General features: G+C 34.8%; 6 protein-coding genes and 1 pseudogene across 6 annotated transcripts; 4 read left to right on the forward strand and 3 right to left on the reverse strand.

Moving 5' to 3' along the window:
* The first annotated feature begins 6802 nt into the window (after positions 1–6802).
* LOC141668948 (cationic amino acid transporter 1-like) lies at positions 6803–8574 on the forward strand. Its single transcript, XM_074476018.1, has one exon. It carries the CDS (start codon positions 6867–6869, stop codon positions 8436–8438), a length of 1572 nt encoding a protein of 523 aa, XP_074332119.1. The 5' UTR covers positions 6803–6866; the 3' UTR covers positions 8439–8574.
* A 618-nt stretch (positions 8575–9192) lies between these two features.
* LOC141665052 (cationic amino acid transporter 1-like) lies at positions 9193–11025 on the forward strand (annotated as a pseudogene).
* Positions 11026–12012: 987 nt separating this feature from the next.
* On the forward strand, positions 12013–20488 carry LOC141666720 (30-kDa cleavage and polyadenylation specificity factor 30-like). The gene is made up of 7 exons (XM_074472883.1): positions 12013–12556; positions 13164–13553; positions 15968–16130; positions 16245–16355; positions 16950–17018; positions 18773–18859; positions 19300–20488. Exons 1-7 carry the CDS (start codon positions 12162–12164, stop codon positions 20173–20175), a joined length of 2091 nt encoding a protein of 696 aa, XP_074328984.1. The 5' UTR covers positions 12013–12161; the 3' UTR covers positions 20176–20488.
* Positions 20489–27179: 6691 nt separating this feature from the next.
* Positions 27180–37750, forward strand: LOC141664412 (uncharacterized). Its single transcript, XM_074470353.1, has 19 exons — positions 27180–27509; positions 28828–28931; positions 29610–29696; positions 29842–29917; positions 30012–30086; positions 30261–30314; positions 30731–30790; positions 30862–30978; positions 31329–31423; positions 31525–31727; positions 32014–32111; positions 33486–33589; positions 33674–33839; positions 34031–34150; positions 34992–35074; positions 35386–35527; positions 35897–35926; positions 36570–36640; positions 36792–37750. The coding sequence occupies exons 1-19, from the start codon at positions 27471–27473 to the stop codon at positions 37513–37515; spliced, it is 2448 nt and encodes an 815-aa protein (XP_074326454.1). The 5' UTR covers positions 27180–27470; the 3' UTR covers positions 37516–37750.
* A 1338-nt stretch (positions 37751–39088) lies between these two features.
* Positions 39089–42831, reverse strand: LOC141664413 (O-fucosyltransferase 19-like). The gene is made up of 9 exons (XM_074470355.1): positions 42089–42831; positions 41576–41648; positions 41418–41482; positions 41228–41316; positions 41008–41140; positions 40665–40897; positions 40046–40522; positions 39605–39956; positions 39089–39523 (listed from the first exon to the last, which is right to left on the reverse strand). The coding sequence occupies exons 1-8, from the start codon at positions 42542–42544 to the stop codon at positions 39701–39703; spliced, it is 1782 nt and encodes a 593-aa protein (XP_074326456.1). The 5' UTR covers positions 42545–42831; the 3' UTR covers positions 39089–39523; positions 39605–39700.
* Positions 42832–47395: 4564 nt separating this feature from the next.
* On the reverse strand, positions 47396–48040 carry LOC141665053 (uncharacterized). Its single transcript, XM_074471034.1, has one exon. It carries the CDS (start codon positions 48038–48040, stop codon positions 47396–47398), a length of 645 nt encoding a protein of 214 aa, XP_074327135.1.
* A 1637-nt stretch (positions 48041–49677) lies between these two features.
* Positions 49678–50160, reverse strand: LOC141665054 (uncharacterized). The gene has a single exon (XM_074471036.1). The coding sequence runs from the start codon at positions 50158–50160 to the stop codon at positions 49678–49680; it is 483 nt and encodes a 160-aa protein (XP_074327137.1).
* Positions 50161–72089: the final 21929 nt, after the last annotated feature.

The raw sequence follows: 72089 nt of genomic DNA on the forward strand, positions 1-72089 counted from the left end.
CCTTCACAAGTCATAAAACTACTCACAATTTCGGCTTCTGTACTCTAACATTCATACTTGCAGTTAAGGCGTCCTAAGTTAAATTTATAATAAACTACCAAGAAGAAGTGAAATTAAATTCCTCTAACACAGAAATTAATTTCTGAAATAGATTGCAGATACAATCCTAACTACAAAAAGAAAACGATTCAAAGATTCTTCAAAGTTGTAAAGGTTATAATCAGTGCCCAACTATTTGTTTTGTTCTTCGAATTTTAGGCTGGCCAACTATATGTTTTGTTCTTCAAATTTTAGTAGACAAAAACTAAGTCTTCCAAGATTTTTATATATAGACAGAACTATTTGTCCAAGATGATTGTTTCCTAAGGTGTTGTAAAGTCTAAAGTGTGTGAAAATGTATTAGTTAAGAGATTTTTTAAACAAAGTTGGATATAATATTTGTTACTGGTTTATGTGGGAACTTTTACAAAAGACCAATTACGGCTTTTGCAAAGGACCCATTATGTACCTTTAAACTCATGTTGATGTCTAATTTAATTAGTAAACCACAAATTTTGATCATTAAAAATTACAATTTAAAAGTCATATTTGATTAAATGTGAAGATTAACTTCGTTTTTTAGAAATGTAACAAGTATACAATACAAATGAGAAAGATTCACTAAAATTCATAGTTAGATTCTAAATTTACTTGCCTTTGTCAATAAGCCGAGTAAGAATATCATAGTTATATCTTTAGTGCGAAAATTTTGATAGATATTTGCTTTAAAAATTTTAATGTTCTTGTTTTCGAATTCTGATATATATTTGTTTTGGTTTTTGGCTCTCAATTCAGGTACATGATTTAACAACCTCAAGGTAAAGTTACAATATAGGAGATCAGTAGACAAAGAATCAGAGATGTCGAGGTCCCCGCTTTACAAGCTAATGGTATCTTATCAAAATAATCGGTATGTAAATTTTAATATTAGCCTTGTAGCAGTGCCCACTATGTTAACCAGGTTGTCTAGAATTAGATTAGATACTCAAGCGTTATGTTACTAATTGTATATTTTCGTTTATCTCTCAGAAAATTGTAAGCTTATTGGGAGGATGGTTCTTAAAAAACAGAACTGGTACATATGTTGTCATCGTAAAATCTAGTGCTTCCAGTATTTTCATAAAATGTGGCTAAAAATATTCATATTCTCTATGTGACTATGTTTTGTTATTTGATTTATAAGAGTACAGATTACAAACTTGCCAGGTGGTTTATTATATTAATTAATCTTTACAACTTTATTCTGGAAACGGAATGCACGATAAAGATTGCTAAAAGGGAATCAGGGCAAAAGAGCGAAAGTGTTCTACAACAAGGCACACATGTCGACCCTTAGTTCAACACTCTCATCACTAGCACAACAACACTACTATCTAGCTTGGTTGCAGGGCATAGCTCGATCCGGAGGTGTAGACTTTATCAACAAAGCATTTAGTTGTTAGTATGATATTGTGTCTTTTTTTCTGGTAGCAATCTCTCTAATTTTATGGGTGGTGGTCTTATATGTCACTTTAACGTAGAAAATGGTCCAAATTATCATTTTCGAAAAAGATGGCCCTATATGTCACTTCTTAACGGAACATTGTGTTCCGTTTTGATTTTTTTTAAAGGTAAAACGGAACTTCGTTTGCCGTTTTAGCACTTTAATTTTTTTTATATGTATGGGAAAACTGAAGTTCGTGTACCGTTTTAGCACTTTGATTTTTTTTCAGGGCAAAACGTTAGATAAAACAGCGTTTTGTAGCAAAACGTCACATAAAATAACGTTTTTACCTTTTTTTTAAAAATAAAATAATAAACAAAACACTATATCTTGTAAATTATTAAATCATAAATTAATAAAATATATTTAAAATTATTTTCTAAAACCCAAAGGGGATTGTTGAACACTAAAATGTTAAAAATTATTAAATTAAGTTACATCCTTAAATTTTATAATTATTTAATTTAAAATTAATATTTCTGGTTCCTAGGGTTTAGGGCCTACCTAGATTATATTAGGGTTTAGGCTCGGCCTAGATCCTAAACCCTAAATCGGTGTAACATTTTTTAATTTCTTTTTAAATGTTTATAAAACCCAAAAGGGAATTGGTGAATCCTAAATGTTAAAAATTGTTAATTTTATAATTATTTAATTTAAAATTAACATTTCTGGTTCCTAGGGTTTAGGGCTAAATCCGAGATTAAATTAGGGTTTAGGCTATAGAGTTTAGGGCCTAAAGGCCGTAAACCCTAAATCCTAAACCCTAAATTAGTGTAACTTTTATTAATTTCTTTTTAAATGTTTCTAAAACCCAAAAGGGAATTGGTGAACCCTAAATGTTAAAAATTGTTAAATTATGGTATAAAAACAAGCTTAAAATAAGAAAATAAAACAGAAAATAATGAAAATACAAAACGTGACTTGAAGTCACGTTGCTATATTATTAAAAAAAATAAGAGGCAAAATGGAAGACGATGTTCCGTTTTGTATGTATTAAAAAACGGAACATTATATGACGTTATGAGGTGACATTTTGGGCTTTTCTCCCCTGAAATGAGAATTTGGGCATTATTAACTGAAATAATGACAATCTGGGCATTTGTTCTAATTTTATTTGGTCGGGAGTTAAAAGAGAAAGCGTCGGCAAATAACTATTTATGTGAGTATGCAGCCTCATCTAATGAATCTTTAATAATATACAAGTTATGCTATTTTGTTATTGTTATCTCAAAATTATGTGAAATTTAATGAGCAACTCTTTATAAAAAAAATCAAATCTGGCATGGTTATAAAATTATGTGGAATTTTATAACTTTCATGTTTGCTGGTGCGGGCGTTTAGTGAAATCCCGAACATTTTGATGCATCATATGTGTTTTCCCTTGAGCATGGTCTAAAACTATTTTATCCTTTTTGGTATCTATCGCCTTTTCATTTCACTTTTTATGATTCATCTTATAACTGTAAGTGTATTTTTTTTATCCTTTTTTATTCCTATATGACTTATAATTATATATATATATATAATTTTTACCCGTTATTCTTTATTAATAAACTTTTCAAGTGATACTTTATTTTCACTTATTTTTTGGTTATATCACCTTTTGTATTCATTTTTTATAATTCATGTTATAACTCTAAGTTTATTATTTTTATCATTTTTGATTCCTATATTACTTATATTCTATATGTATTATTTTTACCCGTTTTTTTATTAATAAATGTAACCTATTTTTAAGTGATACTTTATTTTCACTTATTTTTTAGTTCTACCACATTTTGGTTTCACCTTTTATGATTCATGTTATAACTCTAAGTATATTATTTTTATCATTTTTTATTCACACGTGACTTATAATTCTATATGTATTATTTTTAATCATTTTTTAAATTTTTATAAGCCGTGATTTTTTATTATTTTTATAGTTTTGAATCATATTTTTAACTATATTTTAAAATAAATAAGTTTATAAATTGACTCAACTAAATAGGTTACGAGAAATATAAACCACGACAAGTAAATAGGCCATGTGTTTAAATTAGAATTTTTTAATTTGTTGGTTGAATTCCATTTTAATAAAATGGTATGAATATTATAAAAACTATATTTTGGTTTCACCACTGAAAAATAATAAAATTGTTCAAACTGTAATATGATTACAATTCTATTTTCGTAGAACTCTAAATTATTTATTGATAGGGTACTTGGTTTCATCTTAGTACGGTTACGCCGTATTTTGATTTCACCCATATTTTTCTCTTTCTTGTAGAGTTCCATGTTATTTTTTAACAAAATATACATTGGAATCATATTATAATTTTGATATTTCTATTTTTTGTAGAATTCTTTTTTATTTTTAATTAAAATAATAAAATGGAATCCTTTAAACAGTGTTATTATTAATTAATAAGGAAACCATCTTTTAAGGGATACTCTGGTTTCACCGCTTTTCGGTTTTACGAACTTTTGGTTTCACCCATTTTTAAATCTTACTATAGCTCTAAATATACCATTTATTATTCTTTTTTATTCATATATGACTTATAATTCTATATGTAATATTTTACCCATTTTTTTATTCTTATATATCACATATTTTTATTATTTTTTATAAACAGAATCGTATATACATTGTAATTTTTAAATTCTTAACTACATAATTATATTTTAGCACCAAATGTAAATTTATACATCCATAATGAATATTTAAATAGAAAAAATTATGCAATCACAAACTATATAAAAACACAATTTCAACTAACAATAACAACTTTATATGCAGTTACTTAGTAATGTTGATGTAATTTTTTGTTAAATTATCTATCAATCGTGTTGCGACTAAAATTTTGATGTAAAATATTAGTTATGTCTTTTTGAACAACAGATACATAATAATGTTGAGTTTGTTATTCTAATAAGATTTGAGCTAATAAAAAATTACATATAGTTTAAAAAGAAAATTTTCAATAATCGTACAATTTTATTTAATATATATTTAATAAAAACTTAAAATACATTTTTATAATCATTATTTAATATTGATATTTTGATCTCGGCCGTATTTCGCACGAGTTATCTACTAGTATAAAGTTAAATAAGAATATAATTAAAAATATCCATAAATAGGGGAAAACTATTCTCTTGGTCACAAGTTCGAATCCCAGAGGAGGAGGATTTATGATTATGCCTCCTGAGTCAGAACATATCGCTTTACTCCTGAGTCAGAACATTTCGCTTTATCTTGGTTCACGTGGTTTGCAGGCTATTACGTGAGCCCGTAGAGTTTACCCAATGCGCACCTGAAGGGTAGCGGCTGCAGGTTAACTACGATAAAAAAGTATATTAGATCAAATTAACAAATGATGTATTTGAATGAAATGCCTGCATTTATACTATACTATAATAACCAGAATGTCTTATAATTTGCAGTTTGGTTGACCCTTTATTTTGGTTATCCCTTTCTATCACGGCCGTCAAATCTTCTTCATCAAATAATCAGAGCCGTTAGATCCAAAAATACTAAAAAAAATACACTCCACAAGTTTTCAAGTTCGAATCTCGTCAACAACAAACATTTATATTATTGGTTATAAAGATACATATAAGTTCTGACAACAAACATCTATATTACCAAAAAATACATTCCACAAGTTAGTCATGTTCGAATCTCGTCAACAACAAACATTTATATTATTACTTATAAAAATACATATAAGTTCTCATGTTCGAATATCGTTAATAACAAACATTTATATTAGTTTCTAAACAAACATTCATATTATTATTTATAAGGATACAAATAAATTTTCACGTTCGAATCTCAACAACAACAAACATTTATATTATTATTTATGAAAACAATCTCATCAACCATATACTATTTATACTATTTAAACTTAAATTGAAATTATACACAATGAAATTATAATTATTATTTAATATCTAATTATTTATATAGAATTTAATAAAATTATGTAAAATAAAAAATATAAATATTAACCAAGACCCTTGAATCGCACGACCGTAAGCTAGTTCTTACTAATAAGTTTCTTGATAAAACAATAAATATTTTTTAGCAAAATAGCGCGGAGATAACATATTACTCCCTCCGTCCCATTCGGTTTTATACGTTTACTATTTGCACGTATTTCGAGGCTGCTATAAAATATAGTTTTATAATATATTTTTTTTGAATAAAAGTTTAAACATGAAACTTTTATTTAAAAAAATTAAAAAATATTGTGAAGTTATGTTTTAAAGGAGTATTGAAAAACATGTCGAAAAGTAATGTATAGAAGTTAACGGGAGAGGGAGACAGAAACTCTAATGAATCAAATCAAATATTCAAAAAGTAGATTTATGACCCACTGGCAAATGGCAACTGTGATACGCTGCCATAATATCAAATTATCAATACGCTAGCTGCTATACAATCCCAGCGTGCGCAGAGTTCCAGGGGTTCTCCAATTCAACAACTTCTCTTGTTTCTACGGTGTTAGACGTGAATAGCCGGGTATTTCTTTCTTCTTTTTTTCGATAATTAACATACCTGCACATTCTTTAACAAACAAAATTCGAATTCTCGACATCTAGGAAGGGCATCCATGGCTACAGTATATTTATTCTGCTCAACTATGTTACACATACATGCATGATGCATCGTGATTCGTGACTAAATGACAAATGATGCTTTACATTTTCAACTCTCATCTTTTGTTATTTCTAGCAATTAAATGAGGATTATAACTAATTCTAAGATACCATGGAATTAGAATCATAGTTTAGAGGAGTATATGACAATTTTTTTTTTAAAAGTCGAGCAGCTTGAATTTTTTTGGTAGTTGTTTTGTTTTGTTTTGTTTTTTTAAATTGTAACTCTTTGTTCTCTATTGAGTAGTGAGTATACCATGATAAAGGAACATAGCCACTGAAAGCTCTAACTCTATCGAAAGCAAACAATTTTATGTTGTGTACTTGTGTGATAACATTTTTTACTGACTTTTTGTCGTAGTTAACTAATTATCTCATGATAGTGCTCTCACAAAGTATACCTTCATTTTTTTATAATATTAAAATTCGGATAATCTATATAAAATGCTAGTGTTAAATTTGTTAACTGATGATTGTTGTGTCATTATCATTTGGCAGGAGAAAGATGGAGGTTGGTGATAGTAGTGGCCATGGTACGGTCAAAATAACGAGTTTTGAATGCAACAAGAGTACTTTCTTTCCTGAAGAATCATTTAAAAGCTGGGGAAACTATGGCAGGGCACTAAAGAACACGAAATCACGGCTTACCGAGCGTCTCTTGACACGATCCAGTGATGAATCAGAGCTACATGAAATGCGTGCTAGGAGCAAGAGTGAGATGACGAAATCTTTAAATTGGTTTGATATAATTTGGTTCGGTGTAGGGTCTGTTTTGGGAGCTGGAGTTTTTGTCCTCACTGGACAAGCTGCTAGGGATTATGCTGGACCTGCTGTCATTGTATCATACTTCATTTCTGGTTTGTCTGCTCTGCTTTCTGTCCTTTGTTATACTGAATTTTCTGTGGAACTTCCAGTTGCTGGAGGTTCATTTGCGTATTTAAGAGTAGAGCTTGGTGATTTCATTGCTTTTCTGGCTGCTGGAAATATTCTTTTCGAGTATATCGTATCTGGGGCAAGTGTGGCACGTTCTTGGACTTCATATTTTGCAACATTGTGTAACCATAAACCTGAAGATTTCCGCATACATGCTCCATTTCTAGCACAAGGATTCAATGAGTTAGATCCTATTGCAGTTATATTATCAATTGCCATCTGTGTTGGTGCGTGTCTGAGCATCAAGGGTTCTTCCAAGTTCAATTCATTTGTAACTATAGTCCAGAGTTTTGTGATGATATTCATCCTTATAGCAGGACTAACGAAAGCTGATTCATCGAATTTCCAACCCCTTGCACCTTTTGGTGTGGATGGTGTTATAAGAGCTTCGGCTATGCTTTTCTTCGCATATGTGGGGTTTGATGGTGTTTCTACACTGGGAGAGGAGATCAAGAATCCAGGTCGTGACATACCTATTGGCCTCATAGGTTCGATGATTATTGTTATAACAGCTTATTGCCTTTTGGGAGCAACATTATGCCTTATGCAGCCATACAGTCAGATTGACGTTGATGCACCATTCACAATTGCCTTTGAAGCAATTGGAATGAATTGGGCGAAATTTGTTGTGGCCTTTGGAGCACTAAAGGGAATGACAGCAGTGGTGCTTTCTAATATCATTGCTCAGGCAAGATATTTCACTCACATTGCACGAGCCCACATGGCTCCTCCCTTTTTAGCTGTGATTAATGAGAAAACCAGGACACCAGTGAATGCCACTGTTGTAATGACCATTGCAAACTGCAGTGTTGCATTCTTCACTGGCCTTGATATCTTGGCAAACCTTCTCTCAATCTCCACACTTTTTCTATTCTCACTAGTTTCCATCGCATTAATAATTAGAAGGTACTATGTTTCTGGAGAGACAACCAGTTCAGATCGAAACAAACTCATTGGATTCTTGACTTTGATCATAGTATCTTCTATAGGCTTAGCTCTTGTCTGGGTACATAGCAAGAACTTTGTGGGATACATAGTGCTGGTAGCTATTTGGTTCATTGCTACTCTTGGCCTAAAACTAACCTTAAAAGAAGCAAAGAAACCAAAATTATGGGGTGTTCCGTGGATGCCATGGTTGCCTTCTGCTAGTGTAGCAATCAACATATTCATTATGGGTTCAATCGATGGGCCTTCTTTTACTAGATTTTCAATCTGGACGGCAGGTTTGTTACTCTACTATGTATTTTTTGGATTACACGCGTCGTATGATGCAGCAATAGAAACCAGGGAAAAGTCTGATGCAGAAAATGTTGAAGCTGCAGCAGAATGCTAAAGTAATGAGTAACAAATGTTAGCAGGAAGTCTTGCACAGAATTGGCACAAAAGGAGCTTTGCTCAAAGCTTAGTTAGGTCAAGATCTTGGCTAGAGCTTCATTTGTTTGCTATTAAATTTATTGAATTGTATCAAATTTGTGTCCAGATAGCATCAGAAATCGAGATACTAGCAAAATGAAAGTTGTTACAAAAAGGCTATTTTTTCTTTCCTAAAATTATTGAGACTATATGAAACACTTATAATACAGAAAGGTTGGAATTTAACTATTTTTTTAGCAGTTTTATTTAATAAATAAAAAAATCTGGATTTTAGATAACAACCTGCTAAACACTTTTTTCTTCATTTAATTCAGAGTCTCAGGTACTTCTCTTTTTCACTTTGTTTCCATTCTCTTCGACTCTAGTATATGATTCATGCATTGCACACATCTAGGCAAATACTTCATAATTGCTGTTATGGTGCATGAGATTCTGTTAATGACATTGTTATTTTTTACTCATATGTAATTTTAGTGCATTAGATTTTAGTATATATCTTATGTATGATTCTTGTATGTTAATTGATTTTCTGCATATAATGTATATGTTTGAAGGAGGTAGTGTCTATTCTCTATATGATAATATTTATGTAGTATTTGAAGTTCATGATGAGAACTTTTATTACTCAGAAATCTTGACACCGAGATTATATAATGCTAGTGAACATTAGGTGATGACTGTGGTTGTGTTTATTACCTTTTAGCAGGAGAAAAATGGTGGGTGGCCATGGCTCTAGCCAAGGCGAGGCTAAAATAAAGCGTTGGGGATGCAACAAGGATGACTCCTTCCGGAAGAATCATTTAGAAGCTGGGGAAATTATGGCAGGGCATTGCTTGACACGAGATAGCGACTTCAAGATCGTCTTTTAACACGGTCCAGTGATGACCTAGAGTTAAACGAAATGCGTGCTAGGAATCAGAATGAAATGGCCAAATCACTAATTTGGGTTGATATCATTTGGTTTGGCGTTGGGGGTACAATGGGAGCTGGAGTTTTTGTCTTCACTGGACAAGCAGCTAGGGATTATGCTGGCCCTGCTGTTGTAATATCATATCTCGTTTCGGGTTTATGTGCTCTGCTATCGGTACTTTCTTATACTGAATTTGCTGTAGAACTTCCTGTTGCTGGAGGATCGTTTGCATTTTTTATGAGTAGAGCTTGGTGATTTTTTTTGCTTTTCTGGCTGCTGGAAATCTTCTTTGTGAGTATATAGTAGCTGGGGCAAGCGTGGCACGGGCATGGACTTCATATTTTGCAACATTGTGTAAGCAAAACCCTGATGATTTCCGCATACATCCTTCATTACTTGCCGAATGGTATAACCAATTAGATCCCATCGCAGTTGTTATATCAGTTGTCATCTGTGTATGTGCATCTTTTAGCACCAAGGGTTCATCGAGGTTCAATTCACTTGCTACTATAGTCCATATGGGAGTTATGGCTTTCATCATTATTGCTGGCTTAACAAAAGCTGATACCCCTAATTACGAAACATTTGCGCCTTTTGGCGTTCATGGTATTTTGAGAGCTTCAGCTATGCTTTTCTTCGCATTTGTACCGTTTGACGGTGTTTCAACACTGGCAGAAGAGGTCAAGAATCCAGGTCAAGACATACCAATTTGTAGGGTTTTGAAATGCTGGTTGTTATTACAACTTATTGCCTTTTTAGCAGCAACACTATGCCTTATGCAGCCATACAGCCAGGTTGATGTTGACGCATCAGACACAATTGCCTTTGAAGCGGTTGGATTGGATTGGATTGGGCTAAATATTTTGTCGCGTTTGGCGCACTAAAGGGAATGACAACTGTGTTGCTTTCTAACATCATAGGTGAAGCTAGATATTTCACTCACATTGCACGAACACATTTGGTTCCTCCATTTCTTGCAGTGATTAACGATAAAACCAGGACACCAGTTAATGCCACTATCATTATGACTGTTGCAAACAGCTTGGTTGCATTTTTCACTGGCCTCGACGTATTGGCAAATCTTCTTTCAATCTCGACTCTTTTTATATTTTAACAAGTTTCCATTGCACTGTTGGTCAGGAGATATTACATTTCTGGGGAGACATCTAATTATGACAGAAACAAACTCATTGCATTCTCGGCTCTGATTATATCATCAGCTATAGGCTTAGCTATTGTCTGGGTACATAGCAAGAGTTTTCTGGCCTACATTGTTATGGTTGCTATTTGGTTTATGTCTACCGCTAAAGTTAAGTGTCAAGGAAGCGAGGAAACCTAGATTATGGGGTGTCCCCTGCATTCCTTGGTTGCTATCTGCTAGTGTAGAGATTAATATATTCATTATGGGTTCTATTGATGGGCCATCTTTCATCAGATTCTCAGTCTGGACAGGTTTAGATGTACTACTTTTTCATAGGATTACATGCTACATATGATGCAGCAAGAGAACCTAAAAAAGATGTTAATGCCACGCAAGTGGCCAATGTTGAAGCTGGAATCTGCGCCAGCTGCATCAACTACTGAAGTAAAAAACGGAGCATAGTAGCTGTTAAGTGTTCATCGGAAAGAACTAAATTAAGCCAGTAAAGCTTGTTTATAAGTTTCATCCAAGGTGTTGTTTGGTAAGAACTTTGTAGTTTTTCTTTTTTGGACAACTGTATGAATTCTCTAAGTAGTTACTCCATTAGTGATTGTATTCTGCAGAGTAGACCAATTTGAAGATCTGCAGAAGCAGGCTTGCTTTCGTCTGTATATATTTTAGAAATTTTGCTTCACTTATCAGTTGTCATTGTAAAAGAACTTCGTTTAATTAGGACACCGTCGCACCATGCATACATATGAAGCCATTTTTTTAGTAAGTAAAATCTGGATAGAATGATGTAATGTTTGTATTGGAGACTTGCAGTACAGTGAGTTACTGACAGGTAACTTGAAGGTATTGACGATTGGTAATGTGGGAGCCAGAAACTAGTCGTTTGACTGAAACAAGAACTATTTCTTCCTATAAGAAAATGTTTCAAGTGCAGAGATTTACAACAGAGTAATACATGACAAAAGTTAAGCCTAGACGATCACATCTTGACACTGCCAAGCAATGAGGTCGAGCTAGCTAGGCACAGATGACATACATAACATAAGCAGATTGTCTGAAAGAAGCAATTGCCAGACCTGCAACAAAAAGAAAATTAAAGCTACGAACCCTGAATGTGATCAGAGCAGTAGAGCAACACAAGAATATACCACCCTACTAACCAAAGTGAAGAGAATAAACAATTAACCATCTAACTAATTACAAAAAATGGTTTAAGCAGGGTCGTTGATTAGAAAATAAAATGGTTCCAATAAGGTCATTTGAGTAGTAAACATAGCGTTAACATCTTTCTGTGGTATGTAATAAAAAGTCCTTGAATGTATTGAAATTTTTAGGCTTCAAAAATGTGTAGGGTAAGTTTTACTTTTTTTACACCTTTTAGGCAACATAAGCAGCAATTAGACCATGCTGTAAAACTGTAAATAATTAAATCTAGAGTTACACATTTATTTAATAATATAATTATTTTAATAATATGTTCCTCAAAAATCAGACCCTATTATTTCAAACACGCTCCAATTCTCCCTCTTCTTCCACCCCAAACAAACCCTAATTTCACATCACAACACACATATATACACACAAATACACACAGATCTACATACATATACACACACACAATGGACGATGCCGATGGAGGCCTAAGCTTCGATTTCGAAGGCGGCCTCGACTCCGGCCCGACCCAACCCACCGCATCCGTACCCGTGATCCACCAACCCGACCCGAATTCAATCGCCGTCGCCTCCGTCGCTAACAACACATCCAATTTCGTCCCTCCGCCGGATGTTTCCGATCATCCGGCGCCGGGAAACTTCTCCGGCCGGCGGAGTTACCGGCAGACGGTGTGTCGGCACTGGCTTCGGAGTCTGTGTATGAAAGGAGAGGCCTGTGGGTTCTTGCACCAGTATGATAAGGCTAGGATGCCGATTTGTCGGTTTTTTCGACTTTACGGAGAGTGTCGAGAGCAGGATTGTGTGTATAAGCACACCAATGAAGATATTAAAGAGTGTAATATGTATGTGTGTATTTGTTTTATTTTCTGTTTTGTTTAATTATGTATTGAAAATGTTTATAAATTTGTGTGATCTTATGTTATCTGCCAGAAAGTTAATCTTTATTGTTAATTGATGTTGTAATATGTTTACGAGATGATTTAAGTGAATGTGGTTGTAAAATTTGGGAACTGGAGACTCTTTTAGTTTATTTGCGGTGGACGGTTGTATAGAATAGAATGAGTTCCGTTGTAATTGTGACATGTTGATTCTAAAATGTTGGTTGATATCGAATGTGAATACATTGGAGGACTAGTTAGTATTTTTTTTGTATTTTTTTGATGGTTGTTATGGTAATGGATAATAGAGGATATAGTGTTTTGAAATGAAAAGAAACTAAATTTGAAAAAAGCTGAAATTGGAAAATTTTGGATGTTACTTCTTGATCTTTAACTGCTTGGTGGCACTTTGGTTTTGTTGCATTTTAGTTTTCACCTAATTATTTTTCTAAATAGTGTATTGGTGGTGATCAATCAGCTAGTGATGTGTGATGATGAGAACATTATATTAGCATTTTGGCTTAATGATTTTGTTGGAGATATATTGATCTCTGGTTCTATGTTGGTGCAGGTATAAGTTGGGATTTTGTCCAAATGGTCCTGATTGCCGGTATAGGCATGCAAAGCTCCCTGGACCCCCGCCACCGGTGGAAGAAGTACTTCAAAAAATACAACAGCTGACATCATACAGTTACAATAACTCAAGTAGGTTCTATCAAAACCGTAACCATAATTATACTCAACACGCAGAAAGACCTCATGTTCCACCGGGTACTAATGGTGTCCATCAAGTAATAAAATCAACACCGGCGGAATCACCTAATGTTCAGCAGCAACAGCAACAACAACCAATCCAGCAAACACAACAACCAGTTGTGCAGGCCCAAGCTCAAAATCTTCCTAATGGCCAGCAAAGTCAAGCTAGTAGATCCGCGATACCCCTTCCTCAAGGAATATCTAGGTTTGTTCAGAGTTAAAGGTTTTGACTTGGGTCTTGTAGATCACTTATTGTATTTAAATATGGACATCTTTGTCTATCTCATATATTATTTGTAATTTATTTTGTCAGAAGTCACTTGAATAAGTAATTCTGTTACAACACAATTTTTGTTTTGTTGATGCTATATATAAATATTCAACTTTAATGGTTTTTATTCATCAGACTTTCCTTGTTAGGAGTGATGTTATATAATTTTGGACTTCTGGTAGAGTTATTCTTTTACATTAGACCTTTTTAAAGTTTTTAACTTAAACAGCATAAAAAAAATTCTTCTTTTCTAATGATTCAGTAATTTAATCAGTAGCAAAATTTCAGAGTTATTTCAGAAAAGATTACCAAGTTGGGCTCCGGAAGAATGGTAACTAAGAAGATGTGTGCTGTTAAAAACTTAATATAGTATATTAGTTTATTCATATCTCCTGTATTCTTCATTTGCCTCTCTTCCCCAGCGTGTTGATATTTTTTGAACTTCATTAAATTACCAACTTATATTTGAATATAAGTAGCTGGTATATGATCAACCAAACATTTAGCTTTTGAGGTCGAAAGAAAACATAACACTGTAAAGTTTAGAATGCATCATGCAGGGTTTTTAACGTCCAGTTGCAGCCTGTAGAGATTTGTATCATCTCAGGTGCAAACTATTAAAGTGAAGGACTCTCGGAAACATATCCACTTTTATTTTTTTTATGATGTTTCCTCATGTAAGTCACAATGCTGTGAAACAGTGTTAATTTCGCCATTACGGGTATATGATATGAACAAAATGCAAGGAGGTTTCAGGATTAATGTTGGATTTGTAATGGTCAAGTAGTATGTTAGGTTCTATAATGGTCAATTAGTATCTTCCTGCATATTAGCCTAAACCAGTGGTTTTTAGCTCTCCCCTAAGTCTTAACTCAGAACTTTAATATTCTCGTAGTAGGACGTAGGTAGTCTTTAGTTGGCGGGAATGGAATCAGTTAATATTAGGATTAAAAAAATGGACAATTTTGTTTTTTATTGGAAATATATATTTATTTATAAATTATATTCTTTTGATAGAGATGTGTGCATTTTGGCCATTCGTAACATTTAAACTAAGGTTCATTCCATCGAATTTTCAAATGAATCCGACACCAATCTTCCACTTGTATTTAAGTAGTAATCATTAAAATTATGCTGTGTCGTACCATTCACCTTCTACTTCCTTTCACTTCCCTTTTACGTTAAGCTTCCTTTTTATTTTTCATTGGCTTGACACATCCGCTCATTCTAATTAACAAAGCGCCACTGGTTTTGATTAGTTTAATACAACTGTAGCAGTATGTTACTGTTCTATATATAGTTTGACTATCAGAATTCTTTCTAAATTTTGAGTGTCATTCTTCAGCCTTTTCATAATTGTTTTAATGCGAATTAGTATGAGAGCAAGTGTATTATTATTTACATGGTTTGATGGCTAAGAGGATGTATGAACTGATTTGTGTTACTTGCAGGTTAATATTGGTCTAAACTCTAAACCGTGTTAGCATTTATTTGATATTAATGATCATCATTTTTAACTGTATGCAGTTCTTGCTTAATGGTAGTCAGTTAACTTATTTTAGCTGAACTTGGTCAAATTTTTTATGGATGATAACAAATTAAGAATAATAACATGCAGACTAGTAGTGTCAGATGGCGTAAAAAGATTTTAAGTTTCTAAGCCTAATGTAGGGTTTTAGGAAAGCTGAAGGAAGAAGAGAAGTGTCATTTTGTTTCTGAGCAATTTACATAACAAATTGGCCGGACTAAATTGTTTTGTCAAACTAAACAAACTTTGACCCAATTTTAGTGATTATTTTCTTACATTTAAATCGTTCTAATTGATTTCCATAGTATATTAATGCTACATTGCTACTATCTTATAGTAAGACAATGACTCTTTATTATAAAAATTTATGATGCATTTTTCTTTGCGGTCATAGTCCTAGAAAAAGTCAAGCCACTTTATGTGAAATAAATAAAAACTATAGCATGAACGGCTATGTATTAAAGGTAGAAATTTGCAATTTTGCATTATCACGACCTGTCAGACCATACAGACATGAATGTAAACTGTTATTTAGAGTTTGCAAAATTTGAAATTAGTCCATTTAATTGTAATTAGGAGTAGAATAGAGGGATATCCAACAGAGATGAAGGTTACATTTTGACAATAATAACATATTAGATCAGAAAGAAACTAGTGATTAAGGTGCAAACTAGGTTATGCTCAAGAATCGCTATGCAAATCATTTAACATTTTAAACGAGTTTGACATCTATCATATGTATTTACTTAATAATCGCTCCTTCTTTACTTTATCTGGGAGGTTTTGTTGTTAACACATATCATCTTTTTTCAAACACTAGGTATTTTATTGTCAAAAGTTGCAACCGGGAGAATTTTGAATTGTCGGTACAACAAGGAGTTTGGGCTACGCAAAGGAGCAATGAAGCTAAACTTAATGAAGCCTTTGACTCAGTTGAAAATGTGATTTTAATATTTTCGGTGAACAGGACCCGAAATTTTCAGGTACGTTCAAGATTTATTTTGCAAAGTTGCGAGAATCGAAACACAGAATAATATGAGTGTAGCAGACAACTGTGTTGTATTAGATTCAGAATTAATTTCTTTCTGGTATTTTAGGGCTGTGCAAAAATGACATCTAAAATCGGTGGGTCTGTTGGAGGTGGAAATTGGAAGTATGCTCATGGAACAGCCCATTATGGAAGGAATTTCTCGGTCAAATGGTTAAAGGTAAGGGTTTTTAAAATAAAACACTATTTCTTAGAATTGCTTTATTGACATTATCCATGCTTGAGACACTTTTTTGACCAATGACTTGCAACCGAGTCAATGTCGTATACTCGTATGTACCATGTTCTTGAGATAGATTGGACAACATTATGTTAGCGGAAATGTTAATGTAGTTCAATTATCTTTCTCTTTTTTTTTCTTTTTTTGATACTACTAAGGATCCAAATTTTATTATATCAACTTTTCTTTTAAAAAATTTGTGCTGTACTTCAAATGCCAATTGATACGTACCATCTCAATCCTCTGTCCTTGGATATTTGTTAGATACATCATAAGAGTAGATGTTATCGTTTACATGGGAATAAATCTTATAAGATATTTTAGAAGAAGTCTGTTACTGAGGAAACGTGTGAAACATTCTGTTTCTCTTCTTTGCTATGTATTTGTGTTCATTAATAGATGTTTATGCAGTGGGTGAGCCGCTATGGCAGGCAATGTGTATCTGTGCATACGAGTTCTTTTTCCTTTTTGCGTTTATGGTTGTGGTAGATCTGTTCTGTTTAAACAATAATGATTGTTATCTTATATATACAGCTTTGTGAACTATCCTTCCACAAAACACGCCATTTGAGGAATCCATACAATGAGAACTTGCCGGTCAAGGTATTATTACATGATTCTTCTCTTTATGTTTTGAATTTAATTAACTCAGGATAATTGATTATCTCCGGTATACTCCGAATTTTAATTTCTGCATAGTTTAGGAGTTGTAAAAAAAACCTAATGCTCTATCTGTGACTAGTACTTGGTGACTACGAGGACTCTAGTCGTTTTTAAGCTGATTGAACTTAGCAATTAACATAGTTTGATATATAAAGACAGTAATAATGCTGTTCCTAAAAGGCTTAATTGACTGAGACATTCCTGTGGCATCCGTTTTACCTTCAAGCGGTCACAGCAATAATAAAAACGGGTAATAAGTCTACTGTCCTCAGCTTTAAAGCTTACAAAACAAGTGGATTCATAAATGACTAATAGTCAAGGTAGTGTTGTAGTAGTAGGTAGAGAGTTTCTGGTCATATTTAGTCTCTTTGGTTGACCGGAAATGATTGGGGCGTGTATGGAATATAATGTATAAAATGTTATGGATACTCGTGCATAAATATCCATTCCTTTGCTTGTTCGATTTCATCAATTTAGTGTAACTAACCTTCATTTCTTCCAATTGCAATGAATGTCCATTTATGCGTGTCAGTATCATTTCTCTTCACTTCTTCCGTCCTCGTCTCCTACCTCTACTTTTTTTTCACATCTTTCATTCATTTTCCACCTCCATTCCATTTCAACGATGTGAAAGACATCATGAATGTCATATGTATAGACGGGGTACTTTATCAAGTACACGTTGATTCAACAAATTTCGTATATCCTTCAAAGAAGCTACATATATTCACTTATATATTGCTATTTGAGAAAAAATAATAATTTAGGGTCACTTACAGCTCCAGTTCAGTGACACTTGTTGCTCTTAGGACAAGTCTAATAAGCTAGCTATTCATGCTCTCAAGTTGAAATTTAAGGAATGAGAGCAATAAAAATGTGATCCAGGCTCCAGCAATCTCCTAGATGTTCCTTAAATCACTATAACATCACTTCACTACTTATTTTTAAGTAACATCCTCTTCTTTTTAAGGATGTCCTGCCTAATTTTTTATAATAATTATGAAAAACACACACTCTCTCTCCCTCACTCTCTCTTTCTCACTCTCTCTCCCTCACTCTCTCTCTCTCTCTCTCTCTCTTTCTCTCTCCCTCACTCTCTCTTTCTCTCTTTCTCTTCTCCCTCACTCACTCTCTCTCTCTCTCTCTCTCTCTCTCTCTCTCTCCTTCCCTCACTCTCTCTCTCTTCTCTCTCTCTCTCTCACACACACAATTTTTTTTTTTGAAGGAATGCACATGTAACAATAAAAAATTGAATAAGGGATTAGTATAAATAGCATTATTGGAGACAAAATTACTTATCAATGTCCTGAACTATTAAGAGCCAATTTTATATATTTTATTTAAAGAGTGGGTTAAGAGACTGTTGGACTTGCTCTGAAAGTAGTAGTAATTAAGGAGCTCTCTTTATAATTTATATAGTTGCTGGAACAGTTTATTGTAACGTTATCAGAGTAAATTTATGTAGATTCGTCGTACAGTCTTTAATTGTTAGCCAGTATGCTATTAATATTTTAATAAACGGACTATAGTATATAAAACTATTGAATGTCGATAGGTCGGCTTCTACAGGGTTCGGCTTCTACAGGGTTCGCATATTTTTGTAGAAATTTTATGAATACTTATTTTGATAAGTATTTATACTATAATATTTGAAGACACTATTGCCCATTATTACTATTTCCTCTTTTTTGCAGATCAGCAGAGACTGCCAGGAGCTGGAGCCCTCAGTTGGTGAGCAGTTGGCATCGTTGCTATATCTTGAGCCAGACAGTGAACTGATGGTACTTCGTTTTATTAATTATTACTTGGTTACCTTTTTCAAAGTACCGTGAACATACGCACATATTGTAAGATGAAATTGATTATATGTTTTCATGGTAAAGAAAATTTCCCCTAATATTCACAATGGAGCATAACTAAAAATACGGATGTGGACTATGTATTGTAAGTTGTAAATAGATAAGACGCATGTGTGTGTGTGTCCATTTTTCAATTTAAATTGTTACACTTTTAGAGGATTTCTTTGAATGGCATCATTTTTCTAAAACAAATGACAAAAAAATTGATTTGTTCCTTTTTGGCTTTTTTGGGTTTAGTAAACTCTGCCCCATGATAATGGTACCATATCATGGAATTTATATTGCAGTTACTTCAGAGGTTGCATTACTTATAAATGTACCTTATACAGGGATTCTAGAGTTTGACTATTTTTGTGCTCCAGGAAATTTCACTTGCAGCGGAATTAAAGCGCGAGGAGGAGAAGGCAAAGGGAGTTGATCCTGAGGACGGAACTGAAAATCAAGATATTGTTCCATTTGAGGACAATGAAGAGGAGGAAGAGGAAGAAAGTGATGAAGACGATCAGAGTTTTAGCCAAGGTATGGCGATGGTAGCTCAAGGCAGAGGTAGGGGCAGGGGAATGATGTGGCCTCCTCACATGCCTCTAGGACGAGGTGCCAGGCCAATGCCTGGAATGCGTGGTTTTCCACCCGTCATGATGGGGCCCGATGGCTTTCCTTATGGCCCATTAGGACCTGATGGTTTTCCTGTGCCAGATCTTTTTAATATGGGACCTCGTGGTTTTGGTCCATATGGCCCTAGATTTTCTGGTGATTTTGCTGGCCCTGGAGGCATGATGTTTCAAGGTCGACCTTTTCAGCCTGGAAACTTTCCAGGTGGTGGATTTGGGATGATGGGCCCCGGAAGAGCTCCTTTCATGGGCGGTGGATCCGCAGGTCGTCCTGGTGGCTTGCACCCAATGTATCCTCCACATCAATCACAGCCCCCTCAGACCTCAAACAAGGGTAAGAGGGATCAGAAGGCAACAGTAAATGATAGGAGCGACAGATATAGTGCTGGTTCTGATCAAGGCAAGGGGGTAGAAATGGTAGGCTCAGGTGGTGGACTGGATGATGAGGTCCAGTATCAGCAAAAAATAAATCAACAAGAAGATCAAATTGGTGTTGGAAATAACTTCAAAAATGATGAAAGTGCTAGTGAGGATGAAGCACCAAGGAGGTCGAGACATGGGGAAGGAAGGAAAAAGAGACGAAGTTCTGAGCGAGATGAAGCCACAGGTTCGGAAAACCAGGAATAAGCCATGACATTAAGCTATGATTACTACACTGGTGATTCACTAATTCTTGTAAGAGCTGGAACTGTATTATATTATTGAAAATATTGGGACTTGTGTGAGAATCATAATGCGAGGTTGCTAAAATTATGTCGAGATTTTTGTTTAATCTTCATATCAGGGGCAAAGATTTTTTACCAGGTGTATACTTTGTGAAATGAAAATATAGGTAATTTATATATATATAGAAAACATAGTTGTTTGTAATCTATTGCACAAGTATTATTTTTGGGGTTCTTATCCCATGGAATTAAATTCCATTGCTACTGCCCCAGTATTCTTGATATTTTCTTGATGTTTTGGGGTTTTTGTATATTGTCTTTTTAATTATTTATGCATGTCTAATTCTGCATTAAGTGGAAAAATGGAAATTTATTTATTGCTAGTTGGGGAGGATGGAATCAGTTATTGTTATTTTTAGAATTAAATATTGTTAAATAAGACAGTCCTCCGAAACTTAATAGAACTTGACCATCTTTCTAACCCAAAAATTTAAATAGTATATTTGATTATTTTTTATATTTAGTTCTATGTTAAAGTTATACTGTCATGTGCAATTATACATTTTTTTATAGAAAAATTCTTGACTTATTAGTCAATAGGCTTAGTTTTTTTTATGGAGCCATCAATATCCCATTTTATAAAAAAGAAAATTGGTAGAGAATCCGTAAATGAACTTGCAAATTATTTTATTTTACTTTGTAACTGTCGATATCTATTTTCATTAGCTTAATAATGTTTGATTGTTTATGAAGCAATACTTTTATAATACTTTTACGATGCAAGGCTGAGCTTCATTATTTAGGTATATCATTGTAAGATTGATGTATGCGTACGAAAAAGATAAGTTATATTAATTTTTAAAAGAATTGTTTTTAAAATAGTATAATTTAAATACTGATTATGAATTAGATGTCTTTAATTATTAGACAAGGAATGGAAACTAAAAACTTAGACAATGAATGCAAGTAAATAAATTAAGTGGAGGGTCTGTTTGGCTAATGACTTATAAGCGAATTTATGATTTATAAGTCCGTAACATCTTATCGAGACTGTTTGTCGACCCAATTTATAAGTCGAATTTACAACTCAGAATGTTAATAACTACATATTTTTTCTTAACTTATTTTGATTTTTTACTCTTTTTTATTAAGTGTAATATTAAAATATATGTCTTCAACTATTTTTATAATTTAAAATTCACAAATTAAGAAAATTGTTATAAAAATTATTTATTTTAGTTCGTTTAAGTAAAATAAATTCTAACTTATAAATAAATTATCGAAACACTTATATAACTTATAAATTTTTATCCACTTATTAATTATAAGTCACTTATGCATTTTAAATTATAAATTACTTATTTTATGAAGGGCACTTTAGCTTGTTTTCCGTGATAATGCGATTGCCAATCAAAGTTAACATATAATCCCATCTTTAACCAATGAAAATCCCCTTTAACCAAAAATAACATCACTTTTCCCTTGACCCCCCCCTGAAATCGTAAACTGATAATTTTTACTATTTCGTCTGTAAGCTAACAGCCAAAATCTGAAAAAGAAAAATTTACTCAAAAGTAAGAAAACACCTCCACATCATCATATAAAATCTCCAGATATTATATTAAGGAAAATCAGAAAATAATAATCAAGTTATTAATTTTTTAAAAAAAAACAAAAGGCAAGTGCATCCGGTAGACGGTGAGTGACAAAAATAACCCATTTTGGTACAAGAATGACAAAAATAACCGATTTCAGAAAAGTGGTCAATTTTAACCGGTGGAATATGCATATGAGAATGGAGTAATCCAATAATGCATTTTGCAAAGGGGTAACATACTATACATATTTTAGGTCAGGGTATTCTATAAAATATTATACACAATACACATTTTTCAGAAAGGTATAAGAACTATATAAGCATTTGGAAAATGCGTAATCTTACTAGCAGGAGCCTACTACCTAAGCCTACTAGCTGGTGTTTGCATAAGCTTTATTCAATCTCACGTGATTTTGTGATCTCTTTCCACGCAGCAACAGAGATAAGCAGGTTTACGGAATACGCATCCACCGAGTTTGTATTATAACGGCCATAATTGGTCAATTTCTCAGAAGTGGTCATATTTGTTAATAATTAAAAAAACCCGGTTATATCTGTCAATTTTTCTCCGGGTGAGTGACAAAAATAACCCATTTTGGTACAAGAATGACAAAAATAGCCGATTTCAAAAAAATGATCAATTTTATCCGGCGGGATACGCATTGGAGAATGGAGTAATCCAATATACGCATTTTGCAAAGGGATAACATACTATACGCATTTTAGGTCAGGATATTCTAGAATATATTATACACAATACGCATTTTTCAGAAGGATATAAGAACTATATAAGCATTTGGAAAATGCGTAATCTTACTAGCTGGAGCCTACTACCTAAGCCTACTAGCTGGAGTTTGCATAACCTTTACTCAATCTCACGTGATTTTGTGATCTCTTTCCACGCAGTAACAGAAATAAGCAGGTTTACGGAATACGCATCCACCAAGTTTGTATTGTAACGGCCATAATTGGCCAATTTCTCAAAAGTGGTCATATTTGTTAATAACTAAAAAAACCAGGACAAAAATAACCCATTTTGGTACAAGAATGACAAAAATAGCCGATTTCAAAAAAATGATCAATTTTAGCCGGCGGGATACACATTTGAGAATGGAGTAATCCAATATACACATTTTGCAAAGGGGTAACATACTATACGCATTTTATGTCAGGGTATTCTAGAATATATTATACACAATACACATTTTTCAGAAGGGTATAAGAACTATATAAGCATTTGGAAAATGCGTAATCTTAATAGCCGGAGCCTACTATCTAAGCCTACTAGTTGGAGTTTGCATAAGCTTTACTCAATCTCACGTGATTTTGTGAGCAGGTTTACGGAATGTGATCTCTTTCCACGCAGCAACTAGAGGTGGCCATACGATCGGGCCGGGCGTGCCGTGCCGATTTTTAGGCGGTCCGGTTCAATGCTCGGATAACTCGTGACCGGCCCGTGGTAGTGAACGAGCCGTGCCGAGTCGGGCCGGTTTGATGAAACAATGAGCCGTGTTCGGCTCGTGAATTACACGAATTTCCCGAGCTAGGCGAATAGGCGGTTCAGGAATTCACGGTTCACGAATCAAGACGAATTGAATCCAGGCGAATCCAGGCGAATTCACGGTTTAGGCGGTCCGGTTCAAGTGGCAGTATTGATTTATTTTTTTTATGGTGAATTGTGACTTTGTGATGGACTGATGGTGACTTATGTGAGTTGTGAGTTGTGATTCACCATAATTATATATTTATATTTTTAGCAGTGCATTGTAAAGTTTACACGGCTAGAATCAAAATAATTGCAAATAATATTTCAGTTATTAACATTTTCAATTTTTAACATTTTCAATTTTATTTTTTTTATATTTTTTTTTGAATTTATAAAACTAACATGTTTATAAGGAAAAGAGGACGGTACCTCTATAAATTTTATTAATTAAAAAAAATGTTACAATTGATTTGAGAGGACTCCTCTCTAAAAATAAGATACAAAATATAACAAATTTTAAAAATACAAGGCAAACAAATAGTATCAACTAATCAAATTCTTCTTCTTCTCGTGGATCGTTCGCTGACATACCCGATTCCGATGAAGTGTCCATCGTCATCCAAGTATCCTCTTCGCCGTCCGAATCATCTTTTTTCATCCCTTGTTGTCTTTTTGCCGCTTGATCCCAATCCTTTTTGCAAACACATATCTTGACCACATCCGGTGCAAGACTTGATCTTTTCTCGTCCAATACTCTTCTACCGGCACTAAAAGCAGACTCGGAAGCAATGGTAGAGGCGGGAACTACTAAAATGTCCCTTGCAATTTTAGCTAATACCGGAAATTGGTTCTCGTGATTCTTCCACCATGTTAGTATTGAAAAATCCTCATCGAACTCATAGTTATAACCCGTGTGTTGCTCGTCCATAACATCGAAGGCAATTATTCGTTTTTGTAAAAAATAATCAGAATCAATCCAATGCACGGTAACACAAATATATGGCTCACCGCAACTCGAACTCCAACAATCACTAGTTAAAGAAACCATGCCATCATAATCACGAAAAAATTCAATTAATTGCGCACGTTGACTATAATATTGTTTTTGTGTGTGACGTTTAAGCGTGTTCCTAGGAATTCTTTTAAAAGCCGGGTTTATTGATTCTTTCATCATGTGCTCTAAAATAGGACTTTCACCGTGAGAAAAAGGTAACTCGTCTAGTGTAACATAAGTAGCAAAAGATTCGATCATTTTATCTCGACTATAGTGGAAAGGCATACCTCCACCGGGAGACGATGTCACAAAACCACCAATTTGTGTTTGTTGCGGTGATTCCCCGCGTGCTTCTCCACTTTCGTGACTTTGTTTCGAAATTCCGTGATGCGTTTTCAAGTGTCGATCAAGTGTACCTGTGCCGGCACCTTTAGAGTGAAGAAACGGGGATTGATTTCGGCCGCTTTGAATACAAAGTAAACAAAAGCATTTAAATTTGTTGGGATCTTCCGGTACTGCCTGTCTCGAAAAATAATTCCAAACGTGCGAGGAATGTCTCGTAGACGTACAAGAGGGCCCTGCAAAATTCGAACATATACAAAATTAATAATATACAACATTCGAATATATACAAAATTAACATAAAAAACATAAAAAAATTATACAGCATTCGAATATATACAAAAAACATAAAAAAAAAATTATACATCATTCGAAAATGCAGTGAGGTAGAATTTTTTCATAAAAAAAATGAAAATTTAAGAACACGAATATGAACATTATATCAAAAAAACTGAGGAAGAATTTTACCAACTTCCGGTCGAGGAGGTCGCATAGAAGTTGTTTGACTCGATCCCTGAGAAGAAATAGTACCCCTTCCTTCTTCCATTGTTCAGAAAAATAAAATTGAACTCGCCGGAATTTAATTTGTTGCAGTGTTGCCGGATTTGTTCGAAAAAACCGAAAAAACCGTGTAGCTTCGCCTGAACCGTGTAAGTGACCTGTGTCTGTGTTGTGTGAGGCTGTGACTTGTGATGTGATGTGAGTGTGTATTGTGATTTGTGAGCAGAGAGCTTGAGAGAACAGAGATAAATCGAGTGAGTGAGAGAGATTGAAAGATTGATAGTGAGTGAGAGCTACACAGTGAGGTAGACTTTATTTATAGACAATAAAGAGGTAACCGTTGGAGCCTTGGAGGAGGTCTTGCAGTTGCAGCAGGTGAACGTTGGAGAGCTGCAGGTTAACGTTGGAGAAAGAGCTGCAGGTTAACGTTGGAGAAAGGTGGTCGGCCGAATCGGGCCGAACAATCAATTGGCGGGGGAATAACTCGTGATTCGCGGGCCGGTTGTCGGGCCGTGCCGGACGGTTCGGTTCCGGCTGATTCGTTCCGGTTTAGCGGGCCGTGCCGGGCCGGTCACGGTCTCCCAGATTTCAACTCGTGCTCGGTTCGTTTGTACAGACAGTTTGTGCCGAATTCTGAATCGGCACGTAACGAGCCGACTTACGCGATTTTCAGGCGAGCCGGTTCCCGGTCGGGCCGAGCCAAACCGTTCGTTTGGCCGGCTCTAGCAGCAACAAAGATAAGCAGATTTACGGAATACGCATCCACCAAGTTTGTATTGTAACAGACATAATTGGCCAATTTCTCAAAAGGGGTCATATTTGTTAATAATTAAAAGGGAAAATTAAATGATTCGTCCCTGAACTATTCCTCTTTTAGTCGATAGGTCCCTGAACAAAAAATTCCGTAAATCGGGTCCTTTAACTTTCAATTTTTTTTGATCAGGACATTTGATTAAAAATATTCTAACGCCGTTAGAATCTTGCTGACGTGACAGTTAACTTTAAAACATCGTTAGCTGACGTGTAAATTGACAGAAAAACATAATTAAATAAAAAAAGACATACTAGTTTATATACAAACGTTAACAGAATCCACTATCCATATACATACACATAACATATTATCAGTGCGAGCTGTTTTTAATATTAAGATTTTATTTTTATATAACATTTATTTTTATTATGAAACAAATAAACTATAAAAGATAATAAAATACAATATATATGTATTTATCAAGTTAATGACATAAATGGATTTCATACTGTGAACGGGTTAAAAAATCTAGATAGTTATGATTTTAAATTTGAAATTAAATCAATATAATGCGTCTAATGATATATGGTTATTTAAAATTTAATAATGATATAACACATCTATATTATATTATTAAAACAACGATTGGTAGGATATTACTCATATTTTAATATTAATACTTTAGTTCATTTTTTTTACAATTAGAATTTTATTGTAATTTTTGGTTAATTGAACTTTGACACTTAACTGATTTATAAATCCTATTATAATTAAATGTATTTTAATTGTTTATTTAAAGATATCTCAAATTTTTAAAACTATTTTTTCATTGAAATTATACATATCATTTCACTTATAATAATAGTATATGAATTTTAGGTAATTGGAATAGATTCATTTATGTTAGACCTCACATTTTAGTATAAACTAAATTAAATTAATTAATAAAAATAATAAATTTTTAGGTTAAAAATTTATATTGATTTTAACATTATATTAATTTTAAGTTACAATATAATATTTTAAAAGTCATGTGCATGGCATGTGATGTTATTTTTTATGTCTTAATTTTATTTTTTTGTTTAATTTTAATCAAATTCACTGTCATGTCTTTTAACGGAAGGACTTGATCCAAAAAAATTTAAAAATTAAAGGATCCGATTTACGGAATTTTTTGTTGAAGGACCTATCGAATAAAACACGAATAGTTCAAGTCACTTGTCAATTTATTTTCCGTAATTAAAAAAACCCGGTTATATCTGTCAATTTTTCTCTAGTAGATTGGGCGTATACACAACACAATAATAACTGTCTGTCAGCACAATCACTCACCCCTCAGCGTCGTCCCTCCCGCCCTGGGTTACCCACGCACACATACATCGCTCTCTCTCTCTCTCTCTCTCTCTCTCTCTCTCTCTCTCTCTCTCTCTCTCTCTCTCTCCCTCTCCCCCTCCCTCTCTCTTCTCCCCCCTCCCTCTCTCTTAAATCTCTCTCTCTCTCTCTCCCCCTCTCCAGTCGATCCAATCTCTTCCAAGTAAGATATACAAAAGAGCATAATTTGTGGTGGATTCAATTGGAAAACAATGTTCTGGCGTATGACCGGCTTGTCCACAGCGTCTCCCGTATGTTCTCCCCTGTTTCATAGATCCCCTAAGAAATGTGGAATTTAATGAAAACTGTGATTTCTTTTATACTAGTTTACTAACTAGGCTTATATGCATTCCTTTTATATTGTTTTCCGATTGTATTTTGATTGCCAAAGCTGTAAAATGAAATGACAGGATGTAAGTGGTTAGGTTCTTCGGGTTATTTGTGTTAAACTACAATTTAATATTATTTAATTTCATATTTAATCGGTTTTGTAACCGGAACCGAACCGATTACAACCGAACCCGATGTTTTTTAAACCGAAACCGAATCCGAACCGGCGGTTGTGGTTTTGGATTTTAGAAACCGAATATATATGGTTGCGGTCCCGGTTTTAGCTGAAAACAGAGCCCATGCTCTCCCCTACCCTTCTCCCTCGATCATATTAACATTTACCTCTTATTAGAGCTAGCTGATAACCTCGAGATTAGTGTGTGTGTCGGTGTAGTGGTTCGAGCTCTTGACTTCCATAAAAAAACAAAAGTTAACCTTGAGATTAAATGTCATTATAAGAATAATGTATTGTCGATAGTTGAATTTGAAATTATGATGAAAATGTATATGATAGATAAATATCATTTGATAATGTAGTTATAGAGAATAGAACTTGGAATGAAATCAAAGAAGTGAAATTTTATTATATAGTTACAAGGATTAGAACTTGGTTGAAATATAAAAAGTGACATAAAATAATCAAATCTTGCATGATTATGTAGTTATAGGGAATTGATCCTAAGTTCGGAGTGAAATTTATTATAACCAAAATTTGGTAATTTGGTACTTCAGTAATATTGTGTTCCACCGAAAGGGTGTTTCCCTTATTAATAAAGAGTATATTTCACTACTTGTCTACCACTTTACTTCATACACAATCTTGACTTCATTCATTGAGTAAACTTCTATACCTAATTAAATATTTTATAATGATTTTTATGGAAGTATTTTATAAATTTCTATTTACCCGATAAATCTATGTTAAATATTAAAAAAAATAGATGACATCAGTGAGATATTGGGCTTTTTTAAAACATTTTGATTGTTTTTAAAATGAAGATTATAATTTCTAATTATTCTAAATATTGCAATATATTGATTACATCACTCGTGCATTTTTGTACATTACACGTGCACTTTTCACAGGGTTATCCTAAATTTAAGGACCGGCCAATAACTTGAATCGTTTGTAATTTTGTACTTAACTTGCCATTTGTAAGACTATTAAATATGTTACCTTTTGTGTAATTGTTTGAAGGAAGCACTAAATGCTTACAGTTCCGCTTTATATGGTCACAGGTGGACACGATCTTGGATAAAGAAAACTTTACATTGGACGAGCTTCTAGACGAGGATGAAATAATACAAGAGTGCAAAGCTATTAATAGCCGTCTTATTAATTTGTAAGCTATCGTAATTGATACAGAATCTGTCAATATTAATTTATATTTTTATCACGAAATATATTGCAAGGAGACTGTAAATTTGATGGTGTAATGTAATTTTTACAAAAAATATAATTTATCCACTTAACTATTGCAGTTTAGTATGACCTGTTTAGTTCCATCAACTTTTCAGTCAATATGCGCGCTACGGGTATAAACTGTATCCAGGACTTTACTGTATCGTGATAAATATTTTTTTTTATAATAAAATTATTCATTTAAGTGTGTTAAAAAGGAAAAAGATTCTATAGTGAGCTGGCCAGATTCATCTGGACTCTTGACCAGAGCAGATCATGTGTCACTTGCTTTCTTTCTAAAACTGCACTGACAAATTTTTATTTGAACTCTTTGCCTACTTCCTCTGCTAAGCATCTCAAGATTTTTAGCTGTTGAATTATCGGGGGTTTTATCTTGCAGGTGGATCTTTTTTATCTTGTTCTTAGATTAGCATAGATATGCTGTCAGCATGTCAGCTTTTGATATTATATAGCCTGTATGAAAGTAACAACCACTGTTTAACTGGATGATACCTTCGATGTGGGATTTGAAACAAAATCTAGATTTAGACGCTTTGGGTCCTTTGAAAAACTAGTTTGTAAACTTCTGTGTATGATTTTCTTTCTCTGCTTTTTACAGTTTGCGAGAAAGAACTCAGATCGAACAACTCATCCGTTACATAGTTGAAGAGGCTCCGGAGGATGCCGAAAAAAGGCGCACTTTTAAGTAGGTGTCTATCATTTAATATAAACATTCTCATAAATGCTCCCGTTGTGAGTACTTAAGGCGTTATATTGTAAAGCATATTAGTGGTTTAATTACTATGCCTAGTAGATACGTTCAGTTACTGACTAAATAAATATAAAAACAGGTTTCCTTTCATTTCTTGTGAAATTTTTACTTGTGAAGTTGATATCATACTCAAAGCACTGGTCGAGGATGAGGGGGTAAAAGCAAAATCTTAAATTTCTATATTTATAGTCACAATGTTAACCTAACTATATAGATCTAATGAACATGTTTTCAATATCGTCTTTATAGTTGATGAACTTGCTGTTCTCCTTCTTAGAACCAGAACACTCGCATAGTACTCTTCTCGCCGGCTACTTCAGCAAGGTTTCTTTTATTACTCTGGTGACTAAAAGATTGATCGTAGTATATCTTGTAGATCATTCATGTATTGGTTGAAAGTCAAAACAGAGGAGCTTAATTTTTGCTTCTCATATTATCCATCTGCAAGGCAATAGTTATATCTGCTCTCATATTTAGCATGGTTGTTTGGCATGCTAGGTCGTTGTATGCCTATTGCTGCGGAAGACTGTTCCTTTAATGAATCATATACGAGTAAGTCCATATCTTTATTCTGTTACTTTGATATGTCTTTTTTGTCTTTTGGTATGATTTCAAGATTAATGGTGTATAATTATATGTACTTTGCTACTGAGTATATGATCTTTTACTTTGTTTAATCTAAATAAATTTGGTATAAAGATTTTCCATTTACTCCAGAAAAATGTCAATCTATACTTCTATTTGTACTCGATGCCAGTTATTGACTAGTCACTGCAGTTAAGCTAATTTGTTCTCATTTTATCACTTGTTGACATTCATCAGCTAATAAATTAACTTTTCTAATGTGCGGAGTTGATGCTTCTGTTACCAACTGTTTATGTATATGATATTTGGTTTTTGCTTCTAAAGACTATAATTTAATATGCTAAGAGGTTGCATGTTGATGTCTCATGCATTTGATTACGTAGGCTCGTCGGGACATTATAAAGAAACTGGTTGATCTAATTGGAATTACATCAATCATGGAGGTTTGTTATCTAGTAACTTTCCCACTGCCTACCTGCAGGGCACGACTGCATACTAATACATCTCGTGACAGGTTTTAGTTCGGTTGATAGGTGCTGATGATCATCTTTTTACCAACTACATGGAATCAATGCAGTGGTTAGAAGAGACAGACGTACTAGAAATGGTTGCCGATAAGTTCAGCTCGTCAGTAAGTTGATCTTTGAGCATGTTTTTGTTAAGTTTGGCACCCCCACCATTTTTATGTATGTATCCCACGCATTGTAAATTCAGATCGTTGCCACATTGATAAATATTTTAGTCAGTTTTATTTTTTATACCTTAAGTTAATCATCCACTTCCATTAGAATTTGCTCATTTTAGTTGCCTCTTTTGTTGTCTGATACCAAAATATAACTTATCTGCAAATTTTGACATATAGGTTCTGACTTTAGATGCCAGAAACCATACTCGAGAACAGTTATCTTCTTTAAGGTTATAGGTCTATGAAGTGTGTAATTGGTTGGGCTCTTTAACAAACTTTTGCATGTGATGTCACAGGATTGCCCTGAAGTGCATGCTAATGCAGCAGAGACACTTTGTGCTTTAACTCGCTATGCTCCCCCTGGTCTAGCTGCAAAAATCTCTGGCCCAAGGTAGCATTAATCTCCTTAATATCCGGCTGATACTACGTAGCTAATTTTGTAACCATTTTTTAATTTTTTTGTAAGCATCTGGCCTCTTTCTGTTTCCACAGTTTCATTGGACAATTATTCCGCCATGCTTTAGAGGACTCACGGCCTAAATCTGTTTTGGTATATTCGTTGTCTGTCTGTATGTCGTTGTTGGATCCCAAGAGGCTTTCACTGGGGACATATTATTTATATAATCGCCAAATAAATCGTGGATCTGTAATAAATTCCAATCCCGAGACAGTTGAAGGCATGCTGGAAAGCTTAGGTAGGTTGACCTTGTAAGATGCTTTATAGTTCATTAGCCGGTATGTAACTTTTACTAATTAATAACTCAGAAGTCAATGGTAAACCTGTTTTCTGTATTTTGTTTTTAAAAATAAACTCTCTTTACTGTTATTTCATTGTTTGATGATTAATCACTCCAACCACCTATTCTGGAGCTCACAACAAGTTATTGGGTTGTTAAATTCTTGTGACAAAATTTTTTTCCTCCTAAATTATTTTCTCTCAGCTTCAATCGTTTCCATTCTTAGTCCTAGTTCACCTTGCAGGTGAACTCCTCAAGCTTCTGGATGTTTCATCGGAGGAAAATGTGTTGACAACATCATATGGAAAGCTGCATCCACCGCTTGGAAAGCATCGTCTGAAGGTAAGCTTTGTATGATAAAAAGTAAGGAGATTTATGTATACTGTTGACGGGGATACTTTCTAGTCAGAGTAATTGAGAGTAATGAATATGCCTAATGGGAAGTGGTGCTAGAAGCAATATATACATATATATAGGCAAATGATCAAAGGGTGCTAATCCCTAACAATCGTGTGCTAGATAAGCTATCTAACACATTGTTCTAGAACCCTTAGATCAATATTTCAAGGGTCCAGATTGAGGGAAATTTTTTTAGCATTCCGCGGATATTTTCCGCGGAAGGGCTTTTCTCCGTTCCGCGGATATTTTCCGCGGAAAGGGAAATAGCCCTTCCACGGAAAATATCCGCGGAATGCTAAAAAAATTTCCTTAAATCTGGACCCTTGAAATATAGATCTGACGCCCCTGGAGTAATATATTAGATAAAGCTTATCTAACACACGATTGTCAGGGAACAGGTGCCATGATCAAATAGAAACTAAATTTAAAATGAAAACTAGAAACTAATCTAAGCCATTAGATCAATCTAATCTAATGGTCGCCTAAAAGCACCACACACAACTAATCTGCACTCTCCCACACACAAATCTCAGTTTTTCCCCTCTGTTTTTAATTTGATTTTTCTTGTCAAACGGTAAATTCTTTTTTAAATCCGACTTCACTGTATTTTTCTCCATCTCTCAACAATCGATTTGCATACCATATGTGTTATATTTCGAAGTAATTTAAAAAAAAATTATTTGGTTTCTAGTTTCTATTCTAATATTGGTTTCTATTAGTTTATATTATGTGTTATATATAAAAAAAATTATATATGTATATATTAGTTTATATTATGTGTTTTATATAAAAAAATTATATATATATATAGGGGAAAATATCAAACTGATCACTCATTTCATCCAAATGTATCAAATAGGTCATTACTTTCCAGTTTGACTCAATTTGGTTACCAGTTTGAAATTTTGTATCAATTTAGTTATTTAAAAGTTAAAATTTTGTATCGATTTAGTCATCGGAAGATGATTTATTTGATACAAAATTTCAAATTAATGATCAAATTGAGTCAAACTGGAAAGTAACGACATACTTGATATATTTGGACGAAACGAGTCACCGACTTGATATTTTTCCCTATATATAAGTCATAGGTCTTTGGTTCAATTGCAACTGCACGGATAATCGGATATCCTTTACAACCTTTAGTTTACTACTGGATTTTCCACTGTACTTGGTCGTTATTGTCTCCACATTGTTAGGGCAGGGCTTGTGGTTCTGCAACCAGAATATGAAAGAATAAAATTCGCTTACTGTATAATGGCTGTTATGTTTATAATAAGTTATATATATCTCCTTCATTTGTATTTGAATTTTCAGATTGTAGAATTCATATCTGTCCTAGTGACTGTCAGTAGTGAAGCTGCAGAAAAAGAACTGATGCGTCTTGGTGCGATTAAGCGTATTTTAGAACTATTTTTTGAGTAAGGGCCTCTACATCATCTGTTAACCTGATTGTGGAAACGGAGTTATGGCTGATAGCTTAATTGGTTTCATTATGACTCTAGGTATCCATACAATAACTTCCTGCATCACCATGTAGAAGAGATAATTTTGTGTTGGTTAGAAAGCAAAAACACTCTACTTATTAAGCATCTCCTCCATGACTGTAATCTTGTTGGAAAAATTCTTGAAGCCGAGAAGAATTCAACACTGACCACAGATATGAACAAGGTATTGATCTGTTTTGGTGACTAAAGACGTAACAACTATATATTTCTCTTTAATTAAATTGTAATGAACGCTTCTTCAGTTTTTTTGCATTACTTTTCTGTGAACTTTATATGTGTCTGTGCTGTGATGCATACCTCAAAGTGTGTATCTTTATTCTATATGGAAAGTTTGAGATTGAACGGGTCTTGCAGCCAACTGTTCCTGCTGAAGGGAGATCTCATCCCAGATTAGGAAATATTGGACATGTTACTCGCATATCAAACAAACTTGTTCAAATGGGAAGTAACAGTGACATTCAGACTTTTCTGCAGGTTTTTTCTCAAGACTCGGTTGTCATCCTTGTCATTTTCATGAATCACTATGCAAATTTTATGTATCTTCCCTCCACTTCATTTCTTAACATTTTTCTTTTTGAAGGATCGCATTCATTTCTTAACATTCTTACTCCATTTTATAGTATACATATATTTTTACTAATGTTAGTAGGTCACTTCACCTCCATTTTCTTTCCTTTTCTTCACTCTCCCAAAGCTCCATGTCCACCTTTTAAGAATCAAGTGGGACGGAGGGAGTAGCATTTTTGCTTTTATTCTGTATGCATCTTTAAATTTGATGAAGGTGCTCTTAGGCTATTGTGTATAAGATCGTTGGGGATCATCTTTAGGATTTTTATGGAAGTAGAATATTGAAACTAAGAGTACTTTGAACTGTTGATTCACTATAATATGAAAATGTAAACATTTTGGTTATCTGGACTTTCTTGTGCACATTTCTTCTCTGTGGCGTGGCAGTTTAAAGGAATCGTTCATGGGGGACTGTTACAAGTTTCATTTTAACTGTTTGCAATGACAACTGGACATTAATTATTGTGTTTTGTTTGTTCTTTAGTTTATAAAATTCATAAGGATTAAACGATCATTTTTGTATTTGTTTCTCTATTCTGCGACACGTATGCGTCTTAATGTATCAGCATTATTTTATGGGTTAGTGTACATGTTTTCTCCATATTACTTGAAGCATTATTTTATGTTGTATGTGCTAAAACAAAAACAGAACTTTTACTTTTGTCGATGTTTTAGTTTGCTTGTCCTTTTCTGTTCTTATGTTGCTGGAAGGAAGCTTCTGAGCTTTAAAAGCTTTTCTCTTTAACAGGAAACTAATGAATGGTCAGATTGGTATGCCGATATTCTACACAGGCGCAACACATTAGAAAATGTCTATCAATGGGCTTGTGGGTGGGTACCTAATTTCAGTTGTTCCTTTATCGTTAAGTGATGTTTACAGAATGGCATTGATTTAATGTATTATGACAGTATTTTCTTTTGTCACAAATTTTGAGGTTTGAGTGATTCTTTATAGATATGTTTATATTTGGAGAGATTCGTGACTTTGATTTGCTTAATTTGTCATATTGTTTATAATTGAAGACAATTTTGAGGAATCATGCAAGCAATCTACTTTGCTCATTTATTGGCCGCTCATTGACTCGAATGTCTTTCGTTATTATTGTTTTGATGTGATGTGATGTTGTCACTGATTACAACAGGAGGCCCACGTCTCTACAGGACAGGACCAGGGACAGTGACGATGATGATTATCAAGATAGAGATTACGATGTTGCGGCTCTAGCAAACAATCTTAGCCAAGCTTTTAGATATGGCAATTATAACAATGATAACAATGAAGAGGTATTGGTGAAGCTGCTATACATGTTTTTTAAATTTGCTTCTATATCTATTTATTAGTTCACAAATCGGATGATCTCTTCTACTGCAATGGAATCGAAAGTTATGAGGTTTTAGTAGGTGCAAGTATTTATCATGTCCTTTTTGCCTCATGATACCTGTGCCATCAATGATTATTGTTATAATGTGATGAACATCCTCCTGGTGATATATTAATAATTATTCACTTCCTCTATTTTTCTTCTTGACCCAAGCCACTTCTCATCGTTAAAGTTTCATTTGTATGTCATCTATAATGTTAATGTGGACTGATTAATGTTAAAGATTCCTCATAGATCACACCCTTATTATACATTTATTCTTCTGGTGTAGGGTCACGGCTCATTGGAACGTGATGACAAGGTATGTTTAAGTTAGTCTTCAGTGACAAATTGTCATTGCATGCTATTATTAAAATGTGTGTGCGCGTAAAAATGAAAAGCTATTTTAATCAACAACCTAGCCTAAGCTCCTTTAAGGATGTAGGGAAATAGTTATATCAGAGACCTAGATGCAGTCTATTGCTAATCACACTAGCACATAGGTTACCATGCACGGGAAAACAGGAAGCTCTAGATAATTTCTTTATTATGGGTTCAGTTTAACATGGTGACAAAAATAGATTACATGTGAGAATTTGTAGGCAATGTGCACGGGGTATACGAAAATACAGAGGAATGATTCAGTGCATTCTGTTTTCAATAAAATATACTATTAGTTAATATTTGGCATTGCAGATGTTAACCAAGTAGACCCTTTCGATGTTTATTTGGCATTTCATATATTACCCAAGTAGACCCTTCCGATATTTTTGTATCTCCTGTCAGTAGTGGTCACATTAATTACGCGGGGTCGATGTAAAGTAAGACCCATGGCCATGAGAGGTTTAGCTATTGTTAGAATAAATGGGTTCAAACTTCTAAAAATGGGATGTACATGTGTTCATGTACTCCTGTCCTGACTGCAAATGTTTATGCATGGAACTCTTGCATTATGATTTTGGCAGGATGTCTACTTTGATGATGAATCTGCTGAAGTCGTAATATCATCCCTTCGGCTAGGAGATGAGCAGGAAAGGTAATTTATTCATGTAGACGCTAAATGTGACTTACGTAAACTTTCTTACTGTATTACAAGGTTGCTTGTTTAAACCTTGATACTCCGTAAACCTTCTGATATTGCTGCCGCCTAGTCATTACATTCTATATTTTTGCATAATATTTTTCAGTGGATCCCTCTTTACAAATTCCAATTGGTTTGCTTTGGAGGATGAGATAAAGAATAATGAGGGCACAGCTGCTGTTACTGCTTCACCTTTGCCAAGTACTGAGGAGACTGATGTTACTGACAGGATAGTCGATGAGAAAGTTAGTGGTGATAATCTGGAAGCTTCCGGAACATCTGAGGTACCTATACAGAACACGTCCTCGGAAAGTTCCTCACTCGGAAATCCGTCCAAAGAGGTGGGAGAATCAGGGGCCACTGAAATTGAAAAGCCATCTGAATGGGTAGAATGGAGAGAAAGTTCTGATTCCCATAAACCAACTGATCCAAATCTAGATTCTCCTGAGTTATCCTCTGCAACTGTCAATTCTGCTGAATTGTCCAACACAGCTGCCAAAACTGATCCACCTAATTCAGTTTCAGAGTCTGTTGAAAAGAATGATGCAGTTACAGAATCTGTTGCCCCAAGTACTTCCCCAGATTCTTCAGCCAATAAGACAGACGGGTCTCCATCATCCACTGATCACTCAATTGATGTAGTGCAAAGTAATATTGAAGGAATACCAGAAGCAGAAGATTCTGATGTTTCTTCCCCTTCATGTCACCCATCTGTAGGGGGTGAAACTTCAAGCTCTACTAGCAATGTGGACAAACCTGCTGAAACAAGTGACACTACAGGAGATGCAGAACATGAAGGAGAAACTGAAGCTGCTTGTAAATATGATTAATCAAATTAAATTCACGCTCAATCATAGTAATCATTGTAATTACGACAAAATTGAGGGAAAAGAAAGGCCACTTGGCAGAATTTGGTTTATTAGTAGAGATAATTGTCTGAATCTTACTGTATATTGATTCTATAGTTGAATAGTGCTGATCATTCTTTCCCCCCAACCTCAGGGTTGCTGGCCTCCTTGTATCGTGTCCCTCTGTTGAGGAATATATAAAGGGGGAGATTCTTTATACCAATGATTTTCTCGCGTACTTGCATCATTTTCAATTATTATATGTACATCAGATAGTAAAAATGAAGATTCATTTGGAAATTTAGTAATATTAAATTCTTGTTTAAATTATAAAAATGGTAGAAGGAAGTAGAGTAAAAATTATAGTACATGGATGTTCATGAATGTAGGTTGTATTTCGTTCAACGCCATTCTGGTTCCGTCCAACTGGACATTTTTTACATTAGCATATGCAATCTGATTGTTGTCCATTGAGTATGTAACTATGCTATGAATTGCTGGGTATGTAACTATGCTATGGTATTGCTTAAGATGAACTCACATACAGGAACACTTGTATAGAAATGCCCTTTTAACAGATGTCTCTTTTCCTTCTATCACCCTTTTTTAACATGAACAAATAAAACTTGAAATACATTACAATCACGAAAGCACATTTGTCACAGCTTCATTTCTAAATTTCTACCGTTACTGTTCTAGAGGCTTGTCAGGTAACCTGTCATTGAGGCATTTCAAGGGTCAGGTCTTCTGTCCCAGTGCTCTTGTTGCTGAATAATAATAATACTAAATCAAAACATGTAACAGCGGTAACTAGTACAGTTAACATTGTAAGCTAGCAACCAGTTGCACAAATATTATATGGTAACTAACGATTAATTAGTAATAGTAAAAAAATCAAATAGGGGCCAGTAACTTGCCTTAGTTTCTGAAATATGTAATCAAGGTCAGACTTCAGAAGACGGGTGTATCTTTAGACATATTTGAACTTCAGAAAAGCGCTGTACTGAATACTCATTCAAATGTCAAACTACTGCATTGCTGTCCCTGCAACCTCCCCTCAATCTAAAGTGGACAAACATATAAAGAAATTCAATACACGTAAAGATATTAATCAACACGTTCCCAGAATTATATGAAACATTTAAAATGGGAAGCTTTCAAGATGATGGTATTGGTGTAACAAGTAGTGAGATATAAAAAATAAACAACCTGCTGAAAGACTTCCACAATCACACAGACCCTAAAATGTGCAAATACAACCTGCTGGACAGCATTTCCAACTTGGATCATCCTAGAGACTACAGTTCCCTGAAAGATCACTACTCATTAGGAAACATGGCTTATTTTATGAAACTTCAAAAATCTTACCTGATCCTTTCTTTCTCATTTTTCGCTAAGCCTTCCTGACACTGTGCAGAGTATTCTCATATTCTCCACAAGCCTAAATTTAACAAGTGTTCCTAAAAAATACTAATGAATAGAAGCGGCTCATCATACCCAAACCTAATTATAACTAGATACATATTTAGTGGATCAATTATTCTGACTAAACATGTCTAAAAAGAAGTTAGTAAGATTTGAAAGTAAGTTCAAGTCATATGATTACACATATACAATATTACACACCTAGATTACAGTAGAAACTAGGACTTCTATAAATTACGAGTCTTGAACTAACATCAAAATCATATCTGCTACTCTTCGTTTCTCTTCCTAAATTTTTCCACAGGATTAAGTCATATGTTGGTCATATGAGTAACAACTGACAATGCATTACAACTAGGGTTGTGAAGGAGCTAATTTCAGCTCAACTGAACAATGTCAGGCTCAACTACAAATATCTCGATCAACGATGTTAATGATAGAGTCGCCACCATCACAAGGTCTTATCAGATAACCACTAGGTAACATGTCAGCTCTTACAGAACATGTAGTAGAAGGCCCAGCTGGACAACCAATTGAACAAGTCAAAGACCTCTCGCATATCTATCTGCAGAAGTATATATTTTGGTTATGTTCGACCAAATTAACAATTATCTCCTTACCGAGCAACTTAAAAGTAACAACTTACCACAAGACTGCCATCTTCCAAATTCGTAGTATATCTTAATGGTCCAAAAGTCTCTTGCAGATGCCAAAGTTCCTATAAAATTTTTATACAAACCTTTTAACTTTTTGTAGCAGCCCTTAGTTTACGTCTATGCTCTAGATGTTGTCTACCGAGTTTCTGCTGAGATCTATCACAAACACAACCAGGCAAGGGGTTTGCATAGAAATTTTCTTCTTCTTTTGGTGTTTCACCAGCCAATCTAAGGTATGGGGCTCCGAGCCTGTCGGCATGCAGCCTCTTCACCTTTGAAGAAAATTTTTCCCAACTGATAGTACCAGCATCCAGTTTATCTATTACTTTTACGAGTTCCAATCTGCAATGCACAAAGGGCAAAAAGATGATATTCGAGCTTTAACACAATCTTTCAAAATACAAAAACAAAATTTGGAAAAAGCAACAAACCTATCTGGGTTGATAGTCTTTCTGAAACCTTCAAACCTCCTGTGCCCTTGCACTGCTTTTGCCATATTTCCATCATATGTGTATACAAAGACGTCACTTTCAAGGGCAACAATATAATCCAAAGCTGCTAGGCGATTCTGATATTGTTGAAAGGGCTCCAATTCTTCCTTAGTGGCAAGAGTTTTGTGTGTGAACACATTTGGAAATTCTGATTCGAAGGCATCCATGCTGTTGTGACCATAAATTTCACCTGCAACTATGTATATGTTTGTGGAGGCTGGATAACCCATGGCCTTGAGAAACAGAGCAGCTTCTCTTGGAGACATAGGGCATCCTCCCTGTAGTCTTTTTTCATTACCATCAATCTCTTTTTCTTTCCAGTGCTGAACATTATACCTCATTATGCGAAGTTCCTCCACCTCAGCGGCTGTGTGATTGTGACTGCAGCCTGTGAAGGCAAGCATGTCTTTCTCATATCTGCAAGCAGGGGCGTAGCCAGAAATTGAAGTTACTGGGGTCAAAAATTGAAAATTTTCGATAATTTAAAAATTTAGTGTATAAATTTTCCATAAACATTAATCTATATCACAATTATCAGTCCTATGTTGTATGCAATTACCTTAAATGAAGGGCAATATAGGGCTCGCCTTTATTTTTAAGTCTATTAACAAATTTCTTTCCAAGCTCCTCAATCTCTTCTGTGTAACGAGTAGCCTCGTAATTGGCATGACACCTAAGCTTTTGTATAGAGCCTGCAAGGGCATTGTTGGCAAGTCTCGAGTCTGTATGGGTAAACTGAACCACTTTATGCTCTTTCAACAATGAAGCCATCTCCTCTCTGTAGTAGCTTGCCTGACAATGGAACATGCATCTAGGCTTTAGTCCTAAACAAATAATAACACAAACATGCAAAAGGGTCATGTGGAAGTAGTGTGCATAGAGATCCAAACTATTGGCCAGACCTTGGACCAGGATATAGGAGTCTTTTCGAAAGGTTTAATTGCTGCATATTCTGGTGGCAGTGACTCGACTATGTCAACATCATCTTTCAGAACTTCAATGAAATGCTTCCAATCGAAAATATCCTTGAATTCACTAGAAAAAAACATTGATAATTTGATAAGCTTAAATTATCTAGCAAAGATATAATTCAGCAGCAACATGAGTAGGAAGGCTTTATACCTAGTATCTGACCAGAAGGATTCGTGATCAAGATAAGGAAGAACAAGAGTTGCATTCATTAACTTTGCAACTGCAACCATGTCAGATATCTGCATTTGATTTCATAAAGAAAAATGAGAAACTAGAAACTACTTCCATGGAAACTAGAGCAATTAACTCTTAAAGGTTCATCTGAACTGTGGTAACATACGCCTGTTCTCATTTGATTTAGTCCACCATTTGCATGAACGAGAAGATAACCATTCGTCGGTGAACCTGCACGTACAGAAAACATCAAGAAAATTTTGTCAAGCAAAATATAGTTTTCTAGCAGGAACACATAAAAAAGGTGCAGCTAGCTAACTATACTTATTCGATTTTTTGGCCGACCAATACACTGATAGTAGTCCTCACTGGATGGCTTTCTCCATATTTCTGAAATCTGTACAAACCAAAATAATTAAATCAAACGTACATCCTAAAGCAAAAGACAATAATCTAAACCATAGGGCATTCTCTACCACAATAATTATCCAAAAATTCGGATTTTTTTTAATGGGAATTGCACTGAATTCTGATTTTTGTGGGAATGAACAGCTAGAGCATCCAGACAATGTTCTACAACTAATGTATCGGTCATCTCAAAATTGGAGAAAGCGTGGAGAGTGAGTTAACTTGTTGTTTCTCATCCAGAAAAGTGAAAACGTTGAATGGTAGAAACAACGCATACAAATTGAAGAGATGAAATTGAAAAGTATCAAAATCATTGCAAATTCTTGTGTCTAACATCTAATGCAAGAATGCATAATAATATCGCAATTTCCTAAAACTTGCTGCTCAATAAAAAGCCTCGAAAGTACTTAAAATAACGAGAAAACTTACGGGGTATTTTTCTAAAACAGGTTTAGGCATGGAAGATAAGTCTTGTTGGTGGTTACGTTGAGCAGCCATGATAAGTTGAGTTTGATGGGAAGGTTTAGCCAATGTGAAATATTTATTTAATCTCCCACCACCACCGCCACTATTAATCTCGGAATCGTAACGAGCATTAGAAAGCATTAAAGAAAACTTGAGAAACATGGAAACCACAAGCATCAAAATCAATACTCCGAACATGTTCTTCCTGGATTTGAAAAACTTGAAAATTCTAATGATCATGTCATCTAAAAACACAAATGCCACCGCATTACTACTATTTTTGGTGGTGGTGCTGTCACCTTCGTCGTCAGATGATGCAACGCCTTCGTTCTCCGTATTGGGTATAAAATCAACCACGCGGCGACGATGAGCTGTTGCTGCACCACCGGGACTAGCACAGGTCGAACCACCTGATGGCATAGCCTAAATTATGTTAATCGGATCGAAACGAATCGAATATTTTATTTCTGGCGCCTAAACTCAGCCTTGTTCATAAATTTGTGTTAATGCATGTAATATATATATTTGTATCTCCACGTATAGAATAGAGAAAGAGGATGATGAAAATAATATACGTAGAGATACAAAATAAGAATACAGGAGATAGGAAGTGCAGAGGGAAAAGGAATTGTACAGAGGACACAAATTCTGGTCGGGACCGGATGATATATCTCCTACACCCCCGAGGCCCCTACCCCTTCTGTTGTTTCTTTTTTCTTCTTTTAAAAATTATACACGCTTTTGTTATTTTTATTCTTTTTATTGCAAGTCAAATTTATTAATTTATCTTCCTCAAGAAAATTTATTTTTTCTTATATTTGTAGTTTTGAATATTGGTTTTATTAAGGGTATTGATATGCCTCAATATTATTATTAATAAATAAGACTAATCTTTTAAGTAGGTGATCTCTTTACTTAATTTGTCAACAAGAGATTGTTGTCTTATATTTATATCAAGTCCCAAATGGGCTATATCTTACAAGATGAGCCTTCTTAGGCTTTACATTATATTCCTTAATTATCCCAATTGCAACTCTTTTGCGTCGTGTTTTCTTGGGCCAACATTTGTCCCCCTCCTAATTTGAGCAATATCTTTAGATTTGTTGAGTTGTTTCAAGTTTTTGCACCTTGGTTATCGGGGATAATGCGGGTATCTGAACAAAACTAGAGCAATGATGAGAATAAGGGTGTAAAAATGATAAAAATAAGGACAATATAATTCCAAGGTCAGAAAAATGTTGAAATAAATTTGCCTCATTTATTTGTGAGTATGGCACACATTTTTTTTGAATGTATAAGTATTTGTTTGTTTTTTTGTTGTTTGCCTCTCTTTCTTCATTTTTGGGTGGCGTTGATTGGAGGTGGCTGTTCGGCTGCTATCCCTTTTGATAAAAACGCAACGGTTCCCGGAGTTGGCTACTTCCACATACATGGTTCTTGATTTACCGTGTAAGTTTTCTTCTTTTACTTTCACTTGCACTTCTTTCCGTAATTATGTTGTTCTTCTGTGTTATTTCTTGTTTTATTCACTCGTTCTTACATTATGGAACAATCGAGTTCCTCTTCTTTGCACTCCGTATCTAATCGAGATCCTGGCAAGAGACCTTTAGAGGAGGGCGATCAAGAATCTGCTCTTAACTTGAATAATTTGGAGATTCCTGATTTGGCCCAATGTGGTTCTTTCGATATTTTAAATGAGGATGACTTTTTAAAAGATGTTCCTGTGGGTTCACTTCCTTCACCCCCTCTGAGCCCACGAACATTAGAGACTAGGAATCGAATTGTCGAGGAGAGTCTTCGACTTGGTATGAAGGAGTTTGGGGATAGGCCTAATTTGAAGTATTTGAGTCATTATATTACCAATGACCCGCTAGTAGGTAAGTTAAAGTCATATGTGGATCTATCGAACGGGTATCGATATCGGGTGTCAACGGCCGACGAGCGAGTGTGGATGATGCCGGAATTTGGGATGCATGGGATACCGATGATTATGTTCCACTTCGGGCTCCGTTTGCCTATGCATCCTTTCTTCCTGGCGATGTTCGAGGCCATTGGTTGTGGAATCAGTCAGTTAACACCCAACTCTGTTGCTCAACTCAGCGGGTTTGTTGCTCTATGTTATGATACGAATGTGGTACCGTCGTTTAAGCTATTTTTCTCGATATACGCGGTTTGCTATCACGACGCACATGTTTATTTTGATTGTCCTTATAAGAGGGTTAAGATTGTTAATGTGCGATTTTCCAATTTTGGGTATCACTCTAAGTGGCTATATGTCGAGGGTCCTGATTTGGAGTTTGTGAAGCCTTGTGGGAGGGTTAATCGGCTTACTATCGATTATCTGAATAATCTGAAAAAATGTGAGACGAGTTATTTGAATGGGTTTCAAGGGCTGAGGTCGGTGTATACCCACCTGCAATTGAAGGAACTTAATTTTCTGGAAATGCACGATTGTAGGGGGAATTTTTAATGATTAGTCATTCCTTTAGCTCTATGTCGTATATTCTTTCTTTTTTTAGATGTCTTTATGTCGATATTTGTTTTCCTTACTTAAATTGTACTGAGCTTTCCTTTTCTTTTGTCTTGTTTTAGTGGCTGGGGCTTCTTTGAAGAAAATTCTAAACAGCGGGATTCGTGGGGAGATGGACAAGGCCATATTACTGCTCGTACAGCGGGCGTCGAGGAAGAATATCGATACATCGCGACCCGGTTCCTCGAGGGTTGGAGCATCAGGTGCTGGCCATTCTGTGTCAATAGAGTTGTTGGATGATCAAGGAAATAAAGTTGTGGAGGATCCTGAAAAAACTGTGATGGATGTGGAGGCGGCTGATTTGAACCCTCATAAGAGGAGTCGTCGGGAGATGGAAGCTGTAAATGCTGATGGTGGTGATTTGGCGGAGCCGGTTGCAGCGGGCAGCGCGGTGAATAAAACCATAACCTTGGTTGGCAACAAGGTTTTAATGACCAATACCGTCGGGCCTCGATCTAGGAAAGAGCCGGTTAGAGTTGAAATCCAGCCTAGCGAGCATTGGACTGGAGGGGCCACTGTGCCATTGAGGGCCTTTCAACTTTTTAATCTTCCCCAAGACGCGGTTACCTACGACGGCCGACGCAGGGATGACCTCGCAGATCGATGTAAGAGCTGAGCTGGACGGGTATGTGTACTTCATTTTCTTGTATCTATTTCCGAGCTTTATTGATTTAATTTTATTTGTTTGTTCTTGACGTTTGTATTTTTGGATTGTGACAGTTCCTCGCAGATTTCATGCATATTGTGGAAGAATTCAAAGCTGATGGAAATGAGGAAGCTTTGGCGAAGTTGCAAGCTGAGGTAACCGCTCTTAAGGAAGAGAAGAATAGACTTGGTGTCAGTTGTTCCGATTTGGAGAAAAGATCAGCTGATTTGGCTAACGCGAACACTGCGTTGTCAAAGAGAGTTAGTGAGATGGATGTTATGGGGCAGTCAATGAATACGAAGATGTCGGAGCTCGAGGGAAAGCTTCGTGAAGTTGAGAAGAAGCGTGACGGCCTGAAAGAGAAGTGTGAAGGTTGAGAGCGCCACGTCGATGGTATGAATTCATCGTACAGGTTGATTGTTGAAGAAAATACTGCCCTGAAGGCGGAAGTTCAGAAAGGGGTCGAGGATATCACAAACGCCCTTGGAGACGGTTATGGGCGTTGTGTCGCTAGGATGCAATGGGCGGGGTTCGAAACCACGGGGCATACTTTTGAGGATTATATTCATGACCTCGCGGCTTCTCAACCCAGTGATCCAGCTAAGAATCCTTGAAGGCGGGGAATGCCCCGTGAATGATGTACAAGTTTTAGATTTCTGCTACTATCCTTTGAATTATAATATCCTTTGATGATACTTTGGCAGTTATGTTTTGATGGTGCTTTGTGTGACGTATTTTTGGAGGTCTTTCGGCCTTAGACATTCAGGATGTTTGTTTTAATCTCACTGATTTTCTGTTGACTTATTTAGTTATAAACTTGTTCGTTTAAATATTTTGCAATTTACTGTGCGAGAAGGTTGAGTCAAATTCTTAAGGGGTTGGTTTGTTCCACTAGCAAGTTGACATTTTTTCTATCGGTAATATCCCGAGAACTTTACGTTGATTCCTGATTTTTGCTGTGACAGGAACATAAGCGTGAAACTTTTCAATTACTTGGTGCTTTTGGAGTTCATTACAACCTCGTCCGTCCTTGAGTTTGTTTGTGTAGTATTTAACTGGAATGTACAAGTAACTTACACATGGAAGAAACATTTATTATTCATAATCTGGATCATTTCTTAGTGATTTTTTTTAAACAGGATAGAGTAGGAGAATAACGAAGCATGTTGCTTAGTAAAATAACTTAGAAGCTTTCATTAAGGATCTCATAACGACCCTCATTGCATCGAGGGTTTATTTTTGGTATGACAGTTGTAGCCTTAAGGTTTCAAACATTACACATAAAAGCTAATCACTGATAAAATTTCTTGAGGTGAATGCCATTCTAGGCGTTCTTAATTGGTTGACCATCGAGGTGTGAGAGCTCATAGGTTCCTGCACTGACAACCTTCGACACTCGGTAAGGCCCCTCCCACGTTGGCTTAAGTTTTCCTGAAACAGTGGGCTCCGATGCAGCGGAATCTCGAAGGATGAGGTCTCCAACCATAAAGCGCTTGTTTTTGACTTTTTTGTTGAAGTATTTTGCAATCTTTTCCTGCTGTGCGATCATGCGGAGTCGAGATTCTTCTCTTGTTTCTTCAAGCAAATTATTGTGAAAGCGCAAGCCCTCGAGCGTGAGATAAGGGTCGAAGGCTTCGACCCTTGGGGAAATTAGACTTATCTCGACGGGAAAGACGGCATCGACGCTGTACGCGAGGCGGAAAGGAGTTTCGCCTGTTGCGCTTCGGGGGGTCGTTCTGTAGGACAACAACACGTTTGGAGCTCATCAACCCAGCCGCGGGGAATTTCTTCAATTCTTTTCTTTAATCCTTGTAGGATGGTTCTATTCGTCACCTCTGCAAGGCCATTGGCCCGTGGATACGCAACCGAGGCCTTGATGTGTTGGATTTTCAACTCTTCTAAAGCTTTCTCAAATTCTGCTCCCACAAATTGCATGCCATTGTCTGAAACTAAAATCCTTAGGATTCCAAATCTAAATACCACATACTCCATGAAAAACTCAATCATTTATTTCTCTCTAATATTGAAAAGGTGTTTCACCTCGACCCATTTTGTTGCATAATCCACCGCGACCATGATATACTGGCACTGATTTTTAGGCTTTGGAAAGGGCCCTACGATGTCTATTCTCCACTAGAAGAAGGGGCATGAGGGCGAGAATCGAGTTGAGCTCAGTCGTGGGTTGATGGTTTACGCTTCCATGTAGTTGACATGCTTGACATTTTCTAACATATTTCTCACAATCTTTACGAATTGTGGGCCAATATAGTCCTTGTCTGATGATCTTAAGGGCTAGGTTCTTTCCCCCAAGGTGTTCACCACAGATGCCTGTGTGTACTTCGATCATCGCTTGGTGAGTTTCCTCTGATGTCAAACATCGGAGCAGAGGTTCAGATAGAGCGCGTCGATACAGCGACGGACCGATTACACAGTAGTTTCTTGCCTTGAACATGAGTGAGCGAGCTTTGCTTTTCCCTTCAAGGAGTTTATTGTCGATAATATAGTTGAGGAATGGCTTTCGCCAGTTGGGGCTATCCTGGATCTGGTTGATGGAAAATTCATCGATGGTCGGGGCCGTTAAGACGTCGACATATATCGGATCGAGATTGACAGGCAAATTGGAGGATGCTAACTTGGCCAGGGAATCCGCCCACTGGTTTTCTTCTCTATCAACATTCGAGAGCTTCCATGAAGAGAACTTTTTGATTAGTTTTTGTGTTCGTGCCAGGTATTGAGCCATTTTTTCATTGTGTGCTTTGAACTCCCCGCTTATCTGTTTGGAGACTAGTTGTGAATCTCTGAATATGTCAATAATCTCGGCCTCGAGGTCTGCCGCCAGTTTTAAGCCGGCGATGAGTGCCTCATATTCGACGACATTGTTTGTAGCTGGGAACTCAAATTTTAGAGCTTGTTAGACTTTGAACCCCTCCTGGATGATTAAGATAATTCCCGCTCCTCCAGATTCAGCAGTCGAGGATCCGTTGACAAATAACAACCATGGTCTTAAATGATTTTCGTCAGGATCCTGGGCTTTAGCTTGGAACTGACATTTGGCAACGAAGTACGAAAGGACCTAGGCCTTGATCCCAGTTCGAGGTCTATACTCGATGTAGAATTGACTCAATTCAATGGTCCACGCAACACGTCTACCCGTCATGTTGGGATTGTGGAGGATCCTCTTTAGGGGTTGGTTCGTGAGCACATGAATCTCCCTTGCCTGGAAGTAGTGTCGTAATTTTTGACTGGCAACAACTAGGGCGTAGACTAGCTTCTCTACCTGCGGGTACCTGACCTTCGCATCCCGGAGAGAGTGACTAATGTAGTACACTGGGATTTCTTTTCCCTCGTCGACCCGAACTAGTACTGTCGCGACGGTTTCGTCGGAGGCCGAGAGATATATTATCAACGGCTCGCCTGGTAGAGGCTGAGTGAGGATGGGTGGATTTATTAGGAATGCTTTTAGCTCAGAGAAGTTCTTTTCACACTCATCGCTCCACTCGAAGTGCGAGGACTTGGAAGTTATTTCATTGCTGAGAAAAAGGGGAGGCATCTTTTTGACGATTGGGGAATAAACCTTCGGAGTGCAGCGATACAACTAGTTAGTTTCTGTAGATCCTTAACGGATTTCGGATTCTCCATTTCCAAGATTGCTTTTGTCTGAGATGAATCTGCTTCGATACCTCTTCGGGTAACTAAAAAGCCGAGGAATTTCCCCGCAGTAAGACCGAATGAACATTTAGTTGGGTTCAACTGCATATTATTTTTCCTTGCGTTTTCAAATATTTCGCGAAGGTCCGACACATGGTCGGAGGAAAGCTTCGACTTTGTAATCAAGTCATCAACGTATATCAGCATGTTTCTCCCGATCTGTGAGGCGAATATTTTATCCATCATCTGTTAAAAAGTGGCCCCCGCATTGATTAAACCGAAAGGCATCACTTGGTAGCCGAAGACTCCCTGGTGTGTGATGAATGCATTCTGCTGCCAATCTTGTGAGTCCATTTTAATCTAGTTGTACCCCAAAAAGGCATCCATAAAAGAGAGGAGTTCATTTACCGTTGTCGCATCAATGAGTTGATCGATGTTTGGAAGTGGGTAAAAGTCTTTAGGACAGGCCTTATTCACATCTGAGTAATCGATGCACATTCTCCGCTTCCCATTACTCTTCTTGACTATGACCATATTCGAGATCCATGTGGGGAATTGTACCGGCTCGATGAAACCGGCCTCGAGTAATCTGTCGATCTCTTGGTCGATGGTTGTTCTTTACTCGACAAAAAATGTGCGGTGTTTTTGCCTCACTGGCCTGATGTTTTTGCTGATGTGTAAAGAGTGTCGAGCAACGACCTCAGGAATTTCGGGCATGTCTTTGGGATCCTAGGCGAAGATGTTAGAGAACTCATGAATAAGGCACGTGATATCTTTCTTTAATAGCTCAGGGAGATTTTTGCCAATCCTTGTAGTTTTCTCAGAGTTTCCTTCAAATACTTCAATTTCTTCGGTTTCTTCGACAGGAGAGCAAGAGTTGCTGGTGGGTGGATCAACGAGGGCTCTGGGGTCGATGTCGAGCACTTGATTGACCTCTAATTCCTCATTCGTCTTTTTTCTTGAAGATACTATGGTTAAGTAGCACTGTCCTGCTGATGCCCGGTCACCGGTCATTTCTCCTACGCCGAAGTTTGTGGGGAATTTCATTTTTAAGTGGGAGATAGACGTTATAGCTCGGAGTGCGGTGATTGTTGTTCGCCCTAATATGGCGTTGAAACTAGAGGAAGCGTTGATCACATAAAACTTAACCATCTTCCAAACTTGGCACGCTGGAGAGCCAAAAAGTACTGGCATGTCGATAGTTCCTACCATATGGACCTTATTCCCTGTGAATCCATACAAAGGTATTCGAGAGTTCTATAGTCTTCGATCCCCGATGTCCATTCGGGAGAAAGCATGATGATATAGGACATCGACGGAGCTATCATTATCGACTAGCATTTTCTTAATTGTGTTGTTTCCCACACACGTGGTAATGACAAGGGTGTCCTGGTGACCTTCGATGAGGACATGATGGTAATCATCATCGGAGAAAGAGATGACCAGGGAGGGATTCACTTGAGGGCGTTTGGATGTCGAGGTATTGATATTAATAACTTCTCGAGCATAAGGCTTGCGAGAGTTGTGGGAGAGGCCCCTGGTGGCTATACCTCCAAAGATGACGTCGATGACTCGGTCATCCTCATCTCGGTGGTGGCATCTGGGCCCATTCTCCTATTACACATAGTGGACAAGCTGTCCCTGGTGAATCTTTCCTTCGATGAGGTTGCTGAGTTGAAAGTATTATTCTGTTATATGGTCGGTGTCTTCATGATAATCACAATATCTGGAGCTTGGAGGCCTACCAGATGTCATGGGTCTTGGAGGACGGTAGTCTGGTTCCATTTTTAATACTGCTAAAATTTTTGCCTTTTCGGCGTTAAGTTTAGTAAACTCTTTCTCAGATTGATTATGGGATTGCCAATTCCTTTCCCTTCTATCACTCGGAGGGTGGTCAATTGCAAGTGTCGGTGGTGATTGGCGGCGTTTTCGGCGCCTTTCACGTACGGGTGATCGTGGACTATAGCTTCGGCGACGTTCATATCTTGATGACCGTCAAGGAGATTGTATGCAGCTTACTGCTTCTTGGAGCATCATGCGATGTTTAATAATCTGAAATGTGGCTTAAAGGGTTTTTGGCCTTTTTTTCAAAAATTTCCTCTAGGAGTAGCCCATGTCTAGATTTATGAATGCCTGCTGTCAGGAAATTGACTGCCATCTGCTCTATCAAATCCAGAATTTCCGCTATCTCTTCTCTGAATCGAGTTAGGAAACTTCAGAGGCTCTCACCAGAACGTTGGTGCATTGTCATCAAGGACGCTGTGACTTTGATTCCTTTGTAGTTACTGGATAATCGAGCTTGGAACTTGCTTTTTAGGGTTGTCCATGAGTCGATTGACCGAGGGGGAAGATTGTTGTACCATCGGAGGGCTGTGCCTTGGAGGCAAGTGGAGAAAAACTGACAACAGGCGATTTCTGAGTGGCCGAAGAAGGCCATGCGTCAGTCGAAGGTGTTGAGAAATGCTAACGGGTCCGAAGATCCGCCAAAATGATCGAGGGAAGGGGTTTTTAGCGTCCTGTCGATGCGTACTTTCTCGAGGACCAATGACAGGGGGCTCTCGGAGACAATTTTGAATCCTGATTGATTTCTCATTATGGTGCGCATCTGAGCGATTTCCTCCTGCATTTTCTCGAATTCTTCATGGGAGATGGACTCTGTGGATTCGGTTCGCTGAGAGACATCGGCAGACGATACTGTGCGTTGTCGACGCTCGTGCGGCTGTGAGTATGTTGACTCTACCGATGGTTCATATTCGTATTTGGTGTCATCATCTTCATCATAGAGCTCATCATCTTGTCTCTGGTTCTGAATTGACGTTTGCTGGAGCTCTCGACGGAGACGATGAATTTCACGCTTTCGCTCGAGCTTGGCTTGAAGCATTCGAGTCTCACGTTCTAGGAGTTCAAGTTATTCATCTGAGTAAAGAAGCTCTTCCGGGTCTTCTTTGTCTTGAGCCTTTAGCCTTTCTTTCTTCTCAAGATGGAGTCGCATATCGCTTGAGAGAACCTTCTTGTCTTTGGATGTCTGGACTTTTAAACGTTGATCTGATTTGAACTTTCTCTTCTTGTCTCTTTGATCCGCATCCTTCAAGTTCACCAGCTGATCATGAGAAGCACCTTCCGGTGGAGGAAATAAACATTTCGACTTTAACGCCGATTGCTTGGGCGGTTCTTGACCACCGTGGGTCGAGGGGTCGGCGGCAATTTCTGCCGTCAACTCCTTTACCTGAGTTGGTCCGGCCGTTCCCGGATCAATCTCTTCCACAATCATATTTCGGTTGGATCTGTAAAGTAAAGCTCCTTCTAGCGCCAAATGATATGCCTCAATATTATTATTAATAACTAAGACTAATCTTTTAAGGAGGTGATCTATTTACTTAATTTGCCAACCCCTTCAAATGAGGTTATTGTCTTATATTTATACAAGTCCCAAATGGGCTATATCTTACAAGATGGGCCTTCTTGGGCTTTACATTATATTCCTTAATTATCCTAATTGCAACTCCTTTGGGTCGTGTTCTCTTGGGCTAACAGGTATTTGCCGTTTGTTTACATGTGATAGAAATAACCAACTACCTTCTCTGTGAAATGGGGGCTCCGTGACCTCCGTCCTTTGTGTGTAGGGCCGACAATTCGTTCGTTTCGTATATTTTCGTGTTTCGTGTTGAACGTATAATTCAAACCCGAATCGTTAAGAATTCGATTCGTTTCGTTTCGTTTCGTGTACCTTCATTTTGTGTATGTTTCGTGTCGTGTTTCGTGTAATTTAAAATTAATAATAAAAATAAAGATAAATAAAAAATATATTTAAATATTAAGTTTTTACTAGTCGAGTCGTAAATCAATAAGGCATAAAAACTAGTCAAATTTAATGAAATTTAAATTTGAATCTATTTTGTATCTATTTTCTGTAAATATTTTATGTAATATATTACTGTAAGATATATGTATTCATATAATTTTGATAAACTTATTTAAATATTTATTTATTTCATGTACTTTCGTTTCGTGTCGTGTACCCAAGTGTAAACCCAAAACCGATACTAAATTCATCCATGTATTTTCGTGTCCGTGTACCTTCGTGTTCGTATACCAAAAATATCAAATCAAACTCGTTATTTTTGTGTCGTTTTCATATCGCGTTATTGTGTCGTGTATGAAATTGTTGGTTCTATTTATATGGTACACTTTACGCCCAATTTATAAAAGAGCGGTACACTTTTCAATTTTTTTCAAAAGTGGCACAAAACGCCACATCAAATGTGGTTCCACAAAAGTTACCCAGAGTAATTGGCATTCTGGGATAATAATTTTTATATTTTTTGTTTTTTCTCATCTCCCCTTATCCGCTTGTATATCTTAAACAAAATTGTAGGTCATTTATAGTCGTAGGTCTACAATTATTAGTAAGCTCATTATTTTTTTTATCTATTTTATTAAATTAACAAATTTTAATTTTGCTGCCAAATTTTTTTAGTTGGCAAGTGATGTTAACTTATTTTAAGTAGAAATTTTTTATTTCAATTTAAATTATTTATGTCTCATTTCCGTAGCTCCAAAAAGGGTAAAATGGGGGAATGTTTATTTTTTGACGAGATCTCGTATTCATGGATTTTAGAAATTTAGTTGTACACAATTATTTTATAATAAGATGTTATTTTTTACAGTATTTAATTGAAAAAATATTTTTACAGTCAATTTCTTTTATTTGGCAAGCGATATTAACTTATTTTGAATAGGAATTTTTTATTTTAATTAAGAAGTTAAATATATATGGTTTTCAATTTTCCATTTCAAGTAACCATTTTCGCTTATTAAAAATTACTAGTTTTATACCCGTGCTATACACGGGATGATTATTATTTTTTATACAACTTCATTTAAATATTTTTTGTTTAGTTAAATTTTAAAATTATAAATTTATTCCCCGATGAAATTTATGTTCTTTGTGAATAATGTATTTTCCAGAATGAATTTCTTTTTGTACTAATATATTTTATTATTATTGTATTTTGATATTTGACATTGATAACTTTAATATAACATTTGTGTTAAAATTTATTTATTCTTCGTTGTCTTAATTTTTTTCACATTATAAATTTGTAAAGATAATATTTTAATCATATCAACATTTGGGCGAGTGAGATTATAGCACTCACTGGCGTTATAATAAACTTGGTGTTAATTTTTTTTAGCCTCCAACAAGATTAAAAAATAGTCTTATATATTTATTGATGCTTCATATTGTAATATATTTTATATCATAAATTTTAATCTTTTTATGTTTGTATAGTTTGTACAAATTTTAATTTTTTTTAACAATTTATTTAGTCCCACATTAAATATTTATACATTAAAATAAAAATTAGAAATTAGAAAATTTATATTATATGTTTATATGTGAAATGTATATATATATCTCGTAATAAATCATAATTTTGACTTATAATTTATTATTTTTTTCATATTAACAACATTAAAAAAATAATAAAATTTTTAATTTTATACAGTGAAAAATGTACTTTATAAATTCATTATTGTAAAAGGTAGTTTACACTCTTTTAAAAAGTCACTATATTTTATCATAAAACCTAATTTTTTTGAACACTTTTAATGTATAAATATCTTAACAAGAAATTTTTTTTAAAATAATTTTTAGATTAACCCCCACTACTGAAATTTTCTAATTCCGCCACATTATGCTTGATACTTTAAAACTCAAAATATTTGTTATCGATACAATTTACTATTATTTTATTAAAAACTATAATATACTATTTTTAAATTAATTTTAAATAAAAATAGTGTATAAAAGTATAAATTTATGACTTCACCCCGGATAACTGTACCAATTTTATTTATATATTTAGTTCTTGTTAATTTTTCTAAATATTATGATATTTTTAATGGTTAAAATTTCTTCATGCAACTAAAATTTTAGTGTATAATAATATTTAGAAAAATTAACAAGAATTAAATATATAAATAAAATTGGTATATTTATTGGCTATGTATCCTAGTTTTATTTTAATGCATGGTGTAAAATTAGAAAAAAAATATTACTTATGTAGAAAATCAGAGAAAATTATCCAAAATGTTATTTTTTAAGTATTTTTGCAATTTTAATATTTTATAAAAATATTAAAAAAATTACAGTGCAGTCAAACTCAACAATATATGCAAATAGTGCATCCAGTTTTTTAGTTGTATTTAAGGTTACCGTCTAGGTTGAATCTGGTTACATTAAATTATAGAAAATAGCATTTTTGGCATTTTTGTTTAAAGTAACATTTTCTGTTTTTTACAAAATGAAGCAAAACGCGTGTAATATTTATATCTAGATATAATCTAATTGTTGTAAGATAAAAATTTAAATTATACATTAAAAGTATTTTAAACTAAACTCATCCATACCAGACTTCGATTTCTAACTTCCAATTTGTTAATTGTTACTTATATTTATTATTATTAAAATAATTGTTACTTGTATTATATATATAATACTTTTTAAATTTTCAAAAAGTCTTGTTGAATATGAAATTATACCAGTTTTAAATAACAGTTGACCGATGGTAGATGAGGAAAATTAAAAAAATACCTCTCCAACGTCGCATTCCCCCATGATATCTTTTGGAGCTACTAAAACCACACATAAATAAATTTTTATTTAAAATAAAAATTTCCTACTAAAAATAAGTTAACATCACTTGTCAACTAAAAAAATTTGATAGCAAAATTTAATTTTTTTAATTTAATACGAGAGGTGAAAAATATGACCTTGGAGTACATTTAACCCCTATAATTATCCATTTATCTAAGAAGGGGAGGAGGAAAAACAAAAATAAATAACCGAAGAACGCCACTTCCCCTAAGTGTCAGTGGCTTAACCCCCGAATAAGTGGTGTTCTGTATCATTTTTATCAATTTTTGAACAATTGTGCCTTAAAAATGAATTGAACGCATATATGGGTCAAAAAAAAGGACGGAGCCTGAAATGTGATATCTCAACTGGTTAAATACTCATCATTTTTTATTTTCTGAGAAGAACATTAATGTAAACGAAAGTAAAAAAAGGGCCTTGGAATTAGTTTTTTTTTGTTTGAATTCTCCATATCTTGGAAGATTGTATTCGATATCGATATCTGGTAATCTAAGCCTTATTTCTTTCGATCGGCTCATATTAGCATGTACATTTATTAAAGAAGGTCATTCTCCCGTTCCTTTAGTCTTTTCACCGGTACTTAAATCTTAATTCACAGTCATGTCTCGCCCCCAGTATAGTATACTGACCGGATCTTTTTTTTTCCAAATTTCATCAGTTCTAGGCTCAAATGTCTCTTCATTCATCTTCATTTTAAAGGTGAACATTCCTACCGAGGGACTGTAACTGCTATGTTTTGGATTTGATTCTCGTTTATTCCAAAATTTGTTAAAATAAATATGTAAGATTTATCTTACAATTATATTAAAAACGATGCGAAAGTTTTGTTAGTAGTAGTTTGATAGGTGTTCGATACCTCTTGTATTTACTTAATTATCCTTAATTAATTATTAATGTTTACTTTACTTAATTATTCTTACTAATTATTTTATGACTTATTTTATTAAACCTATATTAATCTAAATTAATATATAAACCAGTTGCCATTTTTAACTAAATCACCTTATCTTTTTTCCAACTAAAATAACTTTTTTTTCAAAAATGTCACGAGCTGATAACACTTGTTAGGATCCGGCGCTTAATACTATACCAAAAATAGTTACTTGCGAAAATAATTATCAGATGAAGGGACCTAAACCTAGATGCAATCTATCATTATATGCACTCACATATAGGTTAGCATGATTGGGAAACAGTTATATCACATGAATGCACCTATACGTTATGTGCAATCAATCATTACTTACACTAACATACTTGTTAATATGCATGAAAAAATAAGAATCGTTAGATGTTGTGCAAGACATGCCTTAACATAACAAGACTGAGTCATATTGACAATCCTAAGATTTAGTTGACTAGTAATTTGTATGTAATCTGTAATGGTATTTCTTAAGTCTGTAAAAATGTTTGAATAGACTAGACTGAAGTATTTTTCAGTAAACAACCAAAAAATTAGGAATAAATCTTTAGAAGAAGATAAAGCATGATCATGCCTCAGAATGAAGATAAACAGCTTGGTGAAGAATAATATTATAGATTAAAAAATGTTCTAAGTCAAATGTCAAGAAGTCACAGATCAAGGAATGTCGAGAAGTATATCCAGAAGTCAATTTGGCATGTAGAGAAGTCTATTTAGTTGTATAGAAGTCACTTTACTTGTAAAGAAGTCACTTTACTTATAGAGACGTCAATTTGACCTATAGAGATGTGGAGATGTCGACAAGTCAATTTTTCATGTAGATAAATGGAGATATAGACAAGTCAAATACATGTAGAGAAGTGGATATATCGACAAGTCAAAATACATGAAGAAAAGTGAAGATGTCGACAAGTTAGTCTGGCATATAGAGAAATGGAGATATCGACAAGTTAAAACACATGTAGAGAAGTGGAGATATCGATAAGTCAAAATACATGTAGAGAAGTGGAGATATCGACAAGTCAAAGTACATGTAGAGAAGTGGAGATTTTGACAAGCCATTTATATATGTAGATAAGTGGAGATATCGACAAACTATTTTACATCGCGATACAGACATCTTTACATACTTTGAAGATCTCGATAACAACTTTAACTATAGAATGCATATTATCCGGAGATTCAAGATAATCTGTCAACAAACCATTTTATCATTAAAATGGAAAGTCTACAAATGCAGCTTGAAAAGTGCAAGATCAATGGCCAAGATGAACTGGATAAAGAAGTGTAACAGACCTGGAAGATTGTATGCAGATTTATAGTACTCAAAATAGAAATAGACAAAAGGACTTTAGAAAATGTGTTGGTCTATTTTAGTACAATTTCACGGGGCTTTAGTTCTATAAAACATGTCACGGGGCTTTAGTTCTAGTAGGAATACTACAGTCTAATTTTTCTTATCTTCTCCCAAGAAAGAAGTTAAGTTCTTTGATATTCAAGAACTTGGATTTGTAGCACAACCTATTTGATTTTGAATAAAAATCAAGTGAGTTTTGATAATTGTTTCTCTTTCTTTTACAGTTAGGTAATTATCAATACAACATATCTTAACTGTTAAGTTCAAGTAAGCGAAACACTTAAACTTAATTTTTTGAAAACACTCAAAAAGTTTTTAAGTAAGAAAAATCAAGAAACACACATTCACCCCCTCCCCCTGTGTGCATTTCATACCTGACATTAGATAATTTCTTACTTTGCGTTCAGTTTAACATAATTCTTGTTTATAACTTGTATATAGAACTCTTGCATTTGATTTTAGCATGATGTCTATTTGATGATGAATATGTTAAAGTCGTCATATCATCCCTTCGGTTAGGAGATGAGCACGAAAGGTAAATATTCATTTAGACGTTAAATGTATACATTTTTACTGTATTATAAGGTTGCTTGCTTAAACCTTGATACAATAACTTAGACCTTAATATAATACGATTATAAAATTTAAATTATAAAATTCGATTTAATATTGAGCCTTCGTAGGATAAATATTAAGGTAAAACTGTCCGGGGATATTTTTCCCTATATCATTTGTTCTGGCATTTTTTTTAAAAAAAACCAGGTTGTAATATTTAGCTTGACTATGTGTCGCCGTTCTTCTCCATTTATACGGGTTAAAATCCATTTTAACAGAAGCTCAACTATTTGGCTAATGTTCAAATTAATAGTATATCATGCTTAAATAAGATAAGCATAAAGTAAACATTTATGTACTTTTCAGTTCATTCGACTAGGGTAATTCACACGTGATTAGATCTATTAAGTAATATCATTCAAATAGAACGAGTTTATACATGATGCTAGATGGGGTAATTCACATGTTATTAGATCCGTTAAGTAGTATCATTCAAACAGAACGAGTTTATATATGATGCACGGTTCTTTTAAATAATTATTATTATATTATTATATATTCATTATTAATATTTATTATTTACATATGTTATAAAAATAAGAATATTTGGATAAGTATTCCTAAATATATATATATATATTAATAAAATAGATATTTACTTTTGTTAGACATATGAAAATAATTAAATAATTTCTTACATAACTCAAACCAATAAACTATTTTTTAAAATAAGAAGGTTCATGAATTTTTCCAGTGAATTTATTCCAAAAAAATATGGACTCGATCCAAGTAGATAAGTTATATGTTTCAGTTATAATATTTTAATTTAGAATTTCTTATTATATTGGTGAAATTCAAATCTTAAACTACCCTATAGAATAATTTTTACTAAGATATCTAATGGTTATTGTCAATTTATTTTAAAATACGTGTACAATACAAAAAATCATAAAAAAATCAAATAAAACATGTTTTTCAATGTCATCTTTTTAGTTTTACACTAGCATAATAGCCAGTGCGAGACATGGGCTGTTTCTTAGCCATATATACAAATTCGACATATTTTTTTTTAAATTTCATTTTTTTTGTGATTAATAAATTAAGTATAATCCTTAGTAATTTAACTAAAATGTACAATAAATAACATTGTAAATAGTTTATCTTCAATGGGTATTTAGACTCTAGAGTGATGATTTATTGTGTTACAATTCTTCTTCCTCTTCTTCTTCTTTTTTCAGGCTTGATAATTTTGGTAATAACAAATATTTTGATTTTATGTGATCTCTAAGTCAAATATGTTGTTATTTATTATAATTTGCATTGTTCATATATATGAGTATGAGGTGATGAAAACTTATTGCATATGATGTAGAAGATGTCTCAGCCCATTCACAAATTTCTCGTGTTGAAGTGCCAGTATAATATTGATAAATTATTTGCAGTGGTGTTTAGTTAACATTATATGCATATCTACTATTTATACATGAGATATCTCATGTACTTTAGAATATGTCATTATTGTGTGTGGTAGGGTTAGTATCACATAACATATTGTTTTGTTTTTTAGTAAAGAGTTTAATGTAGCGTTATTTTAATCATCGTCATTTTTTTGTGAACGATTTTAACTTTTTTCATATAGAAATTCATTAATCATATATATTGGCCTCATGTGCCAAACTTTTCTAAATTCGATAAAATATTAATAAATATTAGTACTTCAATTTCTAATGATTAATGTTATTATAAAAGAAATAATACGATAATTTATGTGATCAATATAATTACTTTTCATTTTTAACATTAAATAACTCGAACCAAATTATATATTTTAGTGTGTGTATATAAGTTTCAGTCATATATTATAATTTCAGATATGAAAATATAATGACTAGAATTTTTGCAAATCATATTATGTGAATAAAATATAAAATATGTACTTTATGTGAATTAGTGAAGGAATATTTAAAAATATATTATTCCAGTTTGACAAGTCAATATAAGACTTGAGTTAGGATATATGAATAATAATTTTGGAATGATTGTCAGGCCGTCCATTGAGACATGTCCTGTAAAAGACGAATATACGAAAAGTGGATTTGATGATAATTGTTGAAAAGAAAAATGAATGGATAATGTGAAAATATGTAATGTGAAGAGCCACGCGTTTATATGTGATTATTTGGATACGAGTAAGTGAAGTCATATCGTTATTTGAATTAGCGGTTATTCGATAAATTTAAAAATAGTTATAAATACAGTTTAAATAGAAAAAATTGAAGATATGAGACTCGATTAATTAATATATGTGAATATATGTTATTTTACCCCTACGTGATTGAATTTGTGATTGCAGAATTTTTAAATACTTTTAAATGATTTATTGAGTGAAAAATAAGGGGTTATTTGACCTTTAAATATTTTTATAAAATTGTGAGAGTATATTTAATTCATGAAATTTGTTTTATTACCTTTGTAATGTCTATAACGACTTTTTAAAAATAAGAGTTGGATTTATTTTAAGGTTTTGATATTTTAAATTGATTTTTTCAAGAATTATTTCTATTAGCGTACGCTATCTTGCGAAATTCGTAAAAAATAAACCGTTTGCTAAAACATTATTTTAAAAATATGGGGAGAGAGACAATTTTATATCTTTAAAAATAAATATTATGTCATTTTCAGCCTTTATAAAATAGTTTTATATTATTAAATTCATTTTTAAGCATTTGTGGGTAAAATTACCAAACTACCCCAGCCTAATCCACCCTTTATTCCCCCTCTCCTCCCCAATTTTTATCCGACAGCCTCTCGGTCTCTCTCTCATTTTCTTTCTCTCGGTATATTCTCTCTCTCTCTCTCTTTCTCTCTCTCTCTCTCTCTCTCTCTCTCTCTCTCTCTCTCTCTCTCTCTCTCTCTCTCTCTCTCGATTCTTACCGTTATTCAACCAAATTTTGATCGGAGACTTGCTTTATGCTCCTCTTTGCTTCCTGATTACGATGTTGTGTGTGTATGTGCCAATTTGAAGTGAAACTCACTTCAGGTTTTTGAGTTTAAACTCGAGTTTGGACTCGAATTCGAAGTGATTATCTTTGTTTGATGCTAGCTTGTTGAATATGTGATTGTTAATGGAAATTGGTGGGGTTTTTGGGTGTAGGCCAAGTTTGGGCAACCGCGAGACCTTTCCACCATCGTAGGTGATCTCCGGTGAGCCGATGGTGGGCTATGATGTCGATACGCAGCCCTAACAAATGCCGAATACTCATTTAATTACTTGCATGTTGAATTAATAGTTCGATTCGAGTGTTTATTAAATATAACTTATAATTTTTGGTTCGAATTAGCATGAGAATGATACATAATTAGTCAAATATGTGTTTACTTGTTTAGAATAGCGATGCATGTCTTAAATGGTGATTTTTAGATTTTGCAGAATCGAATTATTGTATTTAAATTCGGTTTTGGTGATTATGGTTCGTGATATGTAAAAATGATGTATAATGGTTCAAATAACTAGTTGGTTACTTGAAATATCAATATATGTAAGTGATGTGAAGAATTGATTAATGTGTATTACTGATTGGTTTTGGTAAAAGGGTTAATGTAATTAAGAATACGTGATGCCCAATTTTTCGGGAAATTATTAAATGATAGACGCATATGTTATAATACCGGTGAAATATTTTTATGTGTATGAGTTGCAAGTAAAAGATAATAATACAACTTACAGTGAAGGTTATGAGTCATTCGTGCTTGATTGATTGTATACTGAATGAATATGTGTTTGTACGGTTAATTGCTTATGTTTATAAGTTTGTATGAGTCGATTAAAGGTATAAGGTAAATGTAGATAAGTTTGACTGCCTGTTATGCGTTTAGTATGGTCAAAGTTATATTACAAAGGTATGGGTTGATTAATTGATGCGAACGGGGTAGAAAAGTTACACGTTCAAAGAAACATCAAATTTGTATAAGGTCCCTAATTAAGGTTTATTGTTGTATTGTAGATTTGGAAAGCGAGGACATTCGAACTTGGAAAGGAAAGCAAACCCTAGGTGGCAGTAACCTGATATCTGTAAAAAAGGAAAGCTCTTGAGGCAAGTAACTCTGCCCTTTTTAATATACATTTAATGATATGAAAATGATTAAGGAAGTTGAAAACGATATGAAATGACATAGGAAGTTGGTTATTCTGATACTGTTACCCAAGTGTTTATTATACCCTTTGAATAGCTTGTTTCATTTTCATAATTATACACTCTATACCTTTGATATTTCATGCTCATTACTAATACCTTTGTTTATTAAGATCCCTTATTGTTGATACCTTGATTTGTTAAAACCCATATCGTTGATACCTTGATTTGTTAAAACCCATATCGTTGATAACTATGCTTATCGAGATTCCCGATTTCTAGTACCTATGATTTAGTGATACCCTGCTTTGAAATAACTTTGTTTTATATACAATGTTCGTACCCATGCTTACCCTGGATTATATTCTAGCTTATGTTCTTTTTTATACCTTTGTTTAACTTACTAGAATTCCTGAAATGAAACTAAGAATGATTTTCGACTTGAAAGAGTCTAAATAATTTCAAAGGTCGGTAAATATTTTAAATTGTAGTTTAGTTTAAAAGTACAATGATTTTCTAATATAAAAGTTTTTAATGAAATCCTAAAGATTGGATAATGATGTAAAAGGCTAACGGGGCTAGTCAAGTCGCGTAAGAGGCTAGCGGAGCTAGTCCAGCATTATAGGCTGAAATAATGCCTTATGTACCTTATGACCGGAATGGAGGTCAGCACGGGTTGATCACCCGTATTATATTTAAAGGATGGATATTCGAATCGAAGCGATTATTTTCTTTTAAAGTAAAAGTAAAGATTTTACTCACAGTCTAAGCACTAATTCTATAAAGTATTATGAGTTTAAATTTTTGAAGAAAAGTGATTTTAAAGCTTTCCTGAGTTTTGAAAGAAACCTACTCATGAAATATTTATTCTACCTAATATTGATTCATTAATAACCATAACCTTGAACCCCTGAAACCCTAATACAGAGATCTACTTTATTACTCTTAAGTTGCTGCCACATTTGATATTTAGAATTGTCCTTTTAGTTACTTGCTGAGCCTATTCAACCATGGCAGTTAAGCAAGAAGATAGGTGCACCGCTCGTAAGAGTGTCCCTAGCGATCCCTTCCGCACTGTTAGGTTCCAGGTGCCAGATCAGGTAGAAGTTGGTGTGATAAATGATTGGAAGATTTTTGAGAATGTAATTTTTGTGATTAGATACAGTTGGGTTATCTGGCAATTCCAAGTCAGGATTGTAATCTTTAATTTAAAAAGGGTTGTAATAATATTTATATTTCTAGTTGGTAGTTGTTGTTAGGTCACACACACTGTAGAGGGGGTGAATACAGTGTATAATACAATCAAATCGAACTGTAAAATCTTAAGTAACAGAAAACAAACTTTATTGAAATAATAAACTCTGTTACAGTATGGAACTGTTACCTCTCAGTGATGAACAAATATCACGAGAGCTTCTAGGGTTACAATGAATAATCTTCTCGAATATGATAACACTTATAGTGTAAACCCCATGTCTGTGTTTATATACTACACAGTTACAAGATAATCGCTAATTGATATGGAATATAATTCTGCTTCCTAAAATATATCAATTAGATATCTTTTCTTCCAAGTATTCCATTTTTCACGGAACTCCTTCTTCATGCATATCTCTTCTTATGTTTATCTTGATCTTCTTTCCTTTAATCAGCTACTGTCCTTATCTGATCGTCCTTCAGCACTTAAGTTCTGATATCTAACTTCTGATGATTATCTCCTGATAATATAAGTACTGATATCCTTAAGTCCTCACTTCCAGTATAAGTACTAATCAACGGTTAAGTACTGATTTGTCCTGTTAAGTAAGATCTGAAATCTAAACATAAATTATATTAGCCATGACATTATCAAATATATCTAACAATCTCCCCCAACTTGTAAATTAGCATAATATACAAGTTTAACAGATATTTGATGATGTCAAAAACATTAAGTATAAATGCATGAGAATTAGACTAGATAACTACAACTTACAGTCCTTAAAGCTTTACCAATATTCAACTTCTGATAACAACTTCAGTCTGTACAAATATCAGAATTTAAGCAGTTGTAGATCTTCGACTTGGCTTTATCATCTGATCTCTCTGATGTCAGGAGTTGTTCTGAGATAATTCTTCAACAAACATCTCTCAGCATATCTAAGTTCATCAATCATTCTCCTTTTGGCATCTTTAAGCTCTGCAGTATCTTCACCAATTTGAAAGATTGCAGCTCTGAGATCATTGATCTTTGCTTTTCTTATATCCTGATCCAGTCTGATCAAATAAGCTTTATCAAACTCAAGATTGAATTCAACAGCCCTGTACCCCAGAAAGGTAGTTATAATCTTAGCAGTGTTGGGCTTCATTTCAACTATATCACCATTGTGATCTCTGTACTTTGGAACGTATGTGCTGTCAGACTTAACAGAATAAAGCCTTTTCTGTCTCTGAATCTGTTCTTTGAAATAGTTTGCAGCAGTTCCTGTTATTCTGTCATCCACTTGAAGTAAGAATAGTACATGCTCCAATTCTTCAAAATACTTCAATGAAATGGCATTTTGTCTTATATGATAAACCCTACCATCTGTCATGAAATACAACAAGATGTATTCTTTCAAGTAGGTATGGTAAACCATCTGTACAGATTCCAGTTGATTCAATCTCTCAGGAGTTGCTCCAATACCTGGTTCACTCAAGGAAGTTGGATCATTGGTAGTGTTATGTATTCTTCTTTCATCAGCACTTCCCAATCCAGTTTTATCTCTTGCTTCCTTTCCAGTAACTACTCTTGCTTCAAAACCACTTGCAGTAGTCTTCAAAGGTTGAGTCTGTTTTGCTTTAGTGAATCCTGGTAAGAGTGTCTTTGGTCTATCTTCTCATATCAAGTTAACTTGAGCTATGTCAGAGGTTACTTGCTTCTTCTGAATATCAGAACTTATAATCTCTTGACTCTGAACAACTTAAGCCATGTCAGAGGTTGTTTTAAGAACTTTTCTTGAAGTCAGAGCAAGATTATCCTTTTCATCAGTAATTTCTTCATCCTCAGGAGGCACATAAACCTTTATAGTTTCACCAACCTTTTTTTACCCTTGGATCTTGGACCTATCTGCGGTTGTGATCTAGCCAATGTTGCTTCAGTATGTGTCCTTTCTTTGATCACGATGCCTTTGAGTTTTGGAAGTGGCTTTTTACCAGAAGCTTCAGATTTAGATGTGACTTTCTCTGATTTAAGCCTGGCTTCTTCTTCCATTAAACTTTCCAAGTCCATTCCTGAATTTTCCTGAAGAAATAACTGTCTTGACATTTCCTCATCAAGATCTAAAAGTTCATCAGAACTTATCCTTTTACCAGCAGCAGAACTTATTCTTTTCCCAGTATCAGAACTTGTCCTGTGACTTGTGATTTCAGCTTTTCTTGATGTGAATCTTCTACCTTGACTATGACCTCTACCCATTCCAGGGTTTCCTTGATCATCTTTTTCATCATCCTTCCCTGTCAGTGTCTTGTCAGTCTTGCATTTGGACTTAATTACTTTCTCCCCCTTTTTGGCATCAGCAGGTAGTAGAAGAGAGATAAGCAATTCCACTGAGGATTGGATTTCAGTCAGTTGTGATTGCTGAGAAGCTTGATTTTTCAGAATATCATCAATCTGAGCTTGTTGATGATCTTGAGTCTTCTCAATATAAGCAATCCTGTCAAAGGTAGGTTGGAAGAACTTTTTCTTATCAATTTTCCAAACTTGATCCTGTTTGATAAATTCTTCCTGAATCTTGTGTAGCTCTGCATGAGTAGTTGAGTGAAGACCTTGTAGATGTTTAGTACTCAATGCAGTGACTCTAAGCTGGGTTTTGAAATCATCAGAATTTAACATTTCATCAGCTTTAGTCAAGTGCTCAGCAAGATGCTTTTCAGTTGGAACACATGAAACTGAATTCCATTCCTTAGTCCACTCCTGTCCTGCAGGAATTTCACTCCAAGGTACTGGTGCTTGTCTGGTAACAAACTTCTTAATAAGTTCTGACTTAAGAATAGTTTGTTGAGGAACATGTCCTGAAGGACCTGCTGCATCAGCATCCGCAGTTGGAGCAGCATCACCAGTATCTCCAGCATTTGCAGCATCAGAACTTACAGAATCAGTATCCTCTGATAAAATAACAGTGTGAGTAGCAATGGAGGCTTCAACATCCTCTAATTGCTGATCTGGTTCTAAGTTCTGATCAACAGCCATATCCTGATGCTCACCTAAAGTCTGATCATCAGCATCTTGATGCAGAGAAGGTGTTGTAGATAACTCTGGAGTTTGAACAGCATCAGTAACAGGTGTTGTGGAAGGATTAGTTACTGTTGGAGCTTCTAAGAGAATTACTTCAGGCACAACCAAGTTTTGAACATTAATATCAACACTTGTGCCTGGATGAACAGGAGACACAGAAGGTGTGTTAGCCTTTTCAGAAACAACTTCCTTAGATGGAGTTGATGGAGAAGAAGTGACTGGAGCAAATTCCTTGTCTTGTGAGATCAGAGATTCCTGATCCCCTTCCTTAGCTGCTTCCTCTTCATCATCTGAAACTGGCCTTTTTGCCCTCTATTTCTTGTATCTCGTTGTTGATTTGGATTCCTTGGGAGTTTCAGGAACTGTCATTCTTCTAAGCCTTTTGAGAAGCCTAGATCCCCCAATTCCAGAATCCTTCTGAGAAGTCTCTTTCTCAGCTTCACCTACAACAGGTTCTGAAGAAGGAAACTGGTCCTCAGTATAAGGTTCATCTCTCAAGGCAATCCTCCTTCTCTTTTGAGGTGTTTGAGGAACAGTCTTTGTCCTCTTTGGCTTGGAGGATGAAGGCTTCACAGTAGGTGCTGAGGATGAGGGTTGATCAGTCTGTGAAGTGGAGATATAGGATTTGAGATATTTCCTGAGGGTAGGTTGAGTAGAATGAGTGGTAGGTGCTGAGGATGATGGTTTTTGAGTGTTTGTTGTTGGTTGGATATCAGAGTAAACAGATCTATAAGTATCAGGATCAGCATTTACTAGGATCTGTTTTACAGACTGAGGAATCTGTAATGGTCTAACCACTGATTTCTTAGTGTCAGCATTTACCAGGTCATTAAAGTAGCATTTTGCAACTTTAAAAGGTGGGGTAGAGGAACTGACTAATTGAGGTTCATCAGTACAAAAAGTATAAATAAGTTGACAGAATCTAACAAAATAGACAACATTCCTATCATCTGTCATCCTATCCCCAATAAAACCAATTATACCAGTTGCAAAATCAAAATGAGTTTGATGTATAATAGCATACCCGATGTACTGACTCAGAATTGGGATAACATTAAAATTCGAACATTTGTTACCAAAAGCTTTAGTGATGCAGTCGAAGAAGAAGCTCCATTCTCGTCTGATATGAGCCCGTTTCAACTGCCCAAGTTTTGCCAAACTCTTTTCATACCCCAAATTTGCCATTAACTCCTGAAGAGCTGATTCTTCTGGAATTGAAAAGGTGCAACCTTCTGGGAGATGTAGAGCCTTGCGTATTGTACCAGGAGTAACTGCATAAGAAGAATCACCCACTTCGAAAACAATACTAGGAGTGCCATGTCTACCACCATCATCAAAGTGCCCAGTCCGCCAAAACGTCAGAACTTGTTGGCTCGAAAAGACTGAAGGCTGAGTTAATGCATACCCAATCTCACTGTGTGCAATAAGATCTTGCACAAAATGCAATTCAGATGGAGCTTCAGCATGATCAAGAATTGCAGCATAGTTGTTTGGAATAAACTTAGCTCCATCAATGATTAAATCCTTAGGTGCCATGTGAAAAATTGAGATAAATACGGTTGCCTGTATTGTGTTTGATAAAATGTCTGTATGAAAAATTGTCAGTAGATGAGAAAGAATGAAAGTAAAGAGAGAGAGATAAAAGAGAAAAGTAAATAAAAGATTTGACAATCTTTTCTCTTTGTTACTTATACACAAAAAGTAACCGTTGGGACACCTGTCAGACATGCAGTAATAACGGATAGTTACTGGGCGCGAGAAAACAGTAATCATTACTTGCCCACTTGCCTGTTTTCAAGGAAAAACCGTTCCACTTACCCAGATATTCCATTAATCAAGGTGAAACAGTTGTAATTCAAGATTGAAACCGTTCCCACTGATTTAATTAATTTTCACTGCAACATTAATATTCTGAAAAGAAATCAAGTTAAAGTGACCAAGATAAATTATATGAGTAAGTACTGATAAAGGAAAATCAGAACTTAAATTAAAACAGAATTTATATGGTCTTCAGAATATGAATAATTATCAGGATTTATCAATGCATTACAAAATAACTTAGAGACAAAATCTTGAAACAAAAACAAATTTCATTAATATATCAAGAGAATACATTCATGAAATTGAAATTACATCAGTACTTATACAAGATTTCCCTAAGCCACTAAACCTAACATCAACAGCCTTAGTCCTAGCTCAAGAAGCAGGGCAAGGCTGATGATGAAGAAAAATAGGAAGAAGACGAGATTAAATCATTTCTTCTTCCTACTCTCGACAAACAGAATGGTGAGTCGGATGATTCGCTCTTGCTGGCGGAGAGCTTCCAGCCTTTCCTCCTCCAATCGCTCCAGATGGCGATGGTAGTCCATATAGAAGAACAGGAGGTGGGTCAGTACCTCCTGTGGGACAAAGTCCCATATCTCCTCAGGAATGACCGTGACGTGCCATTCCTGCTGCCAGTTGGCACAGCTTAGCTCCATATATTCAAAAACATGTTGTATCTGACCATTGTGTTTTTAAAAGAAAAAGTATGAAGGTAAGTTTGTAAGAAAGTATTTGATTGGAAGGCTGATTTGAAGTGGCTGCTTATATAGGCAAGAGAATGCCAGGAGACGTAAAAGTATTTAATGCTGACAGGTAGAATTAATTCTACCTCGTCTCCCCAGAATTGAAAAAGAATAACATTCATTGGAAGGAGAAAACATGGTTGAATGCGCACAACAAACAAGTAAAAGTGGACTGTTCAAGTACGAATACCATTAACCCTAACCATAGTGACTATTAATCTTCCACTTCAACATATTCAAGTTTGAACCGAGACTGTTATCAAATTTTATCCACAGATAAGTCAAGTAAAGAATTAGACTGTAATATCAGAACTTAGACTTATATCAGAACTTAACAGTCATCAGAACATAATTTCTTAACTCGAAAAAGGAATGCCTATCTGAGTAAATCCTCATACAAGTTCTGAGTTATACTCTTCAGAACTTAATCGTCAGAATATGCAACCAGAACTTGTCCTCAGAGTTAGTGCAAAATGACACAATGACTGTTTATCTAAAACAACATAGACCACCACAGTAATTTTCATCATTCAGATGGAGTGATTAATGTGTGCATTAAGCTAAATTTCAGACAAGGAGTAAAGTCTAATTCACTTCAGTACATCTTAGAAATAAGGCATAACTAAAATTTTGCTAAAGAGCTGTCATTATCCTGAAACCTACTGATGAATGAGTCCACCTCAACTGTTTTGTGCTAATTTTATGCATCTTTTTAAATTCTATTTTACAGTGGCTTCTCAGTGTAAGTGAGTCACGATTGCTTATCAGAATTTATGCTATTATCAGAGTATTTCTCCAGTAATCATAGAGTGTGAAAAGTCACCAAGAAAATATTTTGCTTTTCTAATGCATATTTACTTAATACCAGCAATGCACTTGGGTCGTCCCTTCCACATGTTTACTCTAGATCTCAAAGGAGTACCTGATTTTATTCTTTGATCTTTTTGCTTTTTCTTTTGATAATTGAGGTTTATCAGCACTTAGTACATTCAGCAGATTTACTAGTATCAGATTTAACAGATGAGTAGCATTATTTTAATTTGTAACTTAGTAATAAGATAAACAAAGTAAACTCAACTAAACTCAATTATCAGAATTTTCTTGTGTCATAAGATTTCCACAGAAATAATTACTTCTTACATGGGATCATTTGTTTATTGAAGACTACTAGGTCAGTATCTAGCACAGTTATCCTCATAGGATTGAATAGTTACTTAAACAGACATATCACTTATCAGAGTTTAGAAACATATATCAGACAACAATCAGTACTTGAACACATATTTCAATTAATCACAGAATACACAAAGAGATTACATTCTGTAAATACTGATCATAAAGTCTAATGAAACAGAATAAAACTAGACAGATTTAGAAAAAGAACCTAAAACCATTCCAAGTTCATTTACCAATCTTGTAAAAGTGGCTTCACACGGTGGTTTTGTGAAGATATCTGTTAGTTGTTGATCTGTTGGAACAAAGTGCAATTCCACTGTACCTTCATCCACATGTTCCCATATGAAGTGGTACCTGATGCTGATGTGCTTTGTCATAGAGTGTTGAACTGGATTACCTATCATAGCAATAGCACTTTGATTATCACAGTAAATAGGGATTTTGAAATATGTTAACCCATAATCCAGTAACTGATTCTTCATCCAAAGAATCTGTGTACAACAGCTTCCTGCAGCAATATACTCTGCTTCTGCAGTTGATGTGGAAATTGACTTTTGTTTCTTGCTGAACCAAGAAACCAATCTGCCTCCAAGAAATTGGCAGCTTCCACTTGTGCTTTTCCTGTCAATTTTGCAACCTGCAAAATCTGCATCTGAGTAACCTATTAGTTTATAATCTGATTCTCTAGGATACCACAATCCCAGATCAGCTGTTCCTTTAAGATACTTAAAAATTCTTTTCACAGCTGTTAAGTGAGGTTCTCTTGGATCTGCTTGAAATCTTGCACAAAGACAGGTAGCATACACGATATCAGGTCTACTAGCAGTTAGATAGAGTAGAGAGCCAATCATACCTCTGTAATCAGTAATATCTACTGATTTACCAGTATCCTTATCCAGTTTTATTACAGTGGCCATGGGAGTGGATGCACTTGAACAATCTTGCATTCTGAATTTCTTTAGCAAGTTTCTGGTGTACTTAATTTGACAAATAAAAGTGCCTTCTTCATTCTGCTTGACTTGAAGGCCCAGAAAATAGCTAAGTTCCCCCATCATACTCATCTAATATCTTGACTGCATCAGTTTGGCAAACTTCTTGCAAAGTATGTCATTTGTAGACCCAAAAATGATATCATCAACATAAATCTGGACGAGAAGTAAGTCCTTTCCATGGTTGAGGTAGAACAGTATTTTGTCTATTGTTCCTCTGTGAATTCACTTTCCAGAAGAAACTGAGCTAAAGTCTCATACCATGCTCTAGGAGCTTGCTTAAGTCCATAAAGTGCTTTATCAAGCCTGTAGACATAATCTGGATGTTTGGAATCTACAAAGCCTGGAGGTTGTTCAACATATACTTCCTCCTCCAATTCTCCATTGAGAAAAGCACTTTTCACATCCATTTGAAAGACAGTAAATATTTTTTGAGCAGCATAAGCCAAAAATATCCTTATGGCTTCTAACCTAGCAACTGGTGTAAATGTTTCATCATAGTCAATTCCCTCCTGTTGAGAATATC

Source organism: Apium graveolens, chromosome 6, assembly GCF_009905375.1.
Source record: "Apium graveolens cultivar Ventura chromosome 6, ASM990537v1, whole genome shotgun sequence".
Lineage (NCBI taxonomy): Eukaryota > Viridiplantae > Streptophyta > Magnoliopsida > Apiales > Apiaceae > Apium > Apium graveolens.

Bases quoted from the DNA above. Each gene is read 5' to 3' on its own strand.
- LOC141668948 (XM_074476018.1), top strand. From the start codon at position 6,867: ATGCGTGCTAGGAGCAAGAGTGAGATGACGAAATCTTTAAATTGGTTT.
- LOC141666720 (XM_074472883.1), top strand. From the start codon at position 12,162: ATGGACGATGCCGATGGAGGCCTAAGCTTCGATTTCGAAGGCGGCCTC. The intron at 12,557-13,163 runs GTATGTGTGTAT...ATGTTGGTGCAG, and splicing joins GATATTAAAGAGTGTAATAT to GTATAAGTTGGGATTTTGTC. The intron at 18,860-19,299 runs GTACTTCGTTTT...TTTGTGCTCCAG, and splicing joins AGCCAGACAGTGAACTGATG to GAAATTTCACTTGCAGCGGA.
- LOC141664412 (XM_074470353.1), top strand. From the start codon at position 27,471: ATGTTCTGGCGTATGACCGGCTTGTCCACAGCGTCTCCC. The intron at 29,918-30,011 runs GTAAAAGCAAAA...TCGTCTTTATAG, and splicing joins CACTGGTCGAGGATGAGGGG to TTGATGAACTTGCTGTTCTC. The intron at 31,728-32,013 runs GTAGGTTGACCT...TTCACCTTGCAG, and splicing joins AGGCATGCTGGAAAGCTTAG to GTGAACTCCTCAAGCTTCTG.
- LOC141664413 (XM_074470355.1), bottom strand. From the start codon at position 42,544: ATGCCATCAGGTGGTTCGACCTGTGCTAGTCCCGGTGGTGCAGCAACA. The intron at 41,141-41,227 runs GTATAAAGCCTT...GTTTTTTTCTAG, and splicing joins TCCTTCTGGTCAGATACTAG to TGAATTCAAGGATATTTTCG. The intron at 40,898-41,007 runs GTCTGGCCAATA...TTCCATTGTCAG, and splicing joins CTCCTATATCCTGGTCCAAG to GCAAGCTACTACAGAGAGGA.
- LOC141665053 (XM_074471034.1), bottom strand. From the start codon at position 48,040: ATGGCTCAATACCTGGCACGAACACAAAAACTAATCAAAAAGTTCTCT.
- LOC141665054 (XM_074471036.1), bottom strand. From the start codon at position 50,160: ATGGTAGGAACTATCGACATGCCAGTACTTTTTGGCTCTCCAGCGTGC.